This window comes from Oreochromis niloticus, linkage group LG6, assembly GCF_001858045.2.
Source record: "Oreochromis niloticus isolate F11D_XX linkage group LG6, O_niloticus_UMD_NMBU, whole genome shotgun sequence".
NCBI classification, from domain to species: domain Eukaryota; kingdom Metazoa; phylum Chordata; class Actinopteri; order Cichliformes; family Cichlidae; genus Oreochromis; species Oreochromis niloticus.
The window spans coordinates 38,353,410-38,423,926 of record NC_031971.2 but is presented as its reverse complement, the minus strand read 5'-3'; the positions used below and the strand labels follow the sequence as shown (position 1 = coordinate 38,423,926).

Below are 70,517 nucleotides of genomic sequence, written 5' to 3'. Positions count from 1 at the left end.
GAGATTTTATGTGTGTGAATGCATAAATGTACCCAGGAAGGATAGCTGAACCCAAGGCTGATGAGGAGGAAACAAACTAACATACACACAGAGACACAGTGAAAATCAAGCCCCCACCACATTAGATGGTATTCCTAATAAACTGGCCACTGAATATATTTTAAAAGAAGTTTGCCTCTTCCTCAGGTCAAGCTGTCCACACGTCCTCCTGAACCGGTCATCCCAGCTAAGAAGCCTTTCAAGGCGGAGCTGGTTGGTGGGAAGCATTACTCGTGGTGCACCTGTGGGCACAGCAGGAAGCAGGTGAATCCCTACACCAGGGGTGTCCAACTCCAGGCCTCGAGAGCTGCCGTCCTGCAGCTTTGAGATGCATCCTTGTTCCGACACACCTGAATCAAATGAATGGCTTGTTACCAGGCCGTTGCCAACCTTGATGGCATGCTGAAGAGATAATCCAATCATTTGTTCCAGCTTTGTTGGAGTAGGGATGCATCTAAAAGCTACAAGACAGTAGCTCTCGAGGACTGGAGTTGGACACTCCTGCCCTACACAATCATTCGCTTTCCTTTGTTGGTCAAATTCAGGTTTCACGTTGGAGCCTGTGGCAGCTTCATGGGTGTTTTATTCAGTCACTATCTCAGCATCGTAAACATAAATGTTGCTTTGTTTTATAAAGTTTTGTTTTTTGTTTAACAAATTAAGAAAAACTAAATTATAACATTTTAAAGAGTAAAGTTTCAGATTATTTTCAGATCTATTGGTTTCATAATTCCGAAATGATCTGATGCATTTATAACGCTGAAAGTTTTTCTTCTGTAGCATATAAACATTAAAAACTTGTATTTACAGTAGTTTTACACATTGTTTCTTGTTTAAATGAGCGTTCCAGCATTATTTGTGGTTTGATTCTTGATTTCTTTCAGCCTTTCTGCGATGGAAGCCACAAAACCCGAGCCCAGGGCCTCTCCCCGCTTCGCTTCGTCCCAGAGAAAGACGCCACAGTTTGGTTGTGTGGATGCAAACACACCAGCAACCCGCCCTACTGCGACGGCACGCACAAGCAGGACTTCATTGTATCTGCTCCGCTACACGAACCAGCAGAGTCCTGAGTGTGGAGGGGTGTGTGTTTCCTGTCAGTGTTTTCATCAGTGATTTGACATTCATGACAAAGACACTGTTGCAGTCACATTAGGATGACTTTACGGTACGACAACAGAGAGCAGTTTATACTCAGGGTATTGAGCCTATAGTATTAAAATCGAAGGCCAAATGTTAAGATTCCGGCGGCAAACAACCCGGCAGGCACTCCATGAAGAAGTTGGGATGCAGTGTTATGCTGGCCTTGATTTTGAAGCTCAAGTTTTGTATCCATGAGATGAAATTAGAGTTGGTGGCAGGCTGTGACAGTCATTAGCCCACACTGCTCACGCCACAGAGACAAGTCACTCTCTTCTTTCCACTGAACTTTTGAATGGTGTGTGTATGTAAAGTAAAAATAAACAGGGCAGTCTGTACTCTGAGCTATTGTCTTTGTAATGGTTTTAAATAATAATACAAATGTCATTCTCATGGATCTAGCTGGGAAATCTGTTTAACAGGACTTCTGCTAAAGCAGCTCTGGCCCCATGTCCTGCCCCTTCAGGATATCAGTTTCTCCAGTTAGGAAGCCGAAACCTCTGTGAACACATTCCAAAAAGGTGCACTGAAGAGGCAAGAACAAGATGAGCCACTTAAGGTTCACAGATCACTGCTGTCTGATTGTCCATCCTAATTTTTCTCTGGTTTTGCATTTTGCTAGGGTCCTTCTCACCAATTGTAGCATGAGACAGTACCTGCACTCAATTCAGGTTGCACAGGTTTTCCAGCTGCTCCATGATAGCACATCTATATGAGCCATCACAGGGTTTGCTGTGTCTCCAGCACAGTTTCAAGACAATGAAGGAGATGCCAGTAAACAGGTGCGAGGAGCGATGTAGAAGAGCTTCAACCCAGCAGCAGGACTGGTATCTGCTCACGAGGAGCACTACCAGAGCTTTACAAAGTGGCCTACAGTGAGCTGCTCATACACGTTTCTGACCAGACTATCAGACTCCAGGAGAATGGTATCAGGTCCCCAGCCCTGAATCTGAGTACCTCTCAGATATTATGCATCTGATGCTACCAAATAGCACTGTCCATCCAGGAGCATGCCCAGACATTGTCTCCTGCTACCAATAGTGACAAAGACTCACAAAAGCTGATCCTTCCTAACTGGACAGACTGGCGTTCCTGAAGTGTAACTGACCTTGTGTTATACTGAGGTGATCGAGTGTTGCTTTCATTTCCTCAGCTGTCCATCCATTCGTCTTCTCCTGTTAACCTCAGGGTTAACACAACGAGACTTCACACTCACATTCACACCTGTGGGAAATTTATAATCACCAATGAGCCTAACCCCACTGCCTGCTCGTCTCTGACTGTGGGAGGAAGCCAGAGAACCCACTCAGACACAGAAAGGACCTTCATTCAAAGCAATGATTAAATACAGCAAACAAAACAAAAAAACTGTCCTGCCACTTTGCACCATGTTGTTAATTTAATTAGAAGTCGCCCTAAATATTTTGGGAAAAAAAAAAAAAAAAAAAATGTAATGAGCACTGTTACATCTCAGATTATAAAATACAGCTGTAGTTGTTTATGATGCAGCTGTGCCAAACATTTAATTCACACCACGTTAAAATGAAGGAAGGCGGTCTCATTCTTCTCAGGAGGATGATGAGAACGAGTCGGCGGGATGGATGTCAAGCAAACATTTGTTTGGATCATAAACAGGACACTCGGGTCAGAAAAACCTAGTAAGTAAACATTTTATTGACCTAAAACATGCACATATGGCTGCTTTTTTGTAATTGAAAAAAAAAAAAAAACAACGCATCATTGTTGAACGGAAAGAAGAAAAAAAATAAAAGGAATGCTTGAAATGCATGGAACTACAACATACATGGCCAAATATTCAAAAATCCCTTTTGAGTTCTTCGACTGCCATGAAGGAAAGAACGCTGACAAACAGCTTGGTAGTGCTTCTGTAAATATAAATGCTTCTCCTGTCGGGAAAATACTCGTCGGTTTGTGTGAAGTGACCGTAACAAAGTGCATCAACAGTTTAATGAGCATGTGTTACCTGATGAGCCGTTGCTTATACTGGACACTTATACAGCAGTTATTAACACGTCTGACTGTTTAAAGCAAGAGTTTCTCTTCCTCGTCTTTACATCCAGCTTCAGCAGTGAGCCGCACTGCAATGCCTTTCAGCATTTTGTCTCAAGTTTCACGGAGGCCAAATCGATGCTTATGGAAATGAAACAGACCCACTGCGTGTACAATACAAAACGATTACAATATCTTGTATAAAAGATAAGTTTATACATATGTATGCACACATGCTCACATTTGATACATACTGTACAGTTTGTATGTGTGCACTGTTCTAGTCTAACACACATAAACACGCACGCACACGCACACGCACATACATACAAGTGTCTATTTGGCTGCACGTTTCAGTCTGTCCTGCTGGAAGATAACACAAATCTGCCTCCCACATTTCCAGAAGGACGAAGGCCCGAGCTCTCTTTGCTCTGCACAAAGAAACAAGGAAGCAATTCAAACAGTGTCCTCCTCGCCGCTGTGCGCGTGCGCGTTAGGTCGTGGGAGGCAGGCCGCTTTTGTCCCCGCCCCTCGCCTCCTCTTTGCCGGCCCCGGAGCTCGTGCCGTTGACAGTCACCTTGCGAGCGGCCTGTTTGGAGGAGAGGGCGTGTCGCTGAGCGTTGTTGGACACAGTTGTACCGTTGGAGCTTTGGATGGCGGGAGAGAGGTTGTGGGACGCCGGGCTGGACTGAGAGGAGGCTCGGGCCGGCTGAGCGGCAGCGGGACTGTGGACTTTGTCGCTCTGAGAGTCGCTCTCCGACGTCGGGCTGGTGTTGACGCCATCGGAGTGGCCCTGGGCAGCAGACTGGGACGGCCTCCTGCGCTTCCGGGTGGGTTTGACCAGATACTGCAGAGGGATGGGTCCAGTCTGCACGGACGCAGAGAGACAGAGGGAAAACGTGTTTACAGGAGTGGGATTTTCCTTAACAAATCCCTTAAAAACACAGAGTCCATTTTCAAACTAGTCCCACACGTACAATAATAGCTAGGAACCCAACAGCTACTCTGCTAATTTAGGCAGCACTTTTGTTTAGGACAGGGTCAATGACGTGGCAGCTGAAATAAAAGCTGTTCAAATCCTCAAACTGCTAACCAAAAACAAAAAAAAAAAAAGGTGCATCTTTTATTACCTCCATTAGCAGAGGACTGAGTGATCTGATCATTTCAAAGATAAATTCAAAGCAATGCTTCACCCGGCTGCTCACAACATAACGGACAACATAACAGATAAATTACTGTTGTATATTCCAGCCTACAATTACAGACTGTATATAAAAGATGTACACAGCTTCTGGATTCAAAGACAGTGATGTCAATATAAAAAAGCCTCAGATTGTCATTCTTTCTAATGACCAGCAGGGGGTGATATCTGTAGTTGCAAAAAGATGTTTGCTACCTCTGGAAACACTTTGCTGAAGACTTTACAGTCTTAAAGATCATCATAAAGGTCACTTTGTAAATGATGGTCCTAGTTACAGTGAAAAGCAGGATAAACCATGCAGGTTTCACAGTTATTAAAGACATAATAGTGTCTTTTGTGATGTTGCAATTTTCAATCTGGATGCTGTTGTTGTGTTCGATAAGGTCATCAAGTGATCATTTCTTTCTGAGAACACCAAAAAATTTATGTGCGGGAAAATAAACCCTGAAGGAGAAGTTCGGACATCAGATCTTCCTCTCTACTGGAAACCAGAGGGTGTCTGCTCGCTTTGTGACCCCACCAGGGAAACTGGTGGCTGAAACGTTTGATGCGAGCAAGTCTTGAAGTGTGGAGGGCTGCGATATGTGTTTGAAAACAGCTCAGTCAGATTTCACTGGATCTGATGAAAGTAATAGAAGGTCAGAATAATTAAAATACTTATTTCTGTAGTAAACTGTTGCTGTAGCTGGAAAAAGCTTCGCCTCGGGCGTCGCTACAGCAGATCATCTCCCTCCATCTGACCTGATCCCTCCCCTCTGCATGCCCTCCATCCATGAATCTTCTCTGTGCTCTTACTCTTTCCCTGCTCCTGGGAAGCTCCATCTTCAGCATCCTTTGCCCAGCCCTCCTCTGGACATGTCCAAACCAACTCAGCCTTGCCTCTCTAACTTTCTCTCCAAACCACTCGACCCAAGCTGTCCCTCTGACTCTGGCATGTTTTTAACAACGTCGGCCTGATGAAGACCACACAGTCACACGTCCTGTTTGAGCTTGTTCTTTTAGGAGCGTCTCCGTTTCCTTCCCAGCAGTTCCTGGTTTTACTTTACAGTTTACACCAGTTCAACCTGTAAGGACTTGAAGTTTATTCAGGAGAGTAATCCATCACATCAGACTTTAGTCTGCCTCATTTTTTTAATTTCTCAAAGGATTTACTTGGATTTTTTTGAAATGGGATTATGCGAGGTACTCTTTGGTAGAGTCGGTTATTACAGACAGCAGACGGCAGTCGGCACAGCCCTTTGTTGGGAGAGGCAGACTTGTTTAAATTGTAAGATTAATGCATACAATTTAAACTACATTTAAAACATTTTTACAATTTTTCCCTTACAGTCGGGTATAGTCCTCTCCTCAAATCACCAGACACCTTTGGAGTCAAGATCTTTACCTCACGGGACAGGGGAGTAAAAGTAGTTAGTAAAAGTAGTGAGTGAGGATTTGTTCAAACCAAAAAGTCCCAGATTAACAAAACAAGTCTGGTGACTTTGAAGCGAGGACAGTGGATACAACGGCTTCGGTTACCTCTGGGAATTTTTTTTTTTTTTTTTCCCCAGTTCTGCTTATTCTCCTCTGGGCAAAAACACCCCGTTAAAGCCACAGGTCAGACAACTGCTGGGATTTTCTGTTTTTCAGACCATTCTCAGTAAACCCTAGAGATAGTTGGGAGGGGAAATTCTAGAAGATCAGACCAGCCCACCTGGCACCAACAACCACAACACATCCAAAGTCACTTAAATCAGCTTTCCTCCATATCCTGATACTCGAGTTGTATTTCAGCAGACTGTCTCGACCATGTCCACATGCCTAAATGCATTTTTTAAATATATATATATATTGATTGAATCCAAACAGACTCTTAAAAAAATAAAATAAATTTTGTACTCTCCTCATTTCACGCTGCTGATGTTTGTGTTTCAAAGTCAAAGACATGAAAGGTTTCACTCACTCGTCTCCACTCGTAGAAGTAAGCGATATCCATTAGTGTGTAGTAGTCCTTTAAGGGTTCGTCCCCATACAGCACCTCCACCTGTAACACACCATGAAACCCATTTAACACGTTAGCGGGAGAAAACATCCCCTGCCAGCCGATCTGTTTGAAGTTTGTACCGACAGAAACGATCACGGCGAAAGGTTTGTTTCACTGCGTACAAATAAAATAAATCTGTTTAAATAAATCTTTAAACAGACGAGCAAGATTCTCTTCTTCAAGCTTTACGTGAATCTCTGTCTAGCTTCAAGGCCAGTTTATGCTCCTGACGGTTTCCTTCACCCGTGTTTCTGAAAACAAAGAGGTTGAGGCGCAGCTTTGTTTTTCCACATCGCTGTACAGTTTTAATCACGTACCATTTCATAGAAACAGGATTAAGTTACACATATTTGACTTGTGTGTGAAATCCTTCAGACTGGCTCATCTTCCTCTTCAAACAGAAATCAAAACAGCTTTTTGTGGAGAAAATGTGTTTTTAAAAATTTCTTCTAAGCCGCCTGACTTTAATATCAAGTGGCACATACCTGGAATACTAAACCCACACGAGTGAGGAACAACTCCTTCTCCACACCTATAAAGCAGGACTCTGAATAGCCAGATACGCTGTGCTAATCTGAGCTAAGGGATCTACATACATGTGGAAAGATTTAAGAATTACTTGTTGCAGCCCACCTGCAGCACCTTCACAGCCTTGCAGCGAGCTGCGGCCGACACTTTGGGCTGAGTGTTCACTAACACTTCTGGAAAGGAAGCTTATAGTGGTTCTAATCAGGGCCCCCCCCCCACCCCGAAAAAAAAGGTGAATCTGTGAAGCTGGGTTGTAATTCTCTTGTGGGTTTCCTTTGACTTCATTTGATCTACTGCTTCCATAAAAAATGAAAGTGGCATTAATGATTTTGCAGTTTTCAGAGCAGTGTCACTTCAGGTAAGCGTCTGCTCGTTATCACGTTGCACTGAAAGCTCACATATCAGCGCGATGATTGCCAGAACTCTTTTATAGCCCACAAATGCAACCCAATATGACCTCGCCGTTGTAGCAGCTGCTGTGGAACAACAAGCCGTTTATATTTTTGCACCTCAGCCTTGAAGTTTTCTGCAGAATCGATACTGCAAACGTTACTGTGCGGGGCTGCGGTGTGTCCAATTACCCGATAGTTGTTGGGTATATCCATCTTGCTGCGGAGGAACTTCGCTAAGTGCATGACGGACATGGCTGCCGGGCACTGCAGGAAGCGTTTACCGTTGGACTGAGAACAAAGAAGAGCAGAGAGGGATGCATTAATCCAGGATGAGGACCAGAAAACCATAATTACACCGGCTAACTTCAGCTGCCGCTTTTAAACATCTTTGCTTTACCTTGTCTCCTTCCATCTCTGAATGCTGCCTCTCATTATTTCTGCAGGGGGAAATTAAAAAGCAGTTAAACAATAATTAAATTTCTTTACATTTTAATGATATTTAAGAGTTTTTTGCAGGAATCAGATTGCAGCTGGTGGAACAAAAACAAAACTCCACGTAGAGCTGCAGATTAATTGTGCCTGGACAACGTGGGACCCGGCTGGAAGCTTCCTCTGTTTGCTTCATGGTCAAAGCTTCCAGTTACAAACACACTGAAGTGACAAAAAACCCCAAACTGTTCTGATAATATTGTTATTTTAATATTAACTAACACCTGTGCGATTCATATAAATACTGTATTAGTATTTACAGTATTTAAAGTATTTTTAGGACTTTTACGTAACCGTTTGCATTGTGCTGTTCACTCAACTCATTTTATTTCTTTATTCACAGAAAGTCACATTTTGTGGTAGATTGTGTTTTATGTAAAGGTGAAATGACTACTTGTTGTTTTAAAGGTCTTGTCAAATCAGGTTTTGATGCCTACGTGTGGTTTTCCTTCTTTTTACGCTCTCAGCAATGGAGAGTCTTCAGCTGACTGTGCTGATCGGAGCGAGGCCTGCAACCCTGGAGGAGCTACAGAGCAGGGGACAGGATTTCAGAGCTACAGCTAAATGGAAAGCTTAGATGAGGAAATATAAACCATTTCTTCCAGCTGTCATCGTGGAGAACATGAGGTGTTTGGACAAAAAGAACCGCTCGGTTGCAGTGAAACGTAGCTGAGCCTGCACTGCCCGGGATCTGACCGTACCTGGTTTTGGGACTTCTGAGCAAACAGACATTAATTTGAGCAGTAAGGTGGAATGTGGAGGGAATGTATCGTTTGTGAAGGAGAGCGGTGGAATTCTGGTCTGGCTACTTGGAAAGACTGATTGTGTGGCCTGAATATTGAACTCGCAGCTGTCTGAATGAGTCCATATGAGTTGCTGGGGGAATTTTCCTCCTTCATTGGTGCTTGATTTCAGTTTGAATCAACACACTGTTTAGATTCAGCTGACACAGAGCTCATCCAAATGACTGTGCATACCCACAGATAACAAATGACCTGAAACGCCCTCTGCACCACTCACAGGCTTTTCTCATTTATCTCATTAGAGGAAGATTTTACTTACTATGCTGCCCATTATACACGAATTATAATATTTAATAAGTGATATATATCTATATCTATATATCTCTATCTAGATAGATTTTTTTTTTTTAAATCTATGGTTTTATTGAGCCAAGTTGTTTTTCCAACTTTTGGCTGCTGTAACAAAATAATTGACAAAATTTGAGGATAAAGTAAATCTTCTCCCTCTATACATGCACATAAATGGGTAAATAAGACACACGCAGGCGGACTCGCTGTTCTCTCAGCAGTAACTTTCAGTGGGACAGACCACAGATTAACGGTTCTCGCTCTTATTCTCGAGTAAAATAAAAATAAGAAGGAAATGACTGACTCACTTGTTCCTCTCGTAGAACTGTATGGACAGACTGATAATTTCATCCTCTGCTATGTTGAACGTCTCCACCACTTCCCCCGGTTCCAGCACACGATTCTCTGCGTAGAAGTCCCGCCTCCGTTTCATCTCATCTGCGGGAAAGCCACACGCATCGTGAAACTGAAATCTATGACAAAGATATGACTAAGCCTTCACTGCCTCCCAAAACTGTGGTCATTACCTTTGAATAACCCCGGAACGAGCTTATAAACAATATCTTGCAGAGTTTTGTCTGCTCTGGAATGAAAAACAGAAAACAAAACATTCATGTCAGATATGAAACATCATGAATTTGGAGAGGTTAGGAAAAAAAAATGACATGAAGCAGACTGGATTACCTGATGCTGAGCTGTGGACACGTCTTGTGGACCTGGACGTCACATCGAGGACAGAACTTATTGGTCTCGAGGAAGGCAACGATGCATGTTTTACAAACTACGTGTGGAGAGAGGACAAGCTGTTAGGAGACGAGCAGCAGAAAGTCCAGAACATCTCTCCTCCTCTCAATACAAACCTTTACCCTCAGGATGAAGACTTGGTGCAAAGCATACAGTCAGGTTTTAGTAATGTCGTTTCTTTTATGCGTTTGTCTATTTTAAAGGGTTTTTTGTGTCATTAGAGGCCTCTTTAACAGCTAAGGCTCAGGAGATTGAACAGGCCCCATGGGTCTGTGGTTCAATCCACGACTCCTTCAGTCTGCATACAGAAGTGTCCTTCGTGTGCTCGAGTGAAAAAGCACTTAAAAACATAGAACTGTGTGTGTGTGTGTGTGTGTGTGTGTGTGTGTGTGTGTGTGTGTGTGTGTGTCCACAGCACCCAAAATTAACCCAACATCTCCACAGGTGTATGTGCGTGATAAAGTAAATAAAAGATCTTGGCACTCGACAGCCATCTTGAAACACTTTTGAAGCATAATCTAAATTAAATTTACTTTAAAATGTAATGTGCAGGTTCAACAGTCACATCTGATTTTGAAAATATGCTTAAATGTTTGCAGACTTTGCCCTAAAATTCATTAACAAAGGAAAATTCCCTGCTGTGGTTACTGTTGCAGAGTTCTTTCTTTGGATGCAGTCCAGCCTCTGTTTCTGTGACCTCAGTGTGACGAGGTCAAGCAAAGGTGCGAAGGACTCAGGAACAGAAGCTGGATGCTCAGTGAATCCATCTGCGCTCACACTGGACTGCTAACCAGCCTGATGGAGGATGTCTGCTGCTACAAAACACACATCTCACTTCCCCCTGTTTTCTCACCACATTGCCTCATGCAGGTCATCTAAACCAGAGCCACCAGTGAAAAATATCACTTCATTATAAAAAACAAAAAACAGAACATAAAACCAACAAAATAAAACATTTCAGAGTAATCTTTCTTTTCCTCATCTTTGTCTAAATCACTCCATCCATCACTTCCTCCAGCCAGCCAAAAGACAAAAAGAAAAAACATTCAAGATAATTAGAAAGGCTGCGATACGACAACAGGCATTGAAGCTTAATTATCCAGAACCTTAAACACACTTTGACATCTTTAATAAAACTTCCAAACTAGTTTGATAGAGCTCATATAAAGCTATGTACTTCATGTGAGGCAACACCTCAACAAGGATTAGCACCAGCGGGTAAAGGCAGGAAATGGGAAATAAACGTATAAACTTATATAGATGCTCTGCAGCGACTGTCAGTCACGCTGACAGCTTGTTGGATGGTGCATCGTCTATGAACTGTGAACACCTCCCCTTTCATAAAGGATGGTCCGGTGTATCCTCTGCTAAAGGAAGGAACAAAGGACGCATTGAAGCTTCTTTCCTTACCATCTGGAGAATTCAAGAGAGGTCTTATTAAAGCTGCTATGCTGACATTGCTGGGTCACTTCCTGGATTTGGGTCACTTCCTGATGAGACTAAAAGACTGGTGCCAATCCACACCTTACTTTATAATTTATGATGATTATTTTGTTTGGATGCTCATGCCGTTTCTTCTTACGTGCTTTCTGCATAGCAACAGGCTGACACTCTATACCAGGACACGGTTCCCCTTGGTGCCGATAGCGTTCTCTTTATTTATTTATTTACTCAGTGATAAGGTGTCAACACAGGTTCTTGACTGCTTTTAATGCCATACAATGAAACGAGAGATTTCTGCTTCATAGTTTAACTCTTTGACTCTACTACAGCAGCTTTGCATGAATCACAATTCATAATAATCCCCATCTATCTATTCTGAGCCTTCATGCACCCCTCAGTTATTCCTGTGTCTGAAACAAGCCGATTTGGCTTCTCTCCCTTTCAGTCATCTTTCTTCTGATTGGCTGCCCTTGCACAGGTGGGTGGGAACCGTGTGCTCGCAACCAGAGCTCGGTCAAAGAATGTCCCCATCCTTCCACTCCTCCAGCTTTCAGAATGGGAGGCCAAAATATTTATTTTGTGGCTTCGGCTTTTCTTTGGTTTTTGTTTTAACACTGGTTCTCGTGTCTGTGATAGTGGAAATAAGGACAATGATCAAGAGTTTCTTTTATGGGTTTTGATTGCAGTAAAATACCTTTCTGTAAATTTTTGTGACATCACAGCACCATGAGCAGCTTTATGGCATCTGCCATTTTGATTTGAGGCACGAAGCGAGCAGCAGCCTCCTGATAGCATCACCATCAACCACCACAAGCAGTTCCTTCTTATCCACACACGGAAGCCTCTTAATTACTTTTTTAATGTCTGTTTTAATTATTGCTTATAAACAAACAGCATCCAGGGAACATGAGCCGGCATAAAAGCTGAACTGAATATCTAGTATGATGAGAGTATTTTTAAAGGCAAAATTAAAAGGGGACAGTCATTTGAATTTATTAATACAACTGATACCACGTTTACAAAAACAAAGAAAATGAGGGCTTTACAAAAGCAAAATAAGTCCCGAGGGCCAGAGGAGGCCAGCCCATTGTCTTAATCCGGCCTCAAACATTCAGGAAGAAAACCTAAACCAGGCCTAGTCTATTAGTCAGATGGTGAATATAAATAAAAAGAAACACTGATTCAGCTTTTCAGTGGATTATTTTATGTCATGGTACTCGAGACGGTCACAGAGTGACCAACGTCGTCTGTCAGAAAGTTGTGGGACTCATTCTTATCCTTATGTCTCCCAAATTGGTGGAGTTTAGTAAATGTGTCGCTCCGTGCTTCAGCTCTGTGTAGTCCTTTGTATCATTTAAGTAAGTTCGGCTCTCTGAATGAAACTGGCTTCCCACCCGTGTTCTCGAAGCAGGTGTAAGAACCTATTTTAGCCATTTAGCTCCATTTGCTCTTATTCATTGAGGCTACTTGAAGCCATTTTCAGAACAACAGCATTAATAAGGAGTTGATGGCTCTCCATAGATTGGCTCTGATGGGTTCTGAGCGCCCATATTAGGGATATCCCCTCTCTGTGACATCACACAGATCCAAGATTAGAAAGGTCTGCCTGGTGTTTTGGCTCACAGGGATTCCTTGACCGGCATTTGAAACTTTGCCCACGTTTAACGTGAACATCCAGCACCAGCAGTTTAAACACAACCCAGAAGATGCAGTCATGTGCTGCTGCGCAAGTGTAGTCCCTGAAGTGGACCTCCTACAGGCCTAATTGAGGTGGAGTGTGTGGCTCAACATCATGCCTGTTCACCTCCCTCCAACATCATCATGAGCAGAGGTCTGATGGAAACGGTGTGCATGCATGTAAGGTGGTGCATTCATGTGAGGAACTTACAGGAGTGCAGGCACTCTACGATGGTAGTAGCATCAATCAGGTAGCCGGCGCACAGAGGGCATGTGAGGTGTGGGTTCAGATCTGTGATTTTGATCCGGTTAGGCTGCATTTTATCCATCTGGGCTGATCTGCAGAAGAAGCAGAGAACGTGAGGGGGTTTTTATGAGCGCTTACTGCTGGAGACTGCAGGTCATCCCCCACATTGTGCCCGGATCCCCTCACACATTGTCTGCACCGCGTCAGCGGCTCGCGAAACCACAACAAACTGAGCCCGACGAAACCCCCCCAAATCCCGGTGCTGGGTTCAGGGACGAGCCGGGAGCAGGAGCCGAGCAGCTCAGCGCAGACTGTGAGGGGCACACGGCAGGCAGCGGGCTATTCGATCGCCCCTGTGTGGCCTCATCTCGTGCACCAGCTCATCTCCTCCAGCCCAACAAAGAGCGTTTCCCCTCCCCGCGGAGCTCCGCCGTCCGAGCCCGCACCTCAACCCAGCACCGGGGGCGAAAGCGGCGGCTCGGAGGGGGGCACCGAGCCGCAGAAAAGCACACTGGTACACAAAGCAGCCATCTTAAATCCACTGACAGGGCTGCTGTACCAGGAGGCGAACAAGGGAGACTCGAATGTGACACCGTGCGCCTCGCGTTGCGCCTCCGCAAACTGCGCCGCGATGAGCGCGATAAACAAAAGCGATCCGCGACGCGCGGTCCTACCTGGTCTCTCCTCCGAGGGTCCGCGTCCTCGCGGCGCAGGGCGGCTCAGTTATTTGGGACTTGAACAGAATTTGCAGCAGCGCCAGAAAATGGCTTTTTTCAGCACCGTCAGAGGACTGCCCATTTTGGATCACGTGACTTTATTTTGTCGCCTCGTTCACGGGGCGAAGAGGCTGTCCAGACTCAGAGCCCGCAGGCCCCGCGCACTTTGTCCACGGTGTTTGTCCCGCACACGCCGAGCCCCGCACTTCTTGTTCTGATTTCCCACCTTGTGATTAATTTGTGTCAGTCAACGGCTGCTCGGCCCGCCCGGCCCCGCCCTCCGCTGCTCTGAGTTTCTGTGGATGACCGAGGGAGAGAGGCCCTACAGGCCTCTTGTCCCCGGGCCCGAGACCCACGGATGTCCCACCAGCTCCGGGAGATGTTATTAGAACTGAGAGGGTTTTTTTTTCCGTTTTCATTTTAATTATTTTATAAGAAACAAGTAAATATACTGAACAAATTTCATTTTTAGACACAATTAATAATTGTTTTACAAACAGGACATAGATTTCCACCTGACAAACAAATACTCAAAAGATTTAAACAAATTTAACAACATAAAATAATAAGTTTGCCACGTGTGGGACTAGTAAAGGTTTATCTTTCAGGGCAGATTAGTTGACATGCAGTAATTTCTAATTTCTAACTAATTTCTGAAATTAGAAATATCCCCCAGGTAGAGCTGAGATAACAGCACATGTTTAAAGACATGAAATAAACTCTGGGGGAAAAAAAGGGTTATGAGAAAAGTTACTTCTGACTTTAAGAAAGAACGGTCTCATTCACAACATCACAAAGGAGGAGGAAAATTCACTGGTCCTACATTTGCCTTGAAGCACAAAGTGTAAAAATGAAAAGGAAAAAAAAATCATAGTTATTTGATGCTGGTTTTGGACATCCTGAATGTTTCTGAGTGAATCAAAGGAGAGCATCATTTTTATTTTGTGTTGAATAAAGTGAGTCCACAGCAGCTCCGCACGATCTATTCATCCTGCTTCATCCTTTTTGCTTTTTTTATAGTGAAATTTACCTTTGCACCCATAGGTGTAGATCTATGGAAGATCCAGGAAACTGTGATTGCCAGACACTTGATTTGATTAATTATTGCATATTTTCCGCATTAAGATGAAAGCTTCTTTATCCACGCATGAAAAAAGTCTTTGTCTCCTCGGTAATTCCTCTGCCTCGTTCACAGGGCAGATGAACTGTAGATTCATTTGCTTCATGCGTCTAAATACTGAGACAACACCCCCACCGCCCAAAATCTACACCTGCGAATCAACCAAAGCTGAAAACACAGGATAAAGAAATAATACGCTGTGATTTCGACCAAGTTTCAAAAACTACAACCCCCATAATGCACCTCAGTGGCTACCATCTGTTCTTTAGACTCTTTTAAAGGCCATCGTGTCCTCTGGGAAGCAGGTTGTCAGGGCATGAACCCCCCACCGTCCCTCCCCGAGCTCCCGCCCCCCGTCTCCGCTCAGAATAATTAAATAGCCATGCGTGGACGTCCTTAGTGCGGACAGCGCTCACGTAAGGTAGAAATTTAACAGCAGCCTACAGAGATCAACTGAGTCTGAGTATTTCAAATAAAATTACACAATTTAAGAGTGCAGATTAAAGCCTGGTTCGACATTTATGAATCATTTTAAAAGCTGGAAGTGTTTACTTTTTAAGTCTTTCTCCAGGAAATTTTGAGCACCAATTAATTCCCCTATTACGTCATCAATGTAAGGTGGACACGTCATTTGTGTAAAAAAAAACCCCAACCACTATGCCAGCAGAGAGAGAATTCAACATTTACCAGCACTTTAGCAGTCTCCTGCTTCAGTCGTGTTTTTACTGAAGCTGCCATCTGTTCTTCCGTGTCCTCCCGCCTGGTGCAGACACACTCAGGGCAGAGAGCATCTACAAATTTTCCCTCTGCTTATGAAGTGTTCTATAAGTATTTCAAACAAATCACTGAAATCAAAGATATTTTAGGGAATTACATTTCTTTGATGGAAAGTAAGAAAATATTGAGTCTTTATACGTGCGTGGACATGTATGAATCATTTTAAATGTAAAACTGCAACAGCCTGACTTAATATTCTAATTTTAAAGAACTTTGAGATCTGTGCAACCCACTGAAGTCTCAGTTTAATAAACGTTGGGCTGTTTTGTGTTGCCAGGTTACAAAATGTTTCAAGTTAGGTCAGTTTGTTAATTTTTAACACTCACAGTCTCTAGGGTGAATTTTCAACAGCATTGTATGGGATCTGTCATAGTTTTCCTTATTTTCTGTCCTGTATTTACTCTTAATGTAGACGCTCATATGAAACATGAAGAAAGTTTCAAATCATGTGGTCAAATTTCCAAATTTCCCCCTGTGGGACAATTAAAGGATTATTCTGTTCTATTCTACTCAGTGTGGCTCTGTATGATGCCACTGAGACCAGATCTCTCTAAGTACAGGATTATACAGCTGCAGAAATGGAGAGCTTCCTGTTTTAGTTTTTTAAATTAGTCTTTAGAGTCAGTCTGAAGGCTACATGCATAGTGGCTGTATTGTAGCGTAATGTCTTTTAGACGAGACCACACGATCACAGGACAATTAGCAGTGAAAATTAACATCAACCAGATACATGTGAACACCAGACACAGCTAAGTCCCACCCACCTGCTGTTCAAACCTTTTGCTTATGAGGGGAAGCCAATCAAAAGAAAGTTGGCCAAAATGGGGAGGAGCTAAAAAAGATTATTTTCTTTTTTTTTTCAAACAGAGGATGAACTGAGGGATTGCTCCAAGAGTCAATATGAAATCTATTAAGGATTGTTTTGATCTGGAAATTATGTAAAGTTACTTTAGGACCAAAAATAAAAATATGAAGATGGAAATGAGCAGAATGACTTCACTGTTTATATCTAAGGGCCGCCTCCCCTCCCTTACAAACATGTTTCTGGTGGTTCAGCGTTTATGTTTCCTGCCATTAAATTTTCCTGGGTGAGCCTTTCATGTGGGGGGTCACGCCACACTGACGCATGATCGATTGCGTGCCGGTAATACGATGACCCTGAGGTGTAAACAATTTCAGAAAGCATTGCAACAGAAATGAAAACAAAGCAGCTGAAACACAATAGGACACAAAGTTGTCCCTGCCTTGTTCATAACGCAGCCTAGATCGTTGTTGTGTTTCCATTTTAAAAAAACGTTTTCTGTCCATTTCAGATATTTCTTGTGCTAAAGTATCAGAATATACAATATACAAAAGCATATGTCATTACATCTTATACTAACTTAACAAGCAAAAAAACAGGATAAAGTCTGAGAGTTGGCAACAAACCTGGCCTCTGCATTTTCTGATTTTAATCCAGCCCAGTGGTTCTCAAACTGTGGGGAGGAAACCGCTGCAGGGACACAGAGCCACTGCAAGGGAGATGTGGAAGACCAGGGAAAAGATGGACTGAAGCTAAAACTAGGAAAAATGAAAAAAGTGTTTGCTGATACTGATCTTCACAAAGATTCAGCTTGGATGTGTTTGCTAATGATGGATAACAAAATTGTGGGGTGACAGGGTTGGGTTGGCACTTACTGAAATGGAAATAAAAGCCCTAATAATAAATGTGTTGATGCATGCTCAGTCATCCAGGTAAGTAAATCCCAAAGGTTGATTCTGTTCATCTGGACATAATGTTTTCAATGGGAGAAATATTTCGTCACTCATCCAAGTGATGAAACGTCCAGATGAACAGAATCAACCTTTGGGGCACTAAAAATAAAAAAAAAATACAAAAGGAAAGTGAGCAGAGCAAGGCATTAGGGAAGGCAAAAGGAAAGAAGTCATGTTTTCTAAGTTAAGAATGGGTCACACAGAATGAAATGAAAAAATTCCAAGAGAGGCAAACACTGGCACGTTTTATTAAATTGTCATGGTCATAAACGAAGAGTTGGAGAAATTAACAAACAAAAAACTTTGAATCAAGGCTTTAGATGTTTTATTGCAGAGATATCGATGGTAGCATTGGTGTACTGTGTGTGTGTATGTGTCTGTTTAAGGACTGTAAAGACAATCCAGATTGTAGATAGACTACATACAATCTTGAATAGTTTGGTGATGATGGAACTGGAAATAGCAAAGTTGCAGATGCTGAAATTTTTACTGGGAGTGACCACGATGGAGAGGGTTAGGCAAGACAGAGAAAAAGAAAATAAATATTATGCCTCGTTATTTTTCTGCTATTAAAGTTGACATAATTGAAAATAAGTACATATGAAAATCAAATAAGATTTCAAAATCTATAATAATCTGTTTTAAGCAGGAATAAATAACAAGTTAATGTTTCAGTTCATTGTAAGGTGTCTTGTGCTCACGTTTATTAGAATTACTACCAACACAGGACAGTCTTGCTCCCCCCAAAAGATGGAGCTCCCAGGCGATAAGAAGACCTCAGAGAAGGTGCATGGATGTAGCAAAGGAGGACATGCAGAGGGGATGCTAGGGATAACATGCCCTCTATGACAGGGTGAGGTGGAGGGAGATGATCTGCTGTGATGACCATGAAAGGAAGCAGCCAAAAGAAGACGAAAAAGAAATAGAAACTATAAATTAAATGGATATTGTGGTAGGGTGTAAATTTAAATGCACAAGTTCTTGCTGCATGGAGGTCTGCGTTTTGGAGTCTCCTTTCATTACTCTGGCCGAGCAGGTGGCTACAGAACACCTCAGTGTTGTTTGACAGCCATCAAAGAAAACGAAGAAAATTCTGGAGTCTAACATGAACTTTTTTTCCTTTTTTTTTCTTTTTTTAAATGGGGCACGTAAGAAGAAAAAAATGGGAGAACCACTGCTCGAGCAGCAACCCTGAGCGCTACACTGTGGGAATCCCTGCAATTCCTCCGTTGGCCTGCTGGGGCCGCTGTTGACTGTGAAGTGCAGCACGGACGCCATCTTGAGGAGACCCCGATCTCAGCGCTGGGCTGGTGACAACACGCTCATCATGACGGGATTACTCACTTCCAAGTAAAACGGCATCAGTGTTGGGTTGCAGGCGTTGAGCGGAGAGAAGAGGATCTGCCTCGGCGACGGTTCTCCGCTGCAGGCTGTTTTTAGAGCGAGGCCGCGCTGTAACCCGATGGCCGGCTAGCTGCTGTGTGGATACGCCGCGGCCTGCTCGGGAGGAGGAAGGGTGGTGACGGCGCAAAATGCTCCACCGCTGACTCCCAAACAGACAGTCATCCTGCCCAGAGACTCGCTGCGAGTTGGACGACGAGCACGATGCACTTATAGATTTCTTCGAAAAGGAAAAACGCTCTCTACTTTCAGACTTAGCTTTTATTTATCGCTGTGTGAACGACCCGGACCGCCGTCTTGCGTACCCTGAATCCCCAGCCGGAGACATGTCATCCAACTGCACCAGCGCAGCGCCCATCAGCGCCAGCAAAACCAAGACGAAAAAGAAGCATTTTATAGGACAGAAAGTGAAATTATTCCGCGCCAGTGAGCCCATACTCAGCGTTTTAATGTGGGGTGTCAACCATACGGTAAATACCTGTGAAGTGTGCCCGTGTGCTGTTTGTTTACGCCGCTGTTTTGATTTAGCTAGCATGCTAGCTTCTTAGCCAGCTACCTTCATGTGTCAAGCCAGTTTTGATGCCCTGTAATTGATCTTTTTCATGCGTGGACTCAGCCAAGTATGTGACACTGTACTTGGGCTGTAATCCAGCCGTTTTCGTGTAGTTAATAGCGGACTGCTGCCGCTGCTGCCTCCGCGGGTGGCTGTGGCTGAAGCGCGAGTTTTGCGGGGATTTTATTCGGTTAACTTTTGAGAAAATATGCATATTTGCGATACGTTGTGCGTTTGCATGTGTGTGTTAGAGAGAGAGGGAGAGATCATTCAGTGAGCTGCCATCGTAAAATGTGCTCGGTATCTTGTTGCTGTATCGTGAGCTTGTTGCTGTAAGTGCATGCAGGCGTGAGGTGGGATGGGAGGGGTGTGACAGGCAGCCGGAGCAGCAGGTTACACAGATTTTCAGCTCCACACAGCTGCTCACAGCAGCCTGCTATTGTTCAAATAAACCTGCTCTTGAGACTTGCATTTGCAGCTACCGCACTCCGCGCCTGCAGTTCGCTGCAGTTTACTCCATCACATCATTTCACTATAAATAGAGCAGAAAATCTATCGCATTCGCTTTTGGACGAGTCTGCCTGTGCCTATGAAAAGCTCAGTGAAGGGGCAGATTGGACACCAGTGATGGATGGATGGAGTGGGCTATGCACCAGCAGTTTAGTCCTGCCTGCTGTGCAGGGGCGGTTGCACTCTTGCTTGATTGATGCGCGGAAAAACAACCCCCTGAGGTGTGACACAGAAGTTTTTAAAAAAAAATTGTGCTGACTTGGGGAACACCGGGTGGTGAAATGTTGCTTGGTTGACGCTCAAAGCTGTGATTTCTTCCTGGGGTCCTGTTAATGGGGTCCTGTTAATTTGTGCTCCAGTCATACTTGATTGAATTCTTTATTATTAGACTAACAAAACACAAAATCTAACAGGTAGTAACAGAAGGAAGGGTTAGGATCCCTGGGACATGTTGGTGATCCGGAGAGGGAGACTGAATATCCATCTTCATGCTATTTACATGAAGTGCCTGTGCCTGCCTGGAATAGCAAATAAATGCACACTGCTATGGAATTAAGTGAGCAGCTAATGATATGGCTATCACTGCAGCATCTCCATTATTCAGCTGGTGAACTTTGTGTGTGTGTGTGTGTGTGTGTGTGGGAGCAGCACACAAGTCCTGACGATTTGAGGTGTGGGCGGGAAGCCGATTCAAGACATCAAACAGACTTCTCATCAAAGCCTTCGTCTTCCACTCAGAAGTCGTATGCATTTTTAATGGAGCCTGAGCTGTGATGCTGCAGGATTTACTGTTGCTCTGTGTGTGAGGTGATGTGAGACATCACCTGTGTGATGTTATTAATCCCCCAACAAGACAGACATGGACGCGCGACACTGATTTTTAAAAGACAGCGTGAGCTGATCTTGATTTTCTTGCATCACCTCGGCGCACACGTAGGCCCTCAGGTATGAGGAAGCTGTCAAACTGGATTCTCTGCATGTTGAAAATCTGGTTTGGAAACTTTGATCGTCATGGGCAAACACCTCCGTCAAATTGAAAATATTGGACTTATCTTTGGTGGCTTGAAGTAAGACTGTAGAGTGCTATTTAAATTAGAAATCAGCAAGTAGAAGCTAATCTCTGCGTGTGATCAGATAGCAGAAAGGGGTATGACCTACAGCTGATACCAATATTTTATATTATATTCTCTCAAATATAGATTCAGTTTATGGTGGGGAGGCATACATGTACAGCTCTTTGAGCAATTTTGTGAGTTTTTCCTCTGCAAATAAATTACTGATCGGTATGAGTGCTAGCTTCTTCAGTGAGTCTCTCCCCTGCGGATGAACTCCAGCTCCCCCATCTTGGACTGCAGTGGTCTGAGTTGTGCTCTGCAGCCTTGGTGAGATTGTTGTAGCGGTGCATGGTTGTGTTTACTGTGCCTTCCAGAGCAGGAGGAGGACTATTGATGTGAGCTGGAGTCCAAGAAGTTTGAGTTGAAATATGTCCAACCATTTGGCAAGACATTCACTGGAGGGGAGGGGATCATGTGGGCGAGAAGGGCTGGGGTGAGCTGAACTTTCAAAATAAGAGCAAGAGGATTGTCTTCCACTAAACTGAACACAGGCGACGTTGGCATTTGATGGGTTCAAAAGGAAAAAAAGTTACTAAGTAACCAAACATATTAATTTTTCTTTGTGACGAAACACTAAAATTAGACGACCTTTAAAACGTTGATTACAGCGTTTGAACTTTAAGGAAGCACAAAATTGGTAACAAATTTCAGCGTCTAACATCCCATATTCAGTCAGCAGAGCCAATATCAGCTGATTATTGGTGCATACCCAACTGTGTTGTTCATACTTCCAGTATGAGAAGAACTTATTTCCTCTAAATGGCAGCACTGTGACTGTGTACTGTCCCTTTGCATCACTCTATAAAGTGTTTTATGCGATTTGCAAGGTTTTTTCCAAAGCTCATCACTGCGCTTTTGCTCAGGATGAGTTTCAGTAAATGAGCCGAGTGTCTGGAGGCGCAGCAGCAGCAAGAAAACCTGCCTGCGTGTTCTTTGGTCCCCGAGTTAATCACTGTCAGAGATTTGAAACGGCTTTGAAATACTGAGCCGTGTTACAGGTAGTCGTGGCTTTGTTCTATAAATTAACCTGCACTACTCATTGAGTACTTTGTGTAGGAGTCTATTTTTTTGCTCTTTTTTTTTTGGGTTTTGTGCTCAGATCAAAATTGCAAAAGCCAATATTGCTCCCTTGGTTTGTGTTATTCCTCAGTAATTGTGCAGTCTGTTTGTTCAGCTGTTTGCACTCTTCTTCAGGCGCTTTCCTCATTTCTCTCTCTCTCTCGTTCTCACTTCCCTCTTTCAGATTAACGAGTTAAGTAATGTGCCTGTACCAGTGATGCTGATGCCAGATGACTTTAAAGCCTACAGCAAGATCAAAGTGGACAACCACCTATTTAACAAGTAGGTACATCACAGCTTAGGCACAGTCCGTAATCCACAAGTAAACAAAAGTGTCAAGGCTCCAGCAGGGTTCAGAACACCTTCTGATTGTGGTAGACTGACTCCTCATAAAAGGACTCTGCAAGTGTGCTCACTGCTCAGAGAGTGCAGGTTGTTGCTTTAACTTTCCGCATTCATGAAATCCTTTCAGAGTTACAAAGCAGCCCCCCGAACGGCCCAATATCTGAATCCACGGTGAGGATGTTATTGCAGGACGAGGTTGCATTTAGACACATTATTGTTGAAGCTCATCTGAACACTTTAAATCATCCTCACTGCAAAGTACCAACCTGGGAACACTGAAACTCTGCACTGTTTTCTTAACCCCTGCACGGCTGAGGTAGAGAAATGTGTCCCACGGTCCTGTATCCAGGAGTGGACAAAACAATGTGAAATTTTAAAAAGTCACTAAAATATTGCCAATGCTGCCCCAAAGATGAGTCACTTTGTTGCTCACATTTAGCAGTGTTTTGCACCCCCACTAATGAATTCTGTGTAGGTTTTTGTTTGTTTGTTTTTGAGCGTTTGACTCATTATTAAGGTGCAGATGGTTTGGTCTCTTTGCTCAGGTATGCTTGTCCTTTAAGGGCTGCCTGAGTGCTTTTACAGATGCTGTTATGAAATTAATTTTCTACAGTCGATCTAAAACAGGCGGAAACTTTGAACGCCTAAAATCCTTGTAGTATCACTTGTTACATTATATGCAAGTTATACTACAGGTTTGGGGCAGTCTTTATTTTAGGGAATAAACATTGGTGGTAATCGGCCAGTATCCTTCATAGTGTTGACACACCTCACCTGGACTGGATCCATTGTCGTAGATCGATCAGCTGAAGGTGGAACCTTTAGCCCCTTTTCCATTAGTGCCTACTCGGGTCGGCTCGCCTCGGTTTTCAGGGTTTTTTTTAAGTGATTGTACTTGGTACCAGGTACTTTTTTTAGTACCTGGGGTTCAACGCAATCCGAGGTGATCCACAAGTGTGACATCAACAGACTGTATGCCACCGATTGGTTAGTCAGTGGCGTCACTCAATAAGTCATAAGAGTGTGTTGTTTGCGAAAATCAAACCCAACAACGAGGGAAATGGCTACAAAAAACAAAGCCCGAGTCTGACATAAAGCCACAGCGGGAGCAGCAGGTGTATCGTTGCCTCAATGTCCACCTTTGTTGCAACCTTCGTGTCGTATGCTAATTGCGGGACACTTGGCCGTGTTGGTATAAAGACCCCATGCACATTAGGTGGTACTAGATTGTGATGGAAAACGAGTTGAGCCGAGTCGTACCGCCTCTAGTCGTGTTGAGTCGATCCGAGTAGGTACTAATGGGAAAATGGCTTTAATGAACAAATGTATATACAAGCCACAGATTGTATAAAAGATGGACTCGGACGCCGTGATCTCACTCATTGGATAGTCTGTACCTCACAGCAAGCCTTAATTTTATCCTGATAGTTGTTACCAGCAGCACACGCACACAGAAAAGGTCCAGTTTGACTCAAAGTAGCAGAGTTTCGCTCCAGCAGACAGAGACTGGCTCTAACTACTTCTATCAAAGTGGTGACACCCCTAAACCACAGCATCCAGGTGGATACGTTACAAAACCTCACAGTATTCAGAGTTGTTAGAAAACTATCCATAGAAGCTACAACTGGTTTTCATACCAAGGTGTAAACATGCCTAAATTTGCTGTTAACTTTTAAATTTGGAGTCAAAGTTCAACCTGTGTTGACCTGTGTGGAAATTTGGCAGCAGCACATGTAAGTGTTTCCCATCGCTTTGCTCGACGCAGCAGGAAACTGTTCTTGTGTGGCGCAAACAGTAGAAAAGAACAGATGTAAGAGTGCAGCGGTGCATTGTATGTGGAAGGCTCTTTAGAGGAACTGTAACTTTTGGCACTTCCACATTGGCTCCATTTCTTTGCTCGGGGTTGAGCCTTCAGTGAAACTAAAATGAATCAGTATGTTGTTTGTTGTTTCTTTTTTCCACATCAGCGGAAAAGTTTGAGAGGATCTGAACTAGTTAAGTTTCATTTCAGTTTCCAAAGTGCTTTATTTACTCGGGAGAGCTCGTTTCTCACTTATAAGCTGTAAACTGTGATGATCCATATCCCAGTGTATCAGGCTCTACAGTGGTTTCAGTGCGAGGACAAGCAGTGCAGCATAAAGAAATATTTGATTTGTGGCTGCATTAGTAACCGCATCACATTATACATTAGCTTTATAAAATATATTTTTTTGTTTGTTTTTTGTAAGTGATCAGGGCAATTATGCTGTCCTAATGCTGTTGAGATCTTTACATTTAAATCCATTTGAATGAGTTCTTTGTTTTTTGCCCTTTGCTGTACTGTAAATGACAACTTCACAGTTTCTCATTGTCTAGTCTGATTCCAAAGAAGCAGAAATAAATCCAACAGCGAGAAAAAAAAGTTGAAGTCAGTGATTTTTAATTCCTCGTTTTAGATTGTGTTGACTCTCTCCGTCTCTCCTGCCAGAGAAAACCTGCCTAGTCGCTTTAAGTTTAAAGAGTATTGCCCCATGGTGTTCAGAAACCTGAGGGAGAGGTTCTGCATTGATGACCAAGACTACCAGGTGAGACCTCAAACACTGACGCACAAGCAGAGATGTTCATTAGCTCTCACAGGAGCTTAATCCACCTTGTTGCGTTTGGTTTGGCAGAACTCTCTGACCAGGAGCGCCCCGCTCAACAGCGACACCCAGGGCCGCTTCGGCAACCGCATCCTGTCCAGCTACGACCACCGCTTCGTCATCAAAACAGTGTCCAGTGAGGACATCGCTGAGATGCACAACATCCTAAAGAAATATCACCAGGTAGAGGCACCGCTGCGAGGAACTGCCAGAGCCAGACTTTTATTGTGATTCATTATCCTAATATTTAAATGTGCTCACGTGTCGGGTGTGAGGAGAAAAATTCAGGAGCATCAGTTTGTTAAATAATTTCTTATCTAAAGATAAAGAGAACCTGTTATTAATTTATTTTCTGTCCATGTAGTGTTACAGAAATGGTCAAGGTTTTAAATAATGAGGTCGGCGTATGTACAAGTAATCCCTGTGATTATTTAGGTGGCTCTCGCTAAGCCACTAAAATACAGTCATATACGCACGGACAGAAGATTAAAAACCAATAATTCAAACATGTTGTAAAACAATTGGCTCGTCAGTTTAAAGCCATGCAGGGCTGAAGTCTGTTGTGACTCAGTGGTGAAGAATAACACAAAAAATTAGGTGAAACGCCCAGCTTCACTTTTTACCCCTCAGCCGTAAAAGGCTGATGGATTATTGTTGTCACCCTGCAGGGCGGGGGGAGTCGACACAGGTGTGTGAGCGGAATAACTCGAGAATGAAGCCATGTAGGACTTTCAAATTGATAGCACAGGTGTTTATAGACTCCGGCACCAGTATTTATTTTTTTATGATGTCATAGAGAATATAAAATTTTAGGGACATATCAGCCCCAGCAGATCAGGAGGAAATTAAGCTTGAAGTAGGAGGAGCTCAAACGGATTGCTTGGATCTGCAGCATGGCCAAGTGTAAGATAAAGAAGGATTATTCTGAGCTGTGAATTGTGCAAAGCTAGCTTAGCAGAGTCCAGGAATACACGCGTGGTGCTGGAAATGAGCAGAATAATTCCCCTCCCAACAGCAGTGTTGGAGTACAGGAGAGCGTGATCTCTGCCTTTTAAAGTTAAACACAGAAACGAAGCTGCGCTCACTTTTAATCAGCTTGTATTCTGCGTGTATTTGATTCCTCACCCCCACACTTCCTGTTTCTCTCTGTGCTCGCCTCCCCTGGCCATCTCCAGTTTATAGTGGAGTGTCATGGCAACACGCTGCTCCCTCAGTTCCTGGGGATGTACAGGCTAACGGTGGACGGGGTGGAGACGTACATGGTGGTGACCCGGAATGTATTCAGCCATCGGCTCACCGTACACCGCAAATACGACCTGAAGGTAGGGTATGCTGGCTACGCCACACATGCACACGAGTCTCATCATAGTGCTTTACACTACAGGCCACATTTACAGTCTCACATACATTCATACAATTATGAAATTCAGTTTCATGATTTAGCTTTCTTTTTTTTTTTTTTAAACTTGAGGGTTATTTAACAATATCTGTTTATTTAACCACTTGTGGTAAATGGACCGGTTCTTGTAAAGCGCTTTTCTACTCTGAGCACTCAAAGGCCTCATTCACCCATTCATACAAGCTTTTTTCTATGCTTAAGTATTTTCTGACATTTCCATCCATCAGAGAGCAGCTGGGTATTAGTATGTTGCCCAAGGATATTTGGCATGCAGACGGGAGCAGTGGAGATCAAAACACCAGGCTTCTGATTAGTAGATGACCTCCTCTACCTCCTGAGTTTTTGTTTTTTTTTTCTTTTGCAGTAAAATATTTTCAGACCATAATCAATTTCATATAGCTAGGAGTCTCCTGTTGGGGATCCATGCTCGTGATTATACTGGTATAAAATGCCTTTCCCTCCCCACACGCAGCAGATTCTTTGACCAACACATGCAGGGTTAAAGAGATAAACGAGTGTCTCTGCAAATACCCAGGCCCATGAGACCCATCTCATTTAAAATCAGACCAACAGCGAGGAACATCTTCCCCCAAAAGATGACAAATTCTCAACTCACTATAAAAGCAGCATAAAAATATAAAACTATTGTGTCCAAAGTTGTTGAGATGCCAAGATGAAGCTAAAGTAAGGGAGATTAAACGTAATGTTTAACTGATAATGCTGTTTTCATGCATCACGACCTTATTAGCGATCACGCTGTCATCAATTCCAGCGATCATTGTTCATTAGCGCACCCCTAAACGATGAAGGCCATGACAAAGAGCTGAAACTCTTCAACGCAGTTCACTTGTCTTTATAATTCTTGCTGTTGCCATCTTGGTGTTTTGAAACCGGATGTGAGAGTGAAAGGTCCATCTGAGAAACTGCACAATCATCGATTAATGGCTTGTGACTAACAGCAAAGCCATTAAGAATACCCCAGATAATCTTTTTTGGCTCTTAAAATGACAATAGCTTAGTAAAATGGAATTAATGATCTGCTCAATAAGACTTAATCCCATAAACTCAGGAAGGATTTTACTGAAGTCACAGAGAAAGGAGGCTCTGGGACTTTTCACCATTCACTTCCACACAAGCTGAAGTCTATTTGGAGCCAAGTATCGCCCCCTGGTGGCCAATAAAAATGGCACGTTGGCTTCATCTTCTACTCGTCTTTTATACTGTCTGCGGTACAATATATAAAAATAACAATAAAGGAATAATCACAATCTTTGCAAAGGTGAAGAAACGATTGATAATTTTTCTTTTAAGGTAGTATTTTTTTAATTGAAGGCCATAATTTATAAACTTTAGAAATAAATGTAATTTTAAAACATCCAATTTCTGTTGCTTTTGGCTTTTCTCTAACTATTAACCAGACAGATTCCTCGATATTTGCATCCCTGATTGCTGCCCAAGGATGGAACTAGGTCTGCAAAGATATTTATTTTGTCAGTGATCAGAGACATGATAATGTAGTGTTCTCTGCAGGAGGCTGTGAAGCCAGCTCTTTGGTAAAACCTGATGAATCTTGGTTTGTAGTGAAGATGACTTCATACAAGGCGCTGTGGATGTAGCTCACTTCTTTAAGTGAGCTTATCGGCACATACCTCCTCTCATGCCGGTATCCTCAGGAGAAAGCACCTTTGTGTTACTAATACTGAGTGCAAACAAGAAATATGCTAATGTTTCCTCTGATGTGTCTTGCTCATTCTATTTTTATTCTTATTTTTCATCTTTTCTAGGGTTCGACAGTCTCAAGGGAAGCCAGCGACAAGGAGAAGGTGGGCTTTATTTCTGTGCATTGATGGCTGCTGACACGATGGGATAAAAATAGATGCCCTTAGCTCACCCCACAAGCAAACCTGTCAAACTGCTGCTAAAATTAAGTACTTGTATGTAAGCAGATGCTGTCAGCATGATTTGACTTAAATTTGTGTACTTTCTCTGTCACATGGTTTTAATCATGACTGTATGAATATGAATGTTAACATCAGTGCACGCTGAAAGTCAGCAGCTGATGATGTAGGTGGGCCCCGGCACCTCTGAGTGTTTCATTAGCATTTAAAAACAGGTTTGGTTTGAATATAAAACATGTTTCCTGCTGCAGCTTCATAACACCACCCCCTCTTCTCTTCAGGCTAAAGAGCTCCCCACTTTCAAAGACAACGACTTCTTGAATGAAGGCCACAAGCTGCAGATAGGAGACGACAACAAAAAGTACTTTTTGGAAAAGCTAAAACGGGATGTAGAGGTAAAACACACATTCAGGCTTTCGTTGTTCCTGCTCTCGAATGAAACCGTTTCACCCAGCATAAATACTGAGATTGTTTTTATTATTGATCTCCCCGTGCTAAAACGTTATGCATGAGTAAGCCTAAATATAATTTAGTTTATTGATTACTTTATGTAAAGCTTTCCTGTGGAAAGTCTGAACTCTAGTTTGGATCTTTTCTGAACTGTTTTCTGTTAATGCGCTCTCATTTTAGCTTGTAATCTGAAAACAACCGTGCACCGCTGAGTGAAGCCAACCCAAGCGCGCCACTTCAGGCTCTACAGTTAGCATGTTAAATGCACAAGTTCATGACAGTATAATCAGGAAGACACAGAACAAGTATTGCTTGTTTTGAAGGGTTGCCAGGAGGAAGGTTCTAATGCTCGGCATCGTGTTTGGAGAAATGCACCTGTCAGCAGGGTGGTGCAGGGGTCTTGTCTTGTTTTACAGCCACAGCACATGAGCACCATGCAGTCATTGAGTGGTCCGTGAACTCTGTATATCAAAGTATTCTAGAGTCAAATGTAACAGGACAGTGATCCTAAGCAGAGCAGCAAATCTACATCAGAATGACTGTCGGGACCACTGGAACTTTTTTTGAAAGAGCAGACCTCAGTCTGGTTGAAATGCTGCACTGGGACCTGAAGAGAGGTGTAGATAAAGAAACGATACATACAGAAAACGGTTACTTCAGCTTATTGTTGCTAAAAGTGGTTCTACAATTTCATGAGGTGTACTTAATTTCTAAAGAAAAAAAGAGTTCAAATCAGCCTCCTGGTCTAATTTGTAAAAATGTTTCTTTCTACACTCGTTTCATAGAACACTCGAAACCTTACTGTCTGTAAACACTGCATATCGAACTAATTACACCATCACACCAGTGAGATGAACATTTTAACAGCTGTTACTTGAAATTTAATGTGTAAAATGATTCCAAACATTAGTCTGAAAGACCGGAATGGCGACTGCTCCGTGCAGAGATGCAGAGGTTTTGAACCAAGTGTTTCCTGTGTGTTTTAGTTCCTGGCCACTCTGAAGATCATGGACTACAGTCTCCTGGTGGGCATCCATGATGTGGAGCGGGCAGAGCAGGAGGAGATGGACGTGGAGGGCACGGGGGAAGACGAGGAGTACGAGAACGACGGGATGGGAGGAGGCGTGCTAACGGGCTCTTTCGGCACGCCTCCCGACAGTCCCGGAAACCCTCTGAACTGCGGTGGGTTTTTCGGCCCCGGGGAGTTCGACCCCTCTGTGGATGTTTACGCGATCAAGAGCCATGACAGTGAGCGCCGCATTTAACATGAGTGCTATTGAAATTCCCAGCCAGCTGATTAACACTGTCTTTATCAGCTGTTTTGTTTGTTCGTTTTAATAAAATCTCCTCATGGCGTTCTCCACAGGTGCTGTGAAGAAGGAGGTATACTTCATGGCTATCATCGACATTCTCACACACTATGACGCTAAGAAAAAAGCTGCACATGCTGCCAAAACTGTGAAACATGGGGTGAGTGTTAAGATTAGCGCTCTGCTCGCCACCAACTGTTTGTTTTACTGCTCAGCTGTGCGCCGCTGTAAACACGACGAGACAAAAGCTGCTCAGGGGTGGCCCCGTGGACTGAAAGCCTTTCTTTCTAACTAGCACCTCCCTCCTGATAACGTTACACATGACCTTAATCACATTCCGCGATTGATCACCGCAGCCTGTAGTCCAATGTCTCTGTCATTTAAAGACTGCTTTTATAATTATTATCGCTTTGTCTGACACAGTCACCGTGGTAACAGATTTTGAGATTTTGTGTGTGGTTTTCCCTGAAAGGTTTGGGGGTTTTTTTTTCTCTTGAAATGTGGGTTGCTGTGTACTTTATCACGTGTCACTTCATTTAAATCGTATTTACGTTTTTTTTTTGGTTTTTTTTTTGTTCCCAGGCGGGGGCCGAGATCTCGACAGTGAACCCGGAGCAGTACTCCAAACGATTCTATGAGTTCATGTCCAACATCTTATCGTAAACGTCATCTTCCAGTCCAGCCAGCTGGTCTCTCCCTGTCACAGATCTGTCAGATGCCACGCCCACACGCACACACACGCACGCACGCACGCACAGACACACACGTTTCTCTCCTCCCTCACCTCAGTGTAGGTCAGTCTCCCATCTTTAAAACTAAACCACCTCTCTCCTCAGCATCAAGCCTGTTACACTATCCCGACTCCACCTGTGAACCCCTCTCACTGAATTTGGTTCCTGGTATTCTCCCTGTGGTGTTTTTCTTTAAAAAACAAACAAATAAACAAAAAAAAAAAGAACCTGCTCTCCTTCAGCCACCTTGTTGCTCCTCACGCCAGCACGGAAACTGTCTCACTAATGCCTTGAATGAGTGTGTCAGCTTCAGCAGTTACCAGTTCGTTAGTAGTCTCTTTAGTTTCTGTTCATGTTGTTGTTGTTCCTATAATTTCTATTAGACACACATGCACACACGCAGACACACACGCAGATGAAGAAAGGTCTGATTGCATGACAAACTCTTCGACAGTCGCCATCAGGCTTCTCTCTCGGTAACAACTTTTGTTCTGTTTTTTTTACAAGTTCTTCTGATGGATTTGGAACGACAGGGTGATGAACACATGAATATATAATGGTGTATTAAGTAAAAGAATGCAATATCAAAAAAATGCATGGCTGACGTGTACATGAGACTCCACCAGTTGAAACATCAAACCACTGAACTTAGCATCTGAGTGTTACGACTAAAACTTTTTAAAAAAAGGAAAAAAAATCCGTGTTTGAATGTTTTGTTGCCATATTGTTTCTGAATATTTTTCCAATTTAACCGTGAACTTGGTGGAGGTCGGTCAAAGAGGACAAAAAAACCCCCATTCACTTTAAAAAGGGGAATTCTGCAGCAAATACTTGTTTTATTACCATAAGGATCATTTTTATATCTTGTTTACATTAATGTAGCAACTTTGTGTTTGTATACAGTATTGTTTTGTTACCAACAGACATTAGGAAAAAAGGTTACTTGAAAATGATTCATTGCATATTAAAGGGAGTTTTATCTTGTTTTTGTGGTTTGGCTGTGCTTCTTTCTGCTTCTTGGGTCTCATATTTGTAACATTTGGCTTAAGTGGGTAATAGATTACATGTAATCTGATTACTGTACCAATCAGAACTATTAGTCCAGACTGCATTTATACTAGTGAATCTATTATGCTTTTTTCTCATTGCTATACTGTTACAAACTCTTTACATTAAGAAGCTGTTTTGTGAGCGTGTCCAGAGGCCAGATGGGCACCATTAATCCAACATGCTGTTGGATGGCAGGTGAAAACTTCCTGCCTGATTTTGACTCTGGAACCAGGAAAAATTCCAGTTTGCTTTAAACCCAGGCTGTCATCCCAACAGTCTGGGGGTCATTTGGATGACTTTGGAAAAAGTGAAAATTAGGAGGGTATAAGATTTGTGTTCTGTCAACTCTACAGTTACATGCCCTGTGGCTCAGCTGAAGTAAAACTGTTAAATGACAGATTTCCGTTTCTGTTAAATAACAGAAATGTTCCTGTTTGAGTATTTACTACATGCATATAAAAATACAGTAGGTTCACTGTAAGAACAGGATATTTTTGTGAATTGGCATGAAACGTTTTTGATTACTGGGCAGTCTCTGCATTTTTTGTATGCATTTTCTGTGATTTACTACAGCAGTATTTCTTTTATAATGTGGAAAAAATTAATTGTTGAAACTGCACTTTTTGTAACTTGGGGATTAAATGTGTACTACTTTAACAAATAAAAGTTTTTTCTTTTTTTATAGGTAATGGTTTTACTGGTCCAGCCCTCTTGAGCTCATATTGGACATTATGTGGCCTTTGAAGCAAAATGAGTTTAATATTCTGTAAATGGCATTAAAAGGGGCTCGCTTTCTTTCTGTGCTTTTTCAACATCTTTCCCACTGGTGCCTTAAACTACATCATCATATAGACTTGTGTTCCCTTGGTGAGCTTTCCTGGAAGGTGTGCCTGATTGGATTTGAACCCTCAACTGCTCTTCCACTACTCCACACAGGTGTGTTATCAAGGTTGAAGGTCTGAGGGAACAAGTTACACAAATGTCAAAGGTGAAGTCTAAACTTTGTGGTTCACCCTCAATCCTTAAAAATGTCATTTGTTAGAGCATTTTAACAACTCATCAAGGATTTTGATGAGCTCATTCAATCAGTTTTATGTGATTTCACTTTGAGGCATTGATTTCGACAGTGAACTCTATTTCTGAGATTAGAAGCAATATTAAACAAGATCCTCCAACAATGACATCAGTCGTGTTTATTGTTTAAACCTAAGTTCATTTATTGAACTGTGAATGAGAAAAGAGACAATACAAGCATTTCTTATTATTTTTGTACAAAATATCTGAGTTAATGATGTATGAAGGGAAGAAGGAGCTCTAGTCCATCCTGGCCTTCAGGGTTCGTGTGGTGATCTTGTCTTTCTCACTGCCAGACAAAAGAAAACAGCTGTCAATCACTGCAGACTCCACCCAGCAGCTCTGTGCTGTGCTCAGCTCCAAAATACATACTTTGTTATGTTCGTCATGTGGACCGACTTGTATGCACATAACTGCTGATTGGGTAACACTTCTACAGATTCATCTAACCTTTTGCTTCCTCTGGACTGATCTTATTGACCAACAACCCTCTGTCAGTCATCTTCTCTTGAGCTGAACTAAACAGACTGAGCTTTTAGGGAGGGGTGAAAACACTGCTGTAAACCAACGGTGTGATTTATAGCAATAAATAAATAAATCTTTGTAGCAAAAATTAGTGCAAACATGTCATCTTTTTCTCCAGTAACTTAATTTTTCATAATTGCTGGAAGTCTAAATCATATTGAGAATGACAATTACCAAAAAACAAAGAGGAGAAGAAAAAAAAGTTCAATCTATGCAGGAAAGGTGAAGAAACCAATGAGTATTAAGGGGGAGACTGAGGTCTGTCTCTTGGATGCCTAGTTACAGACAAAGAACAAGCAGCAATGATGGATCTTGTGGATGTGTACCACCACTATAAGATGAACTCTTCTTGGACCCCTCACTTAGGACAGCCCTACCTGTTACACCAGCCGTGGCTGAAAGACAGTGTGGATGCAAACCTGCACACCATACTTACACGACATGTACGACGACTCCCATGCCAGAAACTGCATCTCGATCAACTGCATTCAGCATTGCCTGGGAGATGGTCTCAAACAGATCATCCGGCTCCTGTGTGGCCAGAACAAAATTCAAATCAACACTCGTTAAAGTTTCAACACCTCAGAGAAGAATTACTGCGTCTTAAACACAACATAACGGTGGTTAAAATTCCTTGGATGTTGAACAGTGTAAGTTAAAACTACAGACATTTAAATTTTTAAAAAAGGTAAGCTCACTAACAATCCTGCAGACATATCTGAACACAACTAAAGTAAACCCAAGTACAGGTGGTTTCAGGTTTAATACTGACCATATCCGGCTCCCACAAAGATTCACACATGCCGTACATCTGCTCCGAGCAGGTGCCGCTCACAACAAAGTCATCTGTCACCATGGGGCAGCCAATCAAATCCAAGGAGCAGATGAAGGGTTCAAAGGTTTTAGGATCTAATCCGGCGATCACAGGCTCGATGTAGTAAGGCCCAAACCTAATGAGAGAATCAGACATGAAGAAGTGTCCAGCATTCCCACATTCTCATTAAAGCACTGACTGGACCGAACTCAGACTCCGGGAGTACGTGGTCCAAGAGACTGTTGTGCAAGTATAAACACAGAACACTACTGAGGTGACCTTTTGAGTTCATTCTTCAAACAAACTGTCAGAAATAAAAGACCAATTAGTATTCATGTTTTCAGCAGTTCAGTGTACTCACCTCCTTTCATACAGCAGGTTGGACACCATGCTCATGAAGGTTTTGGGTTTGATCTGGCGACCCTCCTTCAGCTCATACAGGTTCAGTCTGAATTTAAGCCTCTGGGCTCTGCAAAAAAAGGCATAGAAAACAAGAAATCATTAGACCACCGATCTGTCCTGATTCAGCATCACAAATTAGTTCAGTAAAGTCGGTTACTACCATCTTGTGCTATCTAACACAAAGACTGTGGTAATTAAATTTGGGTGGTTTCACACTCGATGTTTAGTCTGGTTAAACTGGACCCTGGTTCCTTTTCCCCTATTGACATGACTTTGTAGTTATTCCCAGGTACAGGCTAAGACAGCACGAACAAACCTTTAGGAAGAGCTGCTGCCAAACTGTTAAAATGTGATCATAAAATACACCAGCAGAAGGCTGAGAGATGATCCAGCTGTGCCAATATCACATATATTTAGCATCATTAAAAAAAAATTGGTCTCCAAAGTGAGGGTGTCTCATTTATTTAAGACTCCTTGTGTGCAGGTGGATGAGAATAAAACAAGACGAAAGGACACAGAAAAAACACTTTTTTTCCCCCTTGTATTTAATTTCTTTCAACATATTTTGCTTCACTTCAAACTTTCAGAAACTGAGCTGAAAGTTTGCAAACTAATGAGCTGATTCCGAGCAGAGCAAATAAAATAAAGGCATAAAAAAGACATTTTGAGAGGACGAGATTCCCACTCACACTGTCTGAACATCCGTCGCCAAACCAGCCAGCCCGATGTACAGCCTGTCTCCCATGGGGAAGATCTTCTGGAAGTCTGTCGTGACCATCTGGGCCTGAATGCCAAACCTCCGGTCTGCTGCGATCGCCACGCAGTTCTTCCCCCGCATGGCCATGACGGCCCCGCCGTTATATGACATAATAGACTGGGAGAGGAGAAGAGGATGGAGGAAAAAATGGATCAATCACCCGATCAACCAAATCTATAAAAGGGTCACATCACCTCAAATGACTGTGGGTCATCAGATTTGCCTGAAGATTTTATGATCCAAAGTTTGGATGAACATGAATATCTGAAAAACTACTAAAGATAAAAGTCTCATATTTTCATTGTCTCCTCTTACCATAAAACTGAATCTGTACATCAGGTGTACATGCTTAAAAACTGGGTATCGAAAATGACAAACATGTATACAACATGTTAACAAATCAATTTCTGTGTTTTAGTTAGAGTACCACCAAAAAAAGTCCTGAGTTTTGTTCTGTTAGGATTAAGCTATCTACTGACATCTACTGATATTGTTTTAGTGGTTTAACTTGTCATATTCGTATTTTCTCCATTTCTGTGTCTAAAAAGTATCTAAACGTATTCTATGTTTTTTCTGTAGAAATAATTGTCTTGACTTGGCTACAGTGGAATAATAGCGTTTATTTAATACATTATAAAATCAAAGGCAAAACGTATACTGACTAAGCAGAGATTTTTAACACTAAAAATTGTATCTCTCACAAGAGCTACCATCTTACTACATAAACAGTAAGAAAGTGTGTGAAATATTGCATGTATACATTTGTCAGTTCAGGGGTTTTTCTGGTGGAGAACAGCGCAGGTTGCTGATGTTTGCTTCTGACAGCAGCTTTAGAAAATCCAGTTTTAACTGTTTTCATCACTTTAAATTTTAACCTGTCCGATCTTACAGTGTCTAGTGAGCCTTGGCTGAGGCTAAACACGCTCACTAGCGTTATAAAACGAAATACACTGAAACCGAATCCAAAAAAGTGAGTTAAAAAAAAACACCCTGCACAAAATTCAACGCTAGCTCAAGAGTAGCAGGAGCTAAGCATTTAGCTTTCAGGTTTTCTCTAGTTTTATTCTCCAGAATCGAGAGCTAAATTATTCATTAGGACATTACCAGTAATTACATAATGATTTACTGTAAAACTAACTCCACATTTTCCTCAGAATTAATTCAGATGTTACCGGCAGGTAACTTTAGTGACCATGCTAAAGATGCCTGATGCTACCGTTGTTAGCTCAAGTCTCGGTTAGCCAACAAACTCAGTTTAACATAATTTTTCTCCAACCAGCCGCGCGGATGCTAACTTATTTTTAATGTTCTTACCATTGTGAAAGCGCTGGTTTAGATTCCTAACTGCTAAAACGGACAAACTCTGCTGCTTCCCAGCTTTGTGAATGATTGCCGTTAGCTTCCGACAGTGACTACACGATTTAGAAACACAGAGATCACACTAACACATCTTCACACGTAACGGAAGCGCGCAGAGATGATTGGCTGACATCCTCAGAGATGTGCGACTGTGATTGGGTGAGAAGTGCAGCGTGACCAAAGCGTGCGTAGTTTGGTAGAGGCGCGTTAAAGCGAAATTGAAACAGCGGAGAGGTAAGGGAGTTTAAAACTGTGCTGTCACTTCCCTGTAAACACAACAGGTTAAAATAAGCCTTAGACAGTTAGACATACAGTTTGACCCAGAGCTAAAAATGTCGGGAACTAAAGAGGATATTTTATTTGATCATGAATGAGAAAAAAATAATCCACTGTAATTACATGTGTACAACCACTTCATGTGACACAGCCACCATATAATAGAGGTCAGCTAATCTTTTTTTTTAAATTTTGCAATACAATAACATTTTTGCTGCTCACCATACACCACATAACCTGCAGAACAAATCATTCCTGCTGATGATGGTTATCATAAGGTGAAAGCACACACATGCCCTTACTGGAGATTTATGCTTCAGTTGACAATCTATGCTGCAACCTACAGCATAACCTGACTTTCCAGGAAATCTAACTACACCTTGGGCTGTCGCAGTCCACAAGGAATAAGAATGACAACAATAATGAATTAATATAAGGACTCACAAATGTCAGCAAATTCCTGGAGGGAAATTCTGAAATATCAGAATGGAGAGAAGGTAAAAAGAGGTGGAAAAACTTGAGGGCCAAATATGTTTGCTCCTGAGAAAACACTGACCACACAGGGATCCAAGATGGGGAAAAGTCCAAGGATTTTATTTGTATCTGCCATGGCTGGCACTGTATATAATACACCAGGATATGACCACACAGTAATTAAAACATAATGCAGCAGCAAAAGCATGAATGCTGGCAACGTCGATGGCCTCTACAAAGATTCCCCACAGAAGTCAAAAGTTGGGTTTTTGATTTGGCTCCTGGGACTTGAATTAGTGGAGGGGAGAACAGGTAAAGCTGTATGTGTTAAAGTCTAAGGAGCTTGGAAAGAAAAGCATCTGGACTTCTTTCCTTGAAGATGTTTCACTTCTCATCCAAGAAGCTTCTTCAGTTCTAAGAGCAATTGGTAGAGTCTCAGATTTTAAGCCCTAGAGGCTCATGGACCTCCTATTGATCCTCTATCTAATCATATGAGCCAAGACCCACTGGTGTGGGTCACAATCAGCCAAGATTTCAGGTGAACCCATTGTGAAACCTAGCCCACCCTATCATGTGATTTCCTGAGGTCAAATGGCCCAGGATGTTTGTGGGCGTTAAGACTTCCAGGAAGGGATCTCAAAACTGCATTATAGATGGCAGGCAGTTGGTGTCGTAAGCCACCGCCTCTGTTCAAAGATGGTCATTCACAGTGGACATAGACAGCTTCTTTCACTCCTCTTTCAAACCATCTGTCTTCTCCTCCAAAATGTGAACACTGGCTTCCTTGAAAGAGTGACCTTTGTCCTTTAGATGCAGATGGACAGGGTTAGGGGATTAGGGTTAGTCCAAAGGTGAGGTAGAGAGTAGTGGGTAACAGGCTGAAGGGGACTGCAGAAACTTTAACTGTCAGGTTAAGTATTATTTCCCATATGAAGTAGCTGTTTGGTGTCTGCAATGTAGAGGTCTGAGCATTCCTTGCTGCATTGTACAGCATACACTACATTGTTAAGTTTGTGTTTGGGAGTTTTGTCTTTGGGATGAACCTGTTTTTGTCTGAGTGTGTGGCTGGTCTGTGTCAAACAGCAACTGTCAGAAAAGAAAAATGGTGCAAGTTCTGAAGTACCACAAACTGCAATTCTCTAAAGTCCACTTGAAGTCAGCTGCAAAGTGTTAAAATGCTCAACTTTACAGCAGAAATAAACATGTTTACAGACAGACACAAATGGATTTCAGCCTCTCCTGATAGTTTTCAGAACACAGGCATGGCGGTGATATTTTTTTTTTAACCCTTTCATCTGTGTATTGTAGTTTAGAGCATGACAGCTCAGATAGGTGTGATGACAGAGGCAGTTGTAGCTGTGATTGCTAAGCTTCACCTCCTGTAGCCACTGAGCTTCACAGAGTGCTCTTGATGCTGTTGGTCCACTAATGCAATTGTGACATCCATTATGGTTTGCAGTGAGATACAGAACTTTGGTTTTGGGGAACTTTTAACATTTTCTTGGTTAGATTGCATGAATTAGCTGGTCTGTGTGTGTCTGTGAGATGTGCTTATACAGCTCGATGACTAAGCTAGTTAACTATTATATAGTTACATAACTGCTTTACTTTGATTTCAAATGAGCTTTACCATGCTAATATATTTATTTTGACACATTTTATTCTATTTCCACTCTCTTTATTTGATCTGTTTGATCTTAACTTTCACGTGCGGTAAGTAAAGGAATTCCCCCACTTCAGGGTATTCAAAGTATATCTTCTCTTAAATAACAGTCTATGATCAGTGACAAGTGGCATTTAAAAAAGAATGAATACAAATCCAGAAATGTAGTTTTTATACCATTTGTTGCTCACAGTACCAAATGAATATTACAAAAGTATTTGAGATAAGAGGTCCTATCAATATGTAAAAACAAAAACAGTAAATTGCACAAACTTACATTAACCTTATAAACAGTTATATGATTTGAAGAAAGTAGCTAAAACACATGAAGCAACAACAGGCCTTTTGTACTGTACATATGAATACTGTGACATCTGCTTTTCAAATTAAAAGCCTGTGTTTGAATTCCTGACAGGCTCGCAGCTCACCTGCCCCAGTCCACTTAAAAAAAAAAAAAAAGCTATAAAATGGTGTGTGGCAGTCTTTTTAGTCAGTTCATTGACTGTAATGTGAATTTTTGTCTTTATCGTTTCATGAAGTTTTCCAGGGAGGCTGGCGTCCTCTGAATGGAGTGGATATTTCTCTTCACTCTATCCTCTAAGGAGGAGCTCGCAGCACTCTCCAGCTTCATGTTGCTGCAAGATGACAAAGGTCAGTTACTGAAACTTAAAATGCACAAACAGACACAAATAACTAATCTGATTATCAGACTTGTATCCACAAACATCACACTCTGAACTTACTGGATGAAGCCAGCATGGCGGTCATGCTTGGCGTTTTGTTCCCTCTGCTTCTCCTGCTCGTCCTGCCTCTTATAGCGCTTCACATTATTCTCCCTGTCCTCCTCCCTCTGCTTGGCTTGGTCCATCATCTCACACCTCTTTCGCTCCATCTCCTCTGCAGAGAGCTTCCTACATCAGACAGAACAACATGGAAAATTAACCAGTTCAGCGTGGGTGGTGATAAAGATGAGATTTTATGTAACACGTTACAATTTAAGCAGCCCGCTCTCTGCCCATCTTAACACACGTATCACAGTTACAACAATGATAATATTTACATGTGCTTGCAAAAAAAGAGCAGATCAAAGCAGTTATTGCAATATTTAATCAGTTATCATACCAATACGTTCACAAACATACTTTTTGGAGATGTGTACACTCTTACTTGGACACGTGGTTCCTCTGTCTCTGGTAGCGATCCTTCTGTGGGCTGGGAGCTCTGGGTTCCTGCTTCTTTTCACTCCGATGTGAAGAGGATGAAGTGTAGGAGCGGCTGTCCTTGTAATTCCTGTGAGGTGATCGGGATCGGCTCCTCTCACGCCGCCCTGAGTGACCAGAGAAGGTCGAGGTCTGTTGATGTCTGCCTGTTGGGAGCTGATGGAAAAGACCAAAAATCAGGAATACATTTCAGGGGGGGTCTCCCCTCACAGTGGATTGGGCCGGAAACCCCCAGGAAAAAGAAAAGCTGCATGCTGGTCTTAACAAACAAAACAAAAAAACAAAAAAAAAAAACCAACAACACTTGCAAAGAAACTTTAGCTCCCTGGTCACCGGGAGTCCCTTATTTCTACTTGTTGAAGGCTTTCAACTTCTACTCTCGTGCTGTATGTGCAGCTTACACAGAGAATTGTGGGTCAGAATGGCAGAATGTGAACACACTCATGCATGCATTCTGCATGCATATTAAAGTTTTTCCAGGCATGCTGAACAAGGTTAATATTTTGTGGATATTTATAAGCATATTTACTAAAAACACTTTAAAGATGAAGCGATTGGTTTTGCCAGTGCACATCTGATTAATCACTTCCACACCTGTTACAATTTGTTACCCACTCATGATGCAGAGAGTATCCCTTAATTTGGAACTAACGAAGCAAAGCATGACTCTACCCTTTAACCTGATGAGCTTTGCTGTTTAGTTATGGCACATTTACTTTTCACAAATACAAGCTTGAACTTAAGACAGACACCCTGCAGACTTTCCCTTTAGAGGCTCTAGGACTGTTTCCCACATAGTGGATGTCTCAGAGATCAGATGCTGAAAATGTAGGATAAGTCATGTGCATGTGTGTGATCACAGTAGCTGTGGTACAGACCTGTAGACCATAGCCTGGATGATGATGATGAGAATGAGATTTGGTGTCTGAGGAGTTGTCTCGTGGGTGTGACCTGAAAAACAAATCAAAAATGATATATAAAAAAAAGTGGTACTTATGAGCAATTTGCTGGTTTGCACAGAAGTCTCATAACATACTGCAATCATTTCTGAAACAACCTCTTTACTAACCTGTGTTTCTTCTCATCGTCTTCCTCTGAGCTCGAACTTGAACTCCTCCTCTTATGCTTCTTTTCCTTCCTTCTGTCTTTGTCTCCTTTCTTCTCCTTCTTCTCCTTCTTCCTCTTCTTTTTCTTTTCTTTCTTGTCAAGGTTTTGGCGAAGCTGTTTAAAAACAACCAAACAAATACAAATATTTACATGATGGAAATCATCAGCCTGTAATAATAATGCTTTTTAGGATGTTATATCTCATTAACCAACACCGATACCAGCTTTTTGGACCTTAACGTTACCATTTCTTTAATTTTCTTCATCTTTACTGGATTAGTCAGGACTTCTCTCTTCTTTGCTTCCTCACGTTTCCTTTACAACACCAACAAAACACAAACATGATCATCTGCAAAATTACCAATATCTTCAGAACAAATCAAAAGAGAGTGGCACGTTCACTCACCTGATTTCAAACAGGGGGTCTTCCCTGATCTTGGCAGCCAAATCCAAGCTGGAGGCAGGGGTGGCGGGGTTAAATATGGACCCAGGCAGGAGGCCTGTCTCAGCTGAGGGACCGCTCTCTGGCTCCTCATACTGGTCAGTGATCTGCTTGTCAATGGGGCGCCCAAGCAGGTACTCATCCCTGGACACCTGACCGGCAGGGCCCTGGTACATCCAGTCTAACCGATCATCTTTTTTTCTGTCACCATCCAAGAAAAGTACAGCATATCTCAGACATAACGTTCTTCTTTGAACCATTAACTTATCGTTCCTCATAACACAGGAGATAACTCACTTTAAAACGCCGGTTTCCTCTGCATATTTTGTCATTTCTTCTCGGGCTCGTTCCTCCTTCAGCTGCTTCTGGAGCTCCTCGATCTTTTTACGTTCAGCCTCATGTTTCTGCTCAGCTTTCCAGACACGCTCAATGTTTTTCATAGTCTGGGGGTGCCAGCTCTTTTTCAAGTTCTGGTAGAAAACATGTCAAAACCATCAACGGCTACATCATTGGAAACCACCAGGAGCTCCCTTTTAGTGGACAATAACTAGCCGAAGGCTTTAATATCTCTAGTTCTTAATTTTATTAATTTTACTCTACTGGGATGTGACTTGACAACAAAATCTATAACACTTCATATCTATAAGTACATTCTACACAGAAAAAATAAGTAAAATATTTATAAAAGGTTTCTGATCTCAAAATTTAATCATATTTATAATCCACAGCTAGTTAAGAAATAAGGAGACCCCAGTTAAAGTAAATATGGCCGAACTTAACTATGCTTCCTACAGAATTCCAAAAGCTTTTAATTCAAGCCCTAAATGTGTGTGTATGACATGTAAGCAAACATCTATAAATTAAATATTATTTTCAATGGAGTTTGGCATTAGCGTTGTTTCTTCCCCGGCGCATGCGCCCGTAGTGAAAGATTAAGACTCAGACTTACCAGATCGCCGCCTCCCATCTTGAAAAACGTTTCTTTTCAGCCCCAAAGAGAAATGGAAAAGGCCAAAACTGACCGTTAGCGACTGAAGGTGAAACCACGAAAGTTTTTCACCAGCTGGAAAATGGAGCTGCCGACGCTTGAGTGTGACGCGTTTTGTGTATATCCTGTTTTTAATATTTCGTCTTCCGGTTTTAGCTCATGGTGCTTTTACTGGTCCTTAAAAAAACTCCGTTAAATGAGGTGCTTTCGGTGGCAAGCATAGACGTGTAAAATCTTTATTAAAATTATATAAGTGCGTATTATTATATTGCACATATAGGTTTCTATATTAATGCCATTATTATACATAGTCATTTTTTATGAAAATGAAACAATAATATACAGTCTACTGCTGAAACTGACTTAAAAATTACAGCAATTTATTTTTTCCAGCTAAGAAGCCTTTAATAAAGCCTTTAAAATCCTGCCATGAGTTCTGCCTGTTTAAATATTTATATTGGCATCTAAGAGCCGTATGTTGTCCCCGAACACAACACCTTCAGGGGGTTTATTTGGGTCATTTATCCTTAGATGCGTCTTACCAAGATTTACGGTGCAAAATATGACTAAAACTTCAAAATAATAAAATCTCCCATCAAAGGTGAGTCATAAGTAATTTTTTAAAATATTTTCCACAAAAACAATTACCAGTCAAATTGACAGTTCTGAAAGTAACCATTTCCACACAATTAATTATTAGAATATTTTGTTTTTAATCGTCTAGTAGGAAAATTGTATTTTTAAATCAATGTTTGCCTTACAGTTTATTATTTTAGTTTAAATTAAAGAATGTCAGTATTTTATTACAGACCTTCTGTCAGGTTGTATGGCCAAACAACTGTTTGTTTGTTTCTCAGCTTAATATTATATGCATATTGGCCATTTTATTAGTTACACCCTACTAATATCAGGCTGGACTCCCTTTTTTTGCTGTCTTAAATCTTAGTGGCGTAGAATCAACAAGGTGCTTAAAACATTCCTTGGGGATTTTGGTCCATGTTTACATGATAGCATCACAAGCTGCAGATTTGTCAGCTGCACATCCATGATGAGAATCTCCTGTCCTACCACATCCCAAAGGTGCTCTATAGGACTGAGATCTGATGACTGTGGAGGCCATTTGATTACAGTAAACTGACTGTCATGTTCAAACATTTTGTGTCAAGGTGTGATATACCCCTGGAAGTAGTCATCAGAAGATGGGTACACTGTGGATGGACAAACCATCTAGGTCAGGGTGGAACAGAATGAATGATCAAATATATTTTCAGATACAATCCCCTTCATGAGTAAAGTCATCTGGAGAAGAAATCAAATAAATAATTGTTGTGAAAAACCTACCTTTAAAATGGTCCATTGTGAGAAAGAAATTAAGACTCTTAAGCAAGATGATTGCACATCGTTCTCACTTTCTTCCCTCCAAATTAGAGGCGGGGTTTAGAAGGTGGCAAGAAAGGGACTTATAATGTTGGGTCAGCTATTTGAGGCAGACGAGCTGTGTCTTCTGAACAGCTTCAGCTCAAACATGCAGCACATGATTTTTCAGAGGTACTTATAGCTGAGAGCCTACATGTACAGAAACACAAAGAATGGGACAAGCTATGTGCCACACCACCAAGTATGGAGCAATTCTTTATGTTAACAATCAAATGAGCTATTAAAAAGAAGATCAATATGTTGGGCACCAGAAAAAGCAACAATTGGATATTCCTACTGAGAGTTGTTTTATTCATTGCTAAGAAGATGATCACAGTAACCTGGCTGAGGCCACAGTGGGTCAATGGTGGGTCAATAGAAGGAGAGGGCGAAGGAGGTTTACAGATTTACTTTCATTACAATGAACCTCAGCACTTCCTCTTTAATTCCTCTGATGTTTACTCCCACCACCACCTTTCTTATCCCTAATTCATAGATATATGATCCATATTGTTAGATCTCAGAGTATTTTTATGACCCCCGGCAGATGTTATTATTTATGTTTGGTTACTCCTTATTTCTCTCATTTCATGTAGTTATGGAGCAAATATGGAGCGTAAGAATATCAGAAATTGTGGACTGATTTTTAGGAAGAAAGAAAGAAAGATGTAATTGCACTGACACTATATCTGTCAAATGGAGACGTGAATGATTGGACTGTCTGATTGCACTTGATGAATAAGAAGAAGTTAAAAAACTAAAAGGATAAACATGGATAGGAACAATACTCAGGTAGGCTGTGGCATTTAAACAGTGCTCAGTCGGTACTAGGGGTCAAAGATGTGCCAATAAAATATCTCCCACAACACTCCCAGAAGCCCAAACCATTGACACAAATCAGGTGGATTCATGCTTCCTGATGTTTACACCCAATAATGACTCTACTACCTGAGACTCATAAGACCAGGTAAAGTTTTTCCAATCTGTTATGGTCCAACTTCGCAGAGACTGTAAGTTGTGGTCTCAGTTTCCTGTTCTTAGTTGATGAAAGTGGCACTCAGTGTGGTCTTCTGCTACTGAGTTCAACATGTATGCTCAGGGATACTTCCCGGCATACCTTAGTTGCAAAGCTTGAATTAATACTGCCTTCCTATTGGCTCGAAGCAGTCTGGCCATTCCTCTCTGACCTCTGGAATAAACAAGGAATTTTCACCCGGACAACTGCCGCTCACTGGATATTTTCTCTTTCTCTGTCTATTCTTTATGAACCCAGAGATGGTTGTGTGTGAAATCCCAGCAGATCAGCAGTTTGTGAAATACTCAGATAAGTCTGTCTGGCACCAACAACCATACCACAGTCAAACTCACTTAAATCCCCTTTCTTCTCCATTCTGATGCTCGGTTTGAACTTCAGTAGGTTGTCGTCACCATGTCTACATGTCTAAATGCCCTGAGTTGTTATTGTGTGATTGGCTGATTAGATATTTGCATTAACAAGCAGTGGAACAAGTATACCTAACGAAGTGAGTGCATTATTATTATTATTTGTCTCTTTTTTTCTGGGTGCAAATTAAAACAAAAAGAAATTCAGAAATTCTGCCTCCTATAAATAAAAGTTAAACATGAACACAGAATATATACATATATCTTTATTTAATAAAGGGCAATAATAGATTAAATACGTTATTACACCGAGATATTTAACTTATTAAAAGTTTTTGAACTTATTTTATTACAGTCTCCACAACTATTACATTTACTACAGTAACCAATTCAAAATGTTGTCCATAAAAGGAAAGAACTCAGAAATTATTACTATTATTATTATTAATAATAATAATAGTCAATACACAATAATTGACTAATGTTTAAGCATTGTCTTTCATTTGTTATTATACATTAATACAGCAACTGTGAGCCTCCAGTAATTCAAGCTCTCTAATATATAAAAATCTGCCTAACGTCTGTGACGGTTTACATACATCCTAAAAGTGTTTTACACTTTAAAGCTGCTCGCACTGCTTGCTACACAACTACCAATCATACAATATCGATTATGAAAGTTAACTACCCAAAACAAGTAACCAAAGCTCTTTCTGCTGCTGGTCTGCCAGCGCAGCCTCTCTCGGCACGTTAACGCTGCAGAAAAAGGGAGTCGAACGGTGCTTGTGTTTCAGCAAAGTGTTCTGTTAGATGACGTGTCTCTGAAAATAAAAACAAAACTGCAGCAGCTCTTATTGAAATGTAAATGGGGGCTGGAAACGTTTGGAAGAACTATATGAAACCACTCAATGAGGAAATCCAGGAGTGCACCGCTCAGTCAGATGACATATGTGATGACAGCGTGAAGATTTTGAGCCATTCTGACATTTTCTTTCACATGTTTATGACATGACCATCATGTTCCACCTCTTTTATGTACTGCCTGTTCACAGCAGGGAGATTCAAGTACAACCACACCTTCTGTGTTAAAGGTTCAAAAGTGAACCGGAGGGCTTTCAGCTTCAAGCCGGCAGATAGTAATCATGAAACAGTGTGAACCTGGGTCCACACGATCCACTATTTCCACCCTTCCTGTGCAATATATTCTAGTGTAGTCCGTTTGTGTTTTGAGAGATGTTGCACTGCATTGGTTGCTCCTCATTTGCAAAAAGCTGTGGTCTAGAACTCTTTTCTTTAATATAAAACAAAGGCACATAAGTTCTCAAATAAGCAACCTTGTCGGTCCAGTTTGGAACAGAAAGCCCATGAGAGGTGTGTCATTGTGTGTTAGTAGCACCTTTATTGAAAAGGTGAGCAGCTATCAACCATCTACTGTAACACTGCCTAACAGCACACTCATCAAGTGTCAAATGCTGGAATGTGGCGCCCGCCCTTCCGAAAACTCGATGGGACACATAAGACGTCATGCCCCTCTGATTAGGCCGACCTGTGTTTAACCGCTCTGACTCGCTGTGGTTCAGTGTGAACAAGCAAAGGCGTCATAACGACGGGGGTGTCACCTGACAGACTCAAGGTGGAATATCTGTGTGAAAAACGATAGGGGGGGGGCCTTAAGAGCTGAAAAATAAAGCCAACATGGAAAAGGCAAAAATGCAGTACCTCTAATGTCCACTTGAGGGACTCCAAAAGTGTTTTTTTTCTCTCTTTTCATAAAAAATTTTGTTTTTAGAACTCATCTACTTGTTTAATTAAGTTAATGGTGCAGCTGTGTTGACTGACACGTGAGCTTTACAGTTTGCTGATAACTTAGCACTCTGCCCTTTTATCCATACACGGTTACTTCTAGCTAAAAAAACAAACAAACAAAAAACAAAACAAAACAAAAAACAACATGGTGCTAATGAGTGCAAAACCATTACTTTATCACGGTGGCAATGTCCATCTTTATGCTTTTAAAAAAAATGTTTGGGTTTTTTTTTTGTTTTTTTTTAAAGATTTTCTTTTGTGTTATTTTAATTTTGGCCTCTTGGGGGCAGCAGGAAAACCAGCAAATGCTGGTGTATTTTAAATCTGTATTTGATTTTTAGAATTATACCCTATATTTGTAAAAGTATTGAGCCGCACGTCTTAAACTTTGAATTTAGGTGTTTTCAGTTGCATTGGCACAGCTGTGTAACATCAAGCACCTCGCCAGGCAGTCTGCTTTTACAGACATTGAAAAAATTGGCATTAACATCAGCACAAAAACTGTGCACTGGGAGCTTCTGCAGATGCAATGTGTAGGTGGCCCAGTACTTTTGTCCATATAGTGTATTTTTTGCCCCTTGAATATTGTGAGTTTAATATTGACTCCCTTTTATTAAAAAATAAAATAAAATAAAGTTTTGTAGTTTTATGTTTTGCAGCGAGTTGCTTGCTCTGTCTGTTTAGAGGCAGCAGTGAGCTGGAAGCATGATTCATGGGTGAAGCTGAAACAACAGTAAAGGTGAGGGCAGATAAACCAAAACAATGACCTAAAAGATGCTAAAACATAGAGTACAGATGAGATGAATGAGTGGTGACTCATCAAGTGAGCTCTTTCACATTACACATTTGAGCCATTGTTACAAAAGCTGCAGTTAAATGCAGCTTTAAACGGCGGGACTGCATCGGGCTCCAGACAAACCTCTTAGCAGTCATCGTCAGTGACCCATTTAATGTTGGGGCCACGGTTTGGTTGTGTTTTAGCCACAACTCATAAAAAAGCAAGAACATCAGCTCTATCCTTAACCTTAAATGGCAGATGTAGCAGAAGGAGTATTTCTCTGTGCAAGCCTGTCGTGTTGACAGGGCCGATCTGTGGAGTTGTGTTTGTCTTGCTGCCAGATGTGACTTCTCTCATCGGCGTGTCTCGACAGAAACCGGGCTTCATTTCACCAGCCGGCATTTCCCATCCGCCCGCCATTCAGCCTCCGTCCTTGTGAGTTTTTCACATCACTGTAGTAGTTTTTTTCTTTGTTGTGCTCCCAGTGGAACACCTGTTCACATTCTCCTACTGTGTGTTAATAAGTGCCACTGTAGCAGTGACATAAACACAGTATTTTGGTAAACACTAGCCATTGTAGTGCATAATTTTCTATATTATATTATATTATATTATATTATATTATATTATATTATATTATATTATATTATATTATATTATCACCAGCCTTATTTTGGCCATAGTACAACATTAAAGTTGTATTTCCTTTGGATTACAGACCATTTTAATCATTGTCACACTCTTTGGTCTTCTGGACTTTCACCCATTCAAATGGCTGCTAACCTACATCTTCTTCCAGTACAGTAGGCTACACACACGTGTGGTAACAGTCTTAACACAAGGAAAATATCAATATCACTGTCTGCTTTCCTTGAAACTGTTAAACTCAATGCTCTTTTCTTCCAGTTACACATTTGATCTGATTGTAAACAAGCTACCTAACCACCTTCTCATGAACTCATGTCAGTCTCTTGGGCTACTGGTGGCTGTAGCGCTAGCAGCAATCGAAGTCCAGCAACAAGCTGCAGCTTCAGCTCCATCGCCTCCTTCGCCACCCTTCACCTTTAGTAGTCACAGACGAAAGGTTTACACACAAGATCAATAGGATTCCTGCTTTTCAGCGTGCCGTGGCATCACGGTTTATCACATTTGTGTGATAAATTCACAGGACCACACATACATATTTTTTGTTCCATCAGTGTTCATCAGTGAAAGAGTGTTCATACCTTCCTTCTACTCTCTAATCTATCATGAAACTATGACACCTCTGTGAGGTGATGGCAACCCTTTAACTGAACGCGGCGCAGCTAGCCCGACTGCCCCGTCACGCTGGAGACGGAGGCGTCTGTCTCACACTTCAGCTTCAGTGGAGGATCTGTGCTGTCAGACACGTTTGAGGATGACTGGGGAGGTGTAGATGCATCAAAGCTCTTATCCCCCCTCCCATCTCCGTTTAGCCTGTCCTCCCCTTGTCCTGGCGGGGACTCATGCGTGCGCATGTGCTTGGCCAGGTGGTCGTTGCGCATAAACACTCTGGGACATAATGCGCAGCTGAACTTCTTGGCGCCAGTGTGCGTCTGTAGGTGTCGCTGTAGTTCATCAGAGCGCGTGAACCTCTTGCCACAGAACAGCCAGTTGCAGACGAACGGCCGGTCTCCGCTGTGCCAGCGCAGGTGAGCCTTCAGATGGGAGGTCTTGGCATAGGCTTTGCCACAGCCGGGGATGTGGCAATTGTGCATGTGCTTCCTTCTGCTGTCGTCAGTGCTCTGGCCCATTTGCTCAGCGTGGACGCAATTAGGGCAGCGGCACACAGCCTGGCTGCCGCCTCTGGAAGAAGAGCGGCGCTGGGGCTTGGGGCGAGCTGACACAGACGTCTCCTGAGGTTCCTCCATTGAGAAGGTTTCTTGCTGCAGCATTTCGGGGGCCAGTGGCTCCATCTTGAAGCCGTCCTGGGGGAAGAGATGGGATGGTTGCGAGGGTGGAGCGTGCTGAGCCGGGGGCAGGGTGCACAGCTGTGGGTCAGAGCCATAGGGCCCCAGAGAAGGCTGCAAACCCATGGAGCCGCCTGGATTCACTGAAGGCAGGCCCACACCTTGACCCGTCTGTAGGTCTATCCAACTGCCTGCTTGGACGTCTCTGTGAAGGTCCCACCAGGAAGCGATGTTCATGTCGTCTGAGCTGCCACTAGGTGGTGCTGTCCGTAACCAGGGCTCGTACGGGTGGGCCATGTGAGCAGCTCGTGCAGGTGCAAATCTGTGGATGAGGTCACCTGCTCAAAGTGTTGTTCAGTGTCTTTTGGGTTACACTGAGATGATTACCACATGACAGGATGGTGACGCATTAAAAACCTGCAGAAAGAAAGAGAAGACTGTTATGGAAGTACTAACGAGACCAAGTTTATTTTTCAGGAGACACAAACAAGAAGTCTAAAATATGGAGACATTTATTATTGAAATGCTTAATAGGAATGAGCAGTTTTCATTCCTATCAAGTATTTCTATAATAAATATCTTTATGAGTTTTCTTTTAGCCTTCTAAAGAAAATTGAATGCACTATTAAAAGCAGCCTGGCTGCTTTTGACGCCCTTCAGAGAGGAAAAAAACAACCTGTGTCAAACAGATAGAAAACACGTCATTGTGATGCAGCAGGCTCCACCAAGTCTGACCTTTTCAGGCCGTTCCCAAAAGAGAGAGACCTCACTAAACATAGGGTTTGACTCCAAAAAAGCTGGGAGAGGATTCAACTTCTGCTGTTTTAACGTTCTAACAATAACAAAAAGGTCAAACATAAAACTTGTTGAGCAACGAGGACAACAAGCTTTTAAAAGCAATCAAGAATAAAACAAAAGCACAAAAAAAGCAAATTTACAAAAGCAATCCAAGACTTCATCTCCCCACTAAGACCCAAAACTCTCTGAACAACATGCATGAACGAGTCCCTCGCGTTGAGATGTACATCTGGATGAAGATTAGTTTGTTACAATTGTTCCTCCTTCACACAATTCTAATCAATCTGTCCAAAACTTCCTGGATCCGGATTTGAAAAGACTCCATATGTTAATCACTTTCAAATCAGGTCAAAAGCCCCACCTGTGTTAAAAACAAGCCAATCCAAAAACCTTTTCTGCTCTGACAGGAAGCACGAAATTAAGATTTATTTTTAGTCTATTTCTAAAAAAGGCTTAAAAAGTGTCTTAAAAATGTGTCTTAAGGATGAGGTTAGGATAACGTAAAAGCAGACAGGTCCAGAGCTGAGTTACCAGGACACGCTCGGACACTCTCAGACCTTTACCTGGACGCCCACCCTGGAAAAACGTAATGAAACGTAATGAAAAGAGACAGCGCTGCTAGACGCCCATTTAAAATTAAAAGCCATCTATTCTGGTCAAAAGATGACCCATCTAATTAGAACCCAGACTCATCCTTCTGTGAAGTGGAGTTGATTACACAGAATAATACAAGTAACAAACACGTGTTGTGTTAAATTGCTGTCGCTGTCTCAGGACTGGACATGAGGTTGATGTAGATCACTGCTAAATCTAAGTTGTTCTTTTTTTCTTTTTTTAACACCATGAAGAGACAAATTTTCTCCTTTTACTTTTCGACCACCATTAGAAATAACTGGGAGGTTTTGTAAGGCCATGGCTGGTTGACTAGATGGTGATGGGAACCCAGCAGAACAAAGAGGATAATGAGGAATTAAAACTTCATCAATAAACTCAGGCGCTTGAAAAAGTAAAGCCTCCTAAGTCATGAGCAGAATTTTAAAATGGATTGAAAACTAAATTAGCACCAGTGCAAGGAGGCCAAACTGGGTAATGTAAGAAGAGCGTGTGGTTTTTATCAGAAGTCAGGCTGCTGAGATGTGTAGTCGAAAGCTGAGCTAAACTTAACAGCTCAACGGCACGCTAAGGAGGAAATAAAAGCAAGAGTAACTTCTTCTGCAACATTTCTTTGACCTTCAGAATATTCCCGAGTTGTTGGAAACATGATTGTACCATTTTTCTGTGTGTCATATTGTGTGTATGTGTGTGTTTTTGAACCTCAGAGGAGCTGACGTTCAGGCCTAAATCCGCCTGTCTACAACATTTAAATAACCAACCCTAAGCACACCTCCTTCGTCACCATGGATACTGCAGTTCTCACGCTGCATGGCCGTGGAGACGGAGGAGAGGGGGGAGCCGGACGTGTCCAGGCAGAGGCCTGCTACGTGCATCCGCTGCCAGGTACTTCCCATGGAGGACGGTCAAAGACAAGCACAAAGAAAACAACATCATCGGCCTGCACTGAGGCAGCGCCGGGGGGAGGATAATGATGGTTAGATGGGGGAGGGACGAGAGGAAAGGGGGGTGTTGACAGGAGAGCAGTTTGGTAAAGGAAGAAGTTCCAGGGAGGTATGGCTGCAGGCCAAGGTCTATTTGTACGTCTCTGAGGTTTTGGAGATGAAACCTGGCAGACAGGAGAACCAGTTTTTTATGAATCACACATGATTTACAACAACAGCCCTCCAGGCGAGACCCGTGAAGCGCCCTGCCCCTTACACACCGGAGGCAGAAAGCATCAACAGTTACAGACTGACGACATTCATGAGCCTGAGAATGGGAGTCGACGACAAAATGAGAACAATTACTTTACGTCTATAATCACGGGCACACGCGCTGAAATAGCATCCTGCGCCTAACACGCTCCAGGAATGCAAACCGCAGCAGCGTCAGTGGGATGGGCTCAGATTTCCAGGTGACACAAAGCTTGTTAAAGGTGGACAAGTCTGTGGAAGCTTTGACAAGAAGCTACCAGCCCGTGAGGTTTGTCCTTGGCCCAAGATGATCTTGTTGACTTCCACTAACCCCCACCCACCTCAGCCCAACCATGAACATCTGTAATTATCTTTACAGCAGGAAACAATAAAGTAGTCTGAAGCTTTAGAGGCTGGTATGGCAGTCTGGAGATGATTTGGTGATATCTGACAGGTTGTGTGAAAACACGAGCTTCATGGACATCCTGTCCGATGCGTAGATCACTTAGCAGCAGGTTGAACTGGCATCAGATGTAGCAAGTAGGTGAAGTTGGGCTTGGCGACAGTGAAGTATCCCCTGAGTCATTCCTCCACATACATTATTCTGTGACTGTGATTTTGTTATTTTGTGATTTTTTTTAGCCTTTAAAACAGGGGAGGGGGAACTCCAGGCCTCAAGGGCCGGTGTCCTGCAGGTTTTAGACATGTCCTTGATCCAACACAGCTGATATGATTTAAATGGCTAAATTACCTCCTCAACATGTCTTGGATATCTCCAGAGGTCTGGTAATGAAGTAGTCACTAGTCATTCAGGTAAGTTGACCCAGGGTGAGATCTAAAACCTGCATGACACTGGCACTTGAGGCCTGGAGTTCAATACCCTGCTTTAAAAAGACGTCACTTTACATCTAAATTTGGTTTAAAAATCGTCTTTTCTGGCTCTTACGACGATGTGAATTTGACCTAATTTCAACCACTGAGGATTTTTCAATGATTAAAAGTTGAGTCGTACATCATAGTAGATATTTCAATCACACTTACATGGTATTTTCAGATGTTACAAAATATCTGTATTCATTGTATTTTATGTAAAATCTTTTCTATATTTATTTTTATATATTAGATAGATAGATAGATAGATAGATAGATAGATAGATAGATAGATAGATAGACAGATTTTTCTATTTCTAGACATCTTTTTGACTACCTGTAAAAATAGTTCGTCAGCTCTCACTTCTCAGCCAAATCTCAGCATTATAGTGGATTTTTTCTGTAGGTATGTCATAACCGCAAACTCTACTGAAACACTATACTATAACTTACGTCATAGCCTAAGCCTTAACCTAAGCCGTAGCCGTAACCTGATGTAAATGTAACTACACTTGCACTGACACAGCTGTGAATGCTGGTAACAGGCTGAAAGTCTGTTACCAGCATAAAGTCTAAATTATTAGGCTTTTAGACACCTGCAAATGAATTCTTTTGACAGGTGGGTTAGGTAGCTGTTCCAGAGTGCAGGTAAAGGTCAAAGTGTGATTGAGTCCTTACTTTTCTTTTCTCTTCTCTTTATTTTTATGTATGATTTCTTATTTCTGGGCTTTTTAGCTCTACCAAAGACTCCGTGCGATTGGTTCAGTTCGTGTGTTCACAGGATTACAAGTTAGTATGACAATTTTAAGCCTGTTTTTAGAGCGATTTGTTTTTGGAGTTGATCCTTATCCAGAACCTTTTTTGAAAGATTCTTTATCACTGCTATATGAATCAAAAAATTGATTTTATAAATAAATATCCACAAATATATATCAAAAGTGATAAAGAGGTATTTTTTCAATGAGCAAAGAAGACCGTTTTAGACCTTTTCCTTTGCTTGTCTTTTCTGCAAGTTTTTCGTGTGTGGCGTGCATCCTGAATGTTGGGTCATTTCAGTCAAACCATGCATACAACATTTCCTTCTCAAAAGCTCACCCAAAGCCACTCAGAGATGTTTTCTTGTCTCAGTGAAATCATAAAGCAATTTGTTTGGAATTCCCACATGAAAGGTCTGTCGTTAAAGGTCCAGCTGATTTAGCTCCTGTCAGCCTGGAGCCAGAGCTACAAACTGCTCTGTAATTTTTTGAGAATGTGACATGGCGGCACAGTGGCACAGTCCCTCCACGAATTTGCTCTTACTGACATAAACAAATCAAGCTCTTTGCTAAAGTGCTGGAAGCACTGCGAGCTCCTAAGAGGAACAGCTGGCATGGGGAGGGAGCGAGGGGAGGCCCCCGGGGGAGGATGGTTCAGAGCAATGACAGAGTTTTGGTCATAAAACCTGTCTGACCAAGACTCAGCAGAGCCACAATTTACGAGCCTGCCACTGAGAAAGAAGAGGCAGATTGAGGGAGTGATGAGAAAGACAGAACTCGTTACTGTTAGTCCATCAGCTGGTGATTTTCTAATTGTTTCTACTCAGAAAACTTAACTGAGTATCAACAAATCTTGGACGTTTTCATCAGGCCTGGTTTAACTATAAGTCTGTTGCACATTTAAGAATAAAGCTATTAAAACAGTCATGTTAGTACTCCAAAAGGACTAGTTTGGGAGTGGAGGTCAGAGTGGAGGTCATGTCATGTGTTTCAAACACTGATAGCAGATATGTGAGAAAAGGATTGCCATGCTTACAAAAGACATTAAAGCAAACATTAAAAAGTCCTGTAATGACCACAGTCTGACTCCAGACATGTAAAAGATGTGGTGGGCCTTGCAAACTGTCTTCTTCCATAGATTACAGGTCCCCTAGACTGAAGGACTATCTTGTTGTTTATACTGTTAGACCAAAAATCAGGAAATTTAAAGTCCATCATCTCATCTCCCACACGGCGATAAAACAGGTAAAATAGCCATTCTGTTTCCACTCTGGGTCAGATAGCATTTAGCCCACAGAAGATGTTAAAACGAACAATTAAAAGTCCAAAGTCTGACTCCAGACCTGTGGAAGATCTGCTGTTCCTTTTAATCTGTCAGTCTGTCATCCCATATTATCCGAGATATAGAACAAACAGTTACATTGTCTACACTCCGAAAAGACCAGTTTCAGTGCGAGGGCTTTTAGAGCAGTCTGTTTGAACCTGCTTGAGCTGCATTATAAATGGAGAGGAGCTCAGATTTGTGGCAGGAGTCACATCTGTTTTCAGAAGACAGAATAAAATATATGATTCAAACACATGTCTATCAAAATTAAACATTTCTGAACTTTGTGCTGTTCAGCTGCAGAACAAAAGTTAAAAACTCTTTTAGTGACAAAAGTTTGACTTCAGACGTGTGAAAAATCCAGTACCCGATGTCATTTACAGATCCAGTTTAACAACCATCCGTCTACTTTCCCATATCATCAGAGACGTAGAACCACACAGTTAAAACGGTAACGCTGACACTTACAAGGAGTTTGGTTTAACCTGCAAGAAGTGCATGACGTGTAGAGTGGAGTGCATGTTTATGGCAGAGAATATATGAATGGCAAACTTCAAAATCAAACATTTCTGAACTCTGTAGAGTGACCAGATGTGAGAAAACGTTTGCCATCAGTAGAAAATGATGTTAAAACAAACATTAAAATCTTGTGTAGGGGCTACAGTCTGACCAGTGGTCCAGTTTAACTGCAGTCCAGATGTACAACAACATAGGTGAACGCTGGCACTCCAGAAAGACAAGCTCAGTGTCAAATGACATTTAGAAGAAGTTTGTTTTAACCTGTTTAAATACCTCGTGGGTGGAGAGGAGACCACCTTTGTGCAGGAGTCATGGCTGTTGTCAGAAGGGTGAATAAAAAACAAGCTTCAAACACATTTCTCTCAACACCAGATGTTTTGAACTTTGCAGAGTGGCCGTACGTGAGCAAATGTTCTCCATCAGTACAAATAGATGTGAAAACAATGATGCAGTGACCGTAGTCCAAGACGATTTGCACACCTGGGCGAAGGATCAAGTTAGCGGTGTGCAAAGAGTGAGATGTGGGGGCTGCTAATCTCTCCCTCTGCACTTTAACTGTGAGAGATGGTTTAGATATGAGTGACAGCTTTACATGTCAGACACTGATTCATACTCAGCTGCGTAAAATTAATTTCCTGCAACACATTTTTTTTTTGTTAGTACTTTCAATCAAAAATCTGTTTCACAGTGACTCCACGGAGGTTTAGAGTCGGTCGCTCTACTAGAAGTGACAAGGTATTTTATTTTTGCTGATTTTGACAAACTTTATAAAGTGTTTTGTTTCTCAGATCTTCGCCGTCACAAGCTGTCCTTCAGCACAGACTTCTCTTTATACACTTTAAATAAATAGACAAATTTTAAATCATTTAAAAAGAGCAGACCTGTTCTTCTTCCTAGTGTGTGTCCAGCAAAATGTAGTCATATACTGTGCAATTACTAATATATTATTCAAGATCACCCCCCTACTCCATTTTTTTAGGACTTTTAAAAAATGTATATGACATAATAGTTTTTACTTTTAACAACAAAAAGTAAAATATGATGCTTTGTTTTACATTAAAATCGCCATAAGTCTATCAAACACTTTAAATGCACATTCATCATTTGCAACAATAAAGTGCCAATTACATTCTTCATGACATCATTATCTATGTCAAATAAATCAAATGGAAAACACTTCTGAGTAAAACTGTACCTACAGTGTGGTTCAGCTGCTTTAATCAAACAAAGATTTTAATCTGAAGCTCTGATTTCTCAGCACTGTTGGCATTTTCAGAGTAAAACCTTTCCCATACAAACTAATTTAACTAAAAAAAAACTCTAATCAAGCTTCACGTTGAAAGATATCTTTCACTTTTTAAAACCTTTTTTTAAAACCTAATTTACACTTTTCTATACTTTTTAAAATATATGTTTTTAAAAATCCCCCAGTTTGGATTGCATGCAATTAGGGATTTACAGTATCATCATTAGTTAGGCAATAATTTTCTAATAGGAAAACCAGACTGATCGCACTGAGATTAGACTAAAATCTGATTTGATTTCCCTGAAATTTATTAAGTGAAATCTTGGTCTTAAATTTAAGGTCAAATATTTTATGATTTTATTTCATCATTCCATTAATTATTTAATATAACAGACTGGGTCAACTTGTTGGTTTTTTTTCTTCCTGCAGAAATCTTTTATTCTGATCTGATTACAGCTGTAAAACAACAATTTAACAATCTCGAATTTCTATTTCCTAAAACTGGCGTTTATTGGCCAAAATCTAAATACATAACCTAAAATTAAGTGCCAGTCGCTGGTTAGCCTCTATAACGTGAATTTATCCAGTAAGTAACCTGCGTACGCTACCTAACATGTTGTATTTTCAGACTTTCAATTTATAAATAAAAACCTCCAGTTAACTTGAAGCCTGGAAGACTTTCCATCAGTTTGATGAAGATTTTAAATACTTCATTGTGATTTTTGTTTATAACAGACATACGGTACCACACAGAGGTCGCAGCAGATGTCAGAAAGTTAAAATACCAGCCTTACCTGTCCGCCCTACAGAGGTGCTGCCGCTGTGATTTTCTTTTGGAAGTAAACTCTGTCTCGGCTCTGCTCCGCTGCTCTTGCCCTTGTTGGAAAAATGCGCGCAGAAAAGTAAAATCCTCATCATATTTCATCTGCTTTTCTCCATCGCAGACGGTCCAGGTGAGGCGAAAGGCTGTCAGAGTTTTGGCGCACAGGTAAGCAGCATTCTCAGTTGTGACACAGTCTATGATAGGCTGCGCGTCTTGAGCCCCTCCAGGCTCCGCCCCCTCCTGCCGGTGCTCCGTCTCACCCCCCTTTGAAGATGTGCTCTCGGCGGCTGTAGCTGAGGAAACGACTCGCTTTAGGAAAACAGGGGATCAGAGGAACAGCCTGTCAGAGCTGCAGTGGTGGGATACAAGTCAATTTACTCATCAGCGTATTAATACATCCTCCAAAACAGTTAAGAGGAAATACTACAGTTTTTATTCTCTGATTACTTCAGTGGGATTATGCAGTTACAAATCAGTCAGACCACCAGGAGACAGACACATAGAAACATAAACTGGCTCCAAATGAATCAGCTATACACGATAATGTATCACCAATGATGCTCTGATGATATATACTACTATATATATAATATATATTACTTTTGTATTCTTTTTTGCATTGACCTCAATGGATTTTGCAGAAATGTTATGCTTGTCATCAGCTGTTTTCACTTTGTGTTGCTACCCCAGTGTTTAATGTTAAAAGACAAAACTATATTCTAACATTTTGACTTCTTACTCACCTACAGATTTGTTTCTCTAACAATGCAAAAGTATCTGCCACCAAAAATAATATCTTAAAAAAACAGTAAAGACTGTGAAACAATCTCCACACATGCTGAGATGAAAACATTTACTCTTTAAGAACAGTTTTAATTTATTTACATTTGTTTCATTAGTATGCACATATAGAAAAATAGAACAAACTAAATAAATTGATTCTTAGTTAATAGTACATACACTCAGTTGTTAAGCCTTGAAAAAAATAATTGTAATAATCTCATTTATTTACATACAAAAAATGATGTTTGTAAATAAAGTAGATTTATGGATGTATACATCTGTATTAAAAAGTTAAGTGCATTTCCTTCTTAACATTGATATGTTGTAAGAAATTACACAGAGAAAACCAGAGTCAAACATATACAAATGCATATATGGACTAATAAGCTTAGCTCCACTTTATATCTTCTACCAGATCTTTCCCTCCACGCTGCAGAAGCTTTGATCTTTGTTGATAATAATCTGCAAAGCATTCAAAATCTGCTGACAGTTTGTTACTTGACACAAATATCAAACATGTGTGCTGCAGTTTAACTTAATCACTTTTATGTCTGAAGTCACAATCTGATTAAAACAGGACCGGGTTTACTGACGGACTGCAGCCTTTCAGTCAGACAGATGAGCTCATGAATCCTGTGACTGCACATACTCGTGACATGTAGGGCGATCACACACAGACTTTTTCTCCTGCATCCAAAATATTTTGAGTCTTACACCAAAAAGTTTTTGATTTTCTCTCCAAGGACAATCACATGCATAAATTATTTTTAAAAATTAAAGCATAGATTTTTTGTGTGTGGTTGAAATAAGAAATAAACTAAACACATTTCTGTAAAGTCAGCTTAGACAGACTCTCAACTAGTTGTGTTTATGAAACCATCCCCTTCCCCAATGGTCTTTTAGTGCCAGAAAAACACCTTTATTTTAAAATCTTCCTTATAGACTGACTGGTCGTAGTTTTCAAAAGACATTAAAACATAAAATCTGTCTCTGTTGTCTTTATTTTTTACAGAAGTTAATTCAAATAAATAGATTTGTCCTCCTGAGGTCCAAACCTAAAAACCTGCATTGTTTTTATTTATGTGTTTAGATCAAAATATCACAAATTATAAATATATTATAATAACCACAGTTAATAAATGATAAAGTTAATTAAGAATAATAAATGCGGTTATAATTATTACTTGTAACAAATCAGTATTAATATAAAAGTTTATCTCTGTCAGTTTGATTGGATGAAAAAATTACAACTAGAAGTATGTGTGATGAGTTTTGTAATAAAAAACATTGATAATAGCAATAAACTGATAGCAGCTTTTAAACACTGTTAAAATGTTCTTTACAAAAAGAAAAGAAAATATATTACAACATCAAATTAAAAAACTAGAATGATAGAAAAGCAGAAATGATAAAGTGAATAAACAAATAATGAGGAATAAAGAAGTCAAATATAAACAAAATCTGCTACAATTAAAAATTATGGCAATAAAAGAATAAAAAGAGATTTTAAAGAAAATAAATTTCATCTAATGTTATGATTCACAGTTGGGGGCAAAGACTGGTCATCGTAGACCCAAACATACATGGGGTTAATAAATCCTCGACTGGCTCAACACTGAAGCCAAGTAACGCTTTAAAAGTGATTAGTAAGATTTTCAAATCTGTACAGGATTTAACAGACATTCAGTGTAAATTCGAACGTATTGGAGTTGTATGGTCATATTTTTCTGTACATTTTAAATTCTGGGCAGCAGACTCACCCGGAGTCGGTGGGTGAGCTCCGAATGATAAAGAGATGCACGTCGGTCAAGGCAGGAAAAATGAGTAAGATCTGCTTAATAATTCCCAGGCCGTCAAATACTGACGCCTACGTCACGGTGACACGCACAGTCATCAAGAAAAGTGAGGCCGCTGTCACTCCTGACGCATCATATTTTAAGAATAATTAAAGCTAAACCTAACCACGCAGTTCTGATGTATACAAATGAAACCAAATGTTAAAGAAAAACGGTGAATCTAACCAGAGTTTGCATGTTGTCTCCATGTGGGTTCTTTCTGGGTACTCAGGTTTAACTGCTTAACTGTGTGTGGATGTGAGGCAGAAATACATAAAAATAGACTCTGTATGAATGTATGAGAAAATGTACCTTAAAAATCACTTAATTTCTGTTTGTTAGTGGAGGTTTTTCTTTATAAGGACTCTCTGTCTTTATTGTGTCGCACATTGTTTCAGACCCACTCGCTCATTGCTTCATGTTTGGCCAGGTGGGATCAGGTCACCCTGCTAAAGCTGGTTTGGCTCAGACTATGGTAAAAATGGTAAATGGCCTGTATTTATATAGCGCTTTAACAGTCCCTAAGGACCCCAAAGCGCTTTACATATCCAGTCATCCACCCATTCACACACACATTCACACACACAGACTAAAACATGGGAACTGCACAGATCTACTTGAAAGCTCTTTTCTGTCTCTCTTTAACGTGCTGATTAAACTCAAACAAAAGCCTTAAAGAACATGCTAAATGTTGCATTTCTTGTAACATGTCAAAGTTCAGTCTGTGGCTTTGAACATGCATCACACATTTAATAGTTTTTAACATCTTCTCCCTTTGAGGTGTTCTTTTAAATTTTGTCTCCTCTCTGAGTTAATTCCTTTCCTGTCACAGCATGTTGGTGGAGCAGCTTCAAATCAACTGACAAACACAGACCACAGACAGGCCGGCGGGAAGTGACTTCCTACCCTCTCTGCTCCTTTTTCTCTAGAACAGCGTTCTACAAACACCGAGCGCGAAAGCACGACATGGATTTGAAGCACAGAGTGGTTGACTAATACTGAGAACATCTTGATTCAGGACACAGCTTGTTAGATTTAAGCACATTTCGAAGCTTTAAAGATCAGGGGCTTTTGCCCCCAAGTCTTCTTATTTTCACAGTTTTTTCATCTGAACGTGTTTTATTTTGATGTAACTTCAGGGACAATGCAACATCTAAAACCTGCTTTGATGAATCTTTATTAAAATTTGGATAATAATGCAGATTTCTTTCAGTATCATTTACGCTCATAGAAGAAATCAGGCCACTAAACTGAAGACCACACACCATGCCTAAATGGTGTTTACTGACATCTTTAAATAGTCAAGCATATTTCCTCATGAATACAATGCAGCACAATTAGAAAGAGACTGCTTAATAACATTTAATTACAGAGAGATTTCAAGCAGGGGCTTACAAATTCTCCTAATGATTTAAACGTGTTTGGATAGCTTGTTTGACAGTTTTTATTTCTGTCACTGCTTACGTATTTTTTTATCTTTTTATTTTTATGTATATGTGTGTGACTTTATGCTGTGTGTACATGAATATATTTTTGGTTACTTAGACATTCTTGAAAGGAAGCTTCGCCTCCAGTGTTGATGTTTTACTTTATTACTGAGTTTCTGAGCCACTGCTGCACCTTTGACGCGTCAGATAAAGACCAACCACATCACACTGCTTTCTACATCTACTTCTTCTTCTTCTTTCGAATGCCCCCCGTAGGGGCCACCATAGCAAATGATCTTCCTCCAGCTCTGTCCCCAGCATCACCCTCTGTCACTTCAACCCTCCTTTACTTCCATGAATATATCCACTATTCCTCTTCCTCAAACCATCTCAGCCTTATCTCTCTAACTTTGTCTTCCTGAGCCTGAGCTGTCCTGCTAATGTACTCATTTCTAATTCTGTCTGTCCTGCTCACTCCCAGTTAAAACCTGAACATTTTCAGCTCGACCTCTTGTCTTTTCATCAGTGCCACCCTCTTCAAACCATACTTGTAAACCTTCGCTTTCACTCTCACTGCCATCCTTCTATCACAAATTACCCCCCACACTCGTCTCCACCTGCCTGCATGCTCTTCTTCACCTCCTTTGTGCACCTCTGTTTCTCCCTGCTCCTTCACTGTTACACCTGTCTCCTCTCATTTACAAACATGTATTCTGTCTTGCTTCTACTGAGGTTCATTCCTCTTCTCTCCAGGGTCTATTCCACCTGCTACATGTCCTGCACCACCCGCGCATACTTCTCTGCCAGTCCTGACTTCTTCATGCCGTACCACAGTTTCTCTCTTGGCATCCTAGATGCTTTCTGTAGATCCTCAAAGACACAGTGAAGCTCCTTCTGACCTTCTCCATCAACACTCTCAAAGGAAGTTTCACATCTGTAGTGCTCTTTCTCAGCATGAAGCTGTACTGCTGCTCACTGATGCGCCTTGAGGCGACTTTCGTTGTGATTTGGCGCTATACAAATAAAATTGAATTGAATTGAGCTGATGGTCACCTCTTCTCATAACCTAGCTTCAAACAACTCTGTCACATGTCTTCATGTTATGGCTCATCAGCTTTATCCTTCTGTATTGTTCCTCAGGTGCCCTCTCACTCTCTGAGATTGTGTCAAACCATCTGGTCATCTGGACATCTCCATAACTCCACAGGTATGTTGCCCGGACCACATGCCTTTCCACTCTTCATCCTTTTCACAGCTACCCTCACTTCCTCCACGTATTGAGTCACTAACTCTCCTCCGTCTATTCCCCTCGCTCTCATTCTCTTCATTCATGAACTCTTCGATGTACTCCTTCCATCTTCTCTGCAGACTCTCTTAAGTCGTTAGTACCTTTCCATCTCTGTCCTTAATCACCCTAACCTGCTGCACAATGACTAGGCAGCTCAATCTTGCTGCCTAGTCATTTTCTTTTTCTCCCTGATTATCCCACATTTTCTTTGCTAATCTTGTCCTTTGAATACTTTCCTAAACTTCCTGATTTCACCACCAAGTCTACTTCTTCTCTTTCCTCCATCCAGACGATACACCACACGTCTTCTTTCAGTTCCCCTCACCACTTCAGCTGTACTTTTCTAATCACTGGTAACACCTCACTACCACCCAGAGCCTGTCTCAACTTCTTCCTGAACTCTAGACAACATTCTTCCATCTTCAGCTTCCACCATTTAATCCTTGACTCTTCACTTGTTTCCTCTTCTTGATTTTAAAAGTCATCCTACAGACTTCCAACCAATGCTGCCTAGCTATGCGTTCCCCGTTTCCTCATATTTGGTTTTTCACCAACAGTAGCACAGTTTCCACTGCACTCTGTTGTCGACACAATCAGAGGAGGCCATTGTTAACCCAAATCCCAACTGACATAGCATGAAAATCTCCTTCTTGACGATTGGCATGTGTGATTTGGCTAAAATCCCCTTCCTGATGCAATCCTCCCCATTTACTGTGCCTGGGACTGGGACGACAAGTACACTGGCTTTAACCCCATCATGCCAAATGGATCATATTTAATGCATGAGCTGTTGTGAGTTTTTCAGACTTCGACATCATTGATGTCATTATTCTTTTTCTGAAAAACCCAAATGCATAAAAATGCCAGATGTTGCAAAAATGATACAAATTATAACTCATATGTGCAAAATGATATTTAACACATTTTTAATTGTTTGGTCAGAAAAAAAGAACAACCCTGTATTTCTTGGCTGTTATTTTATGGTTCAGGTTTTACGGTTACGGTTAAATAACCAAGGTAGCGGTGTGGTAGTTAGCACCATTGCTTCACAGTAAGAAAGGCCTGGGTTTTAATCCACCGGCTGGTTCTTTTCTATGTGGTGTTTTGTGTTTTAGACATGGGTTCTGTCCAGAAACTGAGGTTCCTTTCATAGTCCAAAGGTGTGGTTCTAAATAAACTCTGGGTATGACTGTTAATGGTTGTCTGTCTCTGTCTTAGCCCTGTGACAGATTGGCGACCTGTCCAGGGTGTACCCTGCCTCTCGCTCTGTAGCATCTGGGATAGGCTCCAGACAAAACTCCACTCTAAATGAATAAGTGGAAGAAAATGGATGTAAAAATCTCTGGGGCTTGTGTCCAACAGAGATGCAGTTTTATACACAGTTAATCTAATCATGCTGTGGTTTGCTTGAATGGGCTTGTTTAGTTTTTTTCTTTATCGTTTATGTAAATAAAAATCTAGTTAATTTAGCTTAAAGTATTACAGTTTTATTTTAATTATAAAATGTGAGACTTTTGATTTAAATCAGGGTGTTTTTTGACTATTGCATCAAATCTGGCAGAGATACACTCAAGAACCTGTTTGTGAGTTTTGACTGGTGGAGGTAGAAATGATTATGTTGCAAAAGTATAAACTTTTAATACAGTCATTTAGTCTTTTTATGTTTCTCTGAACTCTCTGTTATCCTTAAAGCCCGAGATTTCAAATTTGGCCTCACGGTTTTGGAGCCTCAATTCGGGAATGTTTTTTTTTTCTTTTTTCATGTGGGAATTCTAAAAACTAGCCTAGGGCTTAGAGGAGGATAAAATAAAGAAGGTAATCCCCACAGACTGTCATTTTTGCATGTTGGAGTTTGTAGTATCTAACACATACGTTGTACTAAAAAAACAGTTTCTTTATGTCTGTAAGTGGTTCTTACTATATGTATTATAACTATTTTACCGTATCAACATTCTGTTTCTTGCTTGTTAGCATCTATTGTATTTTTAATTACAGTAATTAGGCAGGAACTAGTTTTCTGAGCTTTCTGAAGGTCAAAGCAGTTTACATGAGACAGCAGTCTTGGAATTTTGGGGCTCGCAGTTAGTGTGTGAGTTTATTTCAGTGTGGGACTTTCCTTAAAGAACACGTGTTTTGTATACAGAATTTCCACAATATTAAGTTGGTTCTGATTCCGACTTACTGGCCTGTGGCTTGATTGACTTGCCTCTAGTCCCACGGGAACCACACTCGTGTCTCAGACAAATCCTCCTGCGAACACGCCAGCCTCCAGAGAGCTAGGCCAGCTAAAGCCCCACTTCCCCTCCACATGCAACAAAAAATCCAAGCAAAGTAAACAGTAAGCACCTAGTAGTCAACTTCCTTATCCTTGTTAATTATTCAAAATCCCAGAGGAGAGACCAGCCCACAGTTGTCTTCTGACTCACTTTTTTTTCTCATGCATGGACTCACTCACCACCACGGCCCCCCCTCCCCTCCTGCCTCCCCTTTCAACTTCAAACCCAGTCATTTCTGCAAGCTGAGCTTTGATTGTACCGAACACCTGTATTTTTCAAGGACAGACTTCCTCGCGAGCCCCCGCCTCCCATCTTTGATTGTTAAACAGCAGTGGCGCCGTCATTACTGTCTGTGCGACTGATGCCGCCCAGCTTCCCCTCCCATCTTCAACCTCTGCCTTTTAACCGGAACTTTAATTGCTCAGAGAAAATTTGGATTGCTTTATTTTATCTAATTTTCAAAACCCCCTTTTTTTGTGTGTGTGCTGTGTGGTTGTAAAAATGTTTTTAAAAATTCCCTTGCTGGATTTATCGGATGAGATAATCACAGATTTCCTAACAGCTTTAAACGGAGCACACGGTCCCCCCAAAATGCTCACAGATTGAATGCAGGATGCAGAAAGTTTTTAAATGTGTAGTAGCCACATGGACACAGACACCCAACTTTTTTTTGCAATAACTCACCAGTAATCCTCCAGGAAGACACACAGACACATACACACACACACACACACCTTTAATACCATGTTTTATTAGACGTCCTCTTTTGCTGCCATCCTGTCTCCCCCTTCAGATTAATATGCTCTGGGCTTCTCACCAGCTGTTTCCGTCCCTTAACACCCCTCATTTTTCTCCGGCCGGCCCTCCGCTTCACATGGCACGGCTTACAAACTTGGCCTGCGTGGCTTTAGATGAGGCCCGCCGCCTGGCACTGTGTGTGTGTGTCTGTGTTCACATAGGTGAGGTAAAGGTTGGGTCTTGTGTCCACGCAACTTGAAATCCATCACAGTGCCCAGACACCATGTTGATAAGTTAATGAAATCTTCGAACGTGCGTGGTTTACACCATCTTATTTGCACCCACTTACAGAACCACAGACCCAGACAGATGTAATTTTATCAGAGTTACTTTTTTTGTTGGCTAAAAGTTGAGCCGTGCACCTCAGAGCAAGAGCGATGTTAAATAACATGCAACAGGAAGTTTTTACATGCAAAGCAAAGGGATAAAAAATAGAAGTCTAGAGCCAATCTTGTATTCAGCTCTGCTTGATTGAATCTGTGTCCTAAATCACTTTTCATCACTCATCATCAGTCAACACAAATGTTGTTGTCAGAGCAGTGTGATATGTGGGTGTATTTACAAGCTCTCTTTTTCACTCATCTGTTTAGTTTCACTCTGTCCCTGCTTGTTTCTGCACCCCTGTGCATGTGTGCGTGCATGTGCGTGTGCGTGTGTGTGTGTGTGTGTGTGTTACTGTACACATATGCTAGCTCTTGCTTGGGTGTGTCTGCCTTTGGCTCAGGTAGGTGTTTGCTTGGTGTTTTGTGTAAGGGCAGACAGGATGTGCGATGCTTGTCAGCACGCTCCAGGAGATGAAAGGCCGGAGAGGGAGTAGAAGTAGTCGGCTGCCGTTCAGGTAACAGGTTGTCTTCTCAGGAAACTTCTCAAGAATTCAACTCGCGTTGCCTTCAGCGCTCCTCGTGAGCCACGGGGGAAGACCACTCACCACCGTCCTGTTTCAAAAAGTAACTCAACACCTCCTCCAAGTCTGACATAAGTCAGCAACAGCAGGACCCAGGTGTGCGCGCTCGAAACACGACGTTTTATGGAACGTTTGGAGCGGATTAGCGGCCACTCCTTGTTTCCTATGCGCTCACCTATGTATTTAAGAACTTCAATAACTTGCGTCACCACACATTTACAGATTCTGGCATGAGTCAGTTTTAAGAATGGGATCTGCTGGTATGCATATTGATGAGCGACAGTGACACAATTACACGCTGGTTTTGATGCTGGAAATGACTTATGATGGAAGATGTCAGTCACTGTAATGCAGTAGAGCCAGTTCTCTTTATTATTTTTAGCACATCCTGTGTGTTTGTGTTCACTTGGCTGGGCGACTGGGACCTGTGTTACCAGTTTGAGTTGTCAGTTATTATGATATCTTGTTTTGCAGTTTTCTGTACAAATAAAGGAAAAGTGAAAGGAGTTCTGTTGGCTGTGTTCAAACATATTTGTACTTGACAGCCACTTTGAAGTCATCAGCTCACTTCTGAACTTAACCTATTTCAAGCTTCAACTTTAGCATTTTGAGTGTTTCTGTGTTGTTGTTTTTTCAGCTAGATCTTACCACTTTTAGGCAACGTGATCACTACAGCTCAGAGAGAAGCTGGATGGATTATCTGTTTGTAGTCCATCGCATTGATTTAAACTACACTCGCATAAAATTCATTTTCTGTCACTGTAGGTATGACAGCTGGTTACTTAAGGTAACTATAAGTACCTGTGAGAGTCAAAAAGTACATGTTGCAAAGTTGCAAAGAGTGCACTGATTTGTCATTTTTTGGAACATATGAGCCAGATAGATAGGTAGGTAGATAGATAGAAGATAGATAGATAGATAGATAGATAGATAGATAGATAGATAGATAGATAGATAGATAGATAGATAGATAGATAGATAGATAGATAGTGAAGTGATAGTAAGTGCCACAGGCACATAGTGAGGGCCTTATCCTGTGAGAAAAACCAAAGAAAATAATGAATAAAAATGAGGTTAACTTAAAGAAGACTAAAAAAATAATACTGATCTGCATTAATCTCTTGCTCAAACTAAGAAAGTAATACAAATTGCATTCTTCTCTTATGCCAGACAGGTGTGTTCACCTGTCACAGAAATATGAGTTATTGTATACTCTCGCAGACAACGGCAGGAATGATTTCCTGAAGCGTTCTTTTTGGCGGCAGGGTTGAATAAGTCTGAGAACTACAGGAAAAAAAATGGTGATATATATATATATGAGTTAAATGAAAAGCATTTAAGACATTGTCAAAATGTTCACTCTGTATTGGTCCTGTATATCGAGTGCACAGGGGGAAATGGTAAGTTTAAAGATGCGCAAACACGCAAAATGCGCAACACAAAAATGGATTTAAAATGGATTTCACTATTCAGTGGATGATATCACAGTGGCTCCTGTATCTTTATACTGTTTACAGTTGGAAGGTTAATGTAATTTATTTTGTAGCTATTTTTTGTCACTAACTTTCTCTCTCTGGTACTTGAAGGCAACATTATGAGTTTTCCAGCCTGACATGTGGGCACAGAAGCAAAAAGCACAATACTGGATGTATAACAGCTTCAGTATGAATATAAGGGAGGTTTAGGACTCACTTGGAAGCTTTAACACCTATGAAACAGAACTTGTCCCCTGCCCTCAGTGCAGGGTTTTCACTGGTAGTTTTTTTCTGCTGATGAAACACAAAAACCGACAGAGAGAAATGGGTCATCAATCAATGCTTTGCAAACAGCAGGTGGAAGCTGGTGGGGAGTGAGTTTGTCTGCGACGACTGAGACAGGGAGTGTCAGAGACATAATTCAATGAAACACCAGTGATGGGAGACACCCACTCTATAAACCACTGACACACATGAATTCGCCCAACTTTAATTACACTGATTAGCCAACATGTGAGCCAGAGTGCTGCTAAAAAGCAGTGGCGCACACAGCGTTGGTGTCACAGCGCCAAAGAAGGTGACTTGTTAAACTGCAAAATAAACATAAATGTCTTTACCCATCCTATTTTTTCACCCACTGCTCAAACGTAGTAAACAGCAATTCTGATTCCATTTCACTGTTCACCTTATGTTTCCACTGCATTTAATACAGAAACACTGTAAAAAGTCCTGTGATGGACTGTCCATGATGCACCTGGTCCTTCTGTACAGAGATATTAAACAAGAGGATTTTCAGGATTATTATTTAAAGTTGTGGTGGCACCTGGAAGCCAATAACCAGTGAGGTGGGGAAATAAATATACAATTAACACAGGCTGTTGTGCAGCTCGATGTTCTAATATAACTCTAAATATAGACTTATATAAACTCTAAAGTCTTTGTCAGTTAAATTATCTTATTAGCTTTGTGGCTTGCTGGCTCGTCCATTTTTCTACTTACCTGTATTTAAGATGAGCCTCAGCTTATAAAAAGTCACCATGTATATTACTTGCAAGGTAATATTAACCTATCTTTCCATGTCAGAAACATGCTAATATAAAGAACTAATTGTAGTCACTATGATGTCGCCCATTTGTTTCTAAACTCTACATTCTAAAGCCTCACTATTAGCATTTTGACTGAGGTGGAAGTGGCCATATTTATACAATAGGCTGGAATGTAAAATCATCAGTAATACAGTAATAAGCTTTATTAGGAAGGTGCATATATAACGTTTACAAGTGCATCGCAACGGCACAAACAGATGCTAATTAGTGCTAACAGGCTAATAAATACTAGAAATCAGCCACCAAAAACTGAAGCA

The 70,517-nt window shown here is 41.4% G+C and overlaps 6 protein-coding genes across 6 annotated transcripts in view; 2 read left to right on the top strand and 4 right to left on the bottom strand.

The window, feature by feature from the left end:
• LOC100701013 (CDGSH iron-sulfur domain-containing protein 3, mitochondrial) overlaps positions 1 to 1,520 on the top strand; it is a 2,505-nt gene extending 985 nt beyond the window's left edge. Inside the window, exons 2-3 of the mRNA XM_003447971.5 lie at positions 187 to 303; positions 924 to 1,520. Coding sequence (XP_003448019.1) covers positions 187 to 303; positions 924 to 1,109 — 303 coding nt within the window. The 3' untranslated portion in view covers positions 1,110 to 1,520. The remainder of the gene's footprint in view (positions 1 to 186; positions 304 to 923) is intronic.
• Positions 1,521 to 2,821: 1,301 nt separating this feature from the next.
• Positions 2,822 to 13,981, bottom strand: LOC100707092 (polycomb group RING finger protein 2). Its single transcript, XM_005470124.4, has 9 exons — positions 13,696 to 13,981; positions 12,986 to 13,113; positions 9,595 to 9,691; positions 9,438 to 9,493; positions 9,219 to 9,348; positions 7,728 to 7,767; positions 7,520 to 7,618; positions 6,330 to 6,410; positions 2,822 to 4,054 (listed from the first exon to the last, which is right to left on the bottom strand). Exons 2-9 carry the CDS (start codon positions 13,101 to 13,103, stop codon positions 3,680 to 3,682), a joined length of 996 nt encoding a protein of 331 aa, XP_005470181.1. The 5' UTR covers positions 13,104 to 13,113; positions 13,696 to 13,981; the 3' UTR covers positions 2,822 to 3,679.
• Positions 13,982 to 18,639: 4,658 nt separating this feature from the next.
• LOC100701287 (phosphatidylinositol 5-phosphate 4-kinase type-2 beta) lies at positions 18,640 to 31,767 on the top strand. The gene is made up of 10 exons (XM_003447972.5): positions 18,640 to 19,260; positions 22,212 to 22,309; positions 24,840 to 24,936; positions 25,024 to 25,176; positions 26,169 to 26,315; positions 28,177 to 28,215; positions 28,572 to 28,685; positions 29,727 to 29,988; positions 30,107 to 30,210; positions 30,633 to 31,767. The coding sequence occupies exons 1-10, from the start codon at positions 19,117 to 19,119 to the stop codon at positions 30,711 to 30,713; spliced, it is 1,239 nt and encodes a 412-aa protein (XP_003448020.1). The 5' UTR covers positions 18,640 to 19,116; the 3' UTR covers positions 30,714 to 31,767.
• A 1,242-nt stretch (positions 31,768 to 33,009) lies between these two features.
• Positions 33,010 to 36,875, bottom strand: psmb3 (proteasome 20S subunit beta 3). Its single transcript, XM_003447973.5, has 6 exons — positions 36,718 to 36,875; positions 35,336 to 35,520; positions 34,606 to 34,713; positions 34,203 to 34,380; positions 33,867 to 33,961; positions 33,010 to 33,194 (listed from the first exon to the last, which is right to left on the bottom strand). The coding sequence occupies exons 1-6, from the start codon at positions 36,718 to 36,720 to the stop codon at positions 33,146 to 33,148; spliced, it is 618 nt and encodes a 205-aa protein (XP_003448021.2). The 5' UTR covers positions 36,721 to 36,875; the 3' UTR covers positions 33,010 to 33,145.
• Positions 36,876 to 39,330: 2,455 nt separating this feature from the next.
• On the bottom strand, positions 39,331 to 43,038 carry cwc25 (CWC25 spliceosome associated protein homolog). The gene is made up of 9 exons (XM_003447974.5): positions 42,894 to 43,038; positions 42,242 to 42,414; positions 41,909 to 42,145; positions 41,748 to 41,817; positions 41,465 to 41,616; positions 41,274 to 41,346; positions 40,343 to 40,551; positions 39,919 to 40,086; positions 39,331 to 39,810 (listed from the first exon to the last, which is right to left on the bottom strand). Exons 1-9 carry the CDS (start codon positions 42,909 to 42,911, stop codon positions 39,699 to 39,701), a joined length of 1,212 nt encoding a protein of 403 aa, XP_003448022.1. The 5' UTR covers positions 42,912 to 43,038; the 3' UTR covers positions 39,331 to 39,698.
• Positions 43,039 to 46,016: 2,978 nt separating this feature from the next.
• On the bottom strand, positions 46,017 to 58,483 carry sp6 (Sp6 transcription factor). Its single transcript, XM_005470121.4, has 2 exons — positions 58,340 to 58,483; positions 46,017 to 50,663 (listed from the first exon to the last, which is right to left on the bottom strand). Exon 2 carries the CDS (start codon positions 50,541 to 50,543, stop codon positions 49,623 to 49,625), a length of 921 nt encoding a protein of 306 aa, XP_005470178.1. The 5' UTR covers positions 50,544 to 50,663; positions 58,340 to 58,483; the 3' UTR covers positions 46,017 to 49,622.
• Between the last annotated feature and the right edge of the window lie 12,034 nt (positions 58,484 to 70,517).

Bases quoted from the DNA above. Each gene is read 5' to 3' on its own strand.
- LOC100707092 (XM_005470124.4), bottom strand. From the start codon at position 13,103: ATGGATAAAATGCAGCCTAACCGGATCAAAATCACAGATCTGAACCCA. The intron at 9,494-9,594 runs GTAATCCAGTCT...TTTTCATTCCAG, and splicing joins TGTCCACAGCTCAGCATCAG to AGCAGACAAAACTCTGCAAG. The intron at 6,411-7,519 runs GTAATTGGACAC...GGTGTGTTACAG, and splicing joins ATATACCCAACAACTATCGG to GTGGAGGTGCTGTATGGGGA.
- LOC100701287 (XM_003447972.5), top strand. From the start codon at position 19,117: ATGTCATCCAACTGCACCAGCGCAGCGCCCATCAGCGCCAGCAAAACC. The intron at 25,177-26,168 runs GTAGAGGCACCG...GGCCATCTCCAG, and splicing joins TCCTAAAGAAATATCACCAG to TTTATAGTGGAGTGTCATGG. The intron at 26,316-28,176 runs GTAGGGTATGCT...CATCTTTTCTAG, and splicing joins ACCGCAAATACGACCTGAAG to GGTTCGACAGTCTCAAGGGA.
- psmb3 (XM_003447973.5), bottom strand. The intron at 34,714-35,335 runs GTGAGTGGGAAT...CTTTTTTTGCAG, and splicing joins GCGACGGATGTTCAGACAGT to AGCCCAGAGGCTTAAATTCA. The intron at 34,381-34,605 runs GTGAGTACACTG...TTCTCTCATTAG, and splicing joins AACCTGCTGTATGAAAGGAG to GTTTGGGCCTTACTACATCG.
- cwc25 (XM_003447974.5), bottom strand. The intron at 41,818-41,908 runs GTGAGTGAACGT...GGTGTTGTAAAG, and splicing joins GACCCCCTGTTTGAAATCAG to GAAACGTGAGGAAGCAAAGA. The intron at 41,617-41,747 runs GTAACGTTAAGG...GTTTTTAAACAG, and splicing joins TGAAGAAAATTAAAGAAATG to CTTCGCCAAAACCTTGACAA.
- sp6 (XM_005470121.4), bottom strand. From the start codon at position 50,543: ATGGCCCACCCGTACGAGCCCTGGTTACGGACAGCACCACCTAGTGGC.